This window comes from Dipodomys spectabilis, unplaced genomic scaffold, assembly GCF_019054845.1.
Source record: "Dipodomys spectabilis isolate Male_0828 unplaced genomic scaffold, ASM1905484v1 ptg000301l, whole genome shotgun sequence".
NCBI classification, from domain to species: Eukaryota; Metazoa; Chordata; class Mammalia; order Rodentia; family Heteromyidae; genus Dipodomys; species Dipodomys spectabilis.
The window spans coordinates 4,269,257-4,341,345 of NW_024870978.1; the positions used below are offsets into that span (position 1 = coordinate 4,269,257).

Here is a 72,089-nt window from a genome sequence, read left to right on the forward strand (position 1 = left end):
TATATATATATATATACAATGGAATTCTATGCTTCCATCAGAAAGAATGACACTGGAAAAAAAAGACTTAGAAAAAAAGCATAGTAAGTGAAATTAGCCAGGCCCAAAGAAATATAGAATCCCTTAACATTATTCTCGGTGCTCTTTAGAAAGCAAATATATTTCTGTTCCTGAATAAAACAGAGAATTAAAGATTTAGATAAATTACACTGACTGCTGCCAGTGGTGTCTCCTCCAGTGAATGTAAAAATACATTTAGCATGAAAACTAGGACCAGATGTTACCTTAACAATCATCTTTCAAGTGTATCCAGTGAGCTGCCCTGCTCCCCAATGCTCTTTTGACTTCTCATAATGAAGATGGTTTTCTTATGTCTATGAAAACATAGAAAAGGTGTGACTGGCAGTGGTGATATAAGACATAATCGTGTTATGAACTTCCTTTGTGAAATTGGATAGCAATTCACCAACATACAAAGAAGCTGGAGAATCCTGCAGTAGTAGATTTCTTCTCTTCACCCTGTCGCACAGAGATAGGGGAATTTTCTTGCCATGTATTAGGCAAGAGGAAAACAAGGGACATAAAGAGTGCTTGTGATTCCATTCTACTCCATTTAAAATAAGCAACGAGGCAGAGAAGTCTAGCGGGAACACAAGCTCTGGTGACAGGATTTCATCTATAGTTGAAGTGTTAAGGAACCACTCCACTGGGAAGAGTGTCATTCTACAGGACAGACCTGAGGGTCTAATTGATGACTTCATCCTGTCAAGTCAGCCCAGACAAATGGAATTAAAGTGTTTTCACTGATAGAATCCAAATAGTGCAGGTTCACAAGATAGCACCCTTCCAGGACTCAAGCATCAACCAACACAGATAAAAGAGCTTTGAACCAATCGAATACTACATAGGTGAAGGATTCTGTGTGGACACAATTAATATGGATTTGCTTTCTGAATCAAATTTGCCTCCCTTATATAGTAAACAAAAATATGCTGTCAATTTTAAAATAAGGGGAAAATCTCTTTTAATGAACCACGTTTGCGACATAATCAGGCTAAAATGTGAGTTATAATAGGAGTTTGACTTCAGAAATATCCATGATTTAATGTCTCATCCAAGAATTTAACATAAAATTATGTTGAATTCGATGTGTGCTTCCTTGTTGCTCTTTGAATCTTCTCCACCTTCTCATTTAGAATCTGCTGATATCAACTTCTTCGCAATCTTCCAGATATTTTCTTCAGACTAAAATATGTTTCCTACCCTCTGGTTCAAGTGTCCATTTCTTGTAAGTGGTCACCCTAGATTACTCTAGAAATCTAGAGTTACTTCTCTTCAGGAAACCTTGGATGGGACATCCTTCCAGAACCAAGAATGTCCTGCTGCCTATCACCCACGTCCTTCATGACTAAAACCAATAACAATGGTTTCCTCCCATCACCTCAAAATTAATTGTGTGATGATGAGTGAATGAATGAAGTGCTGATTGAAAATAATTCTTCCAAGTCCTTTCAAAAGTGTTCATTCAGGGCTGGGAAGGGGGCTCAGTGGTAGGTTGCTTGACTTGCATGCCTGAGGCCTTGGGTTCGATTCATCAGCACTACATAAGCAAAAAGAAAAAACCCGGAAGTGGCGCTGTGGCTCAAATGGTAGAGTGATAGCCTTGAGCTGAAGAGCTGAGGGACAGCGCCCAGACCCGGAGTTCAGCCCCCACTACCAGACCGAAAAAAGAAGTGTTCATTCAAAGTAAGAAGGAATGTATACATTTTTCTTTAAAACAAAAATTACAGCCATTGTTTTCTTCAGCACCTCATGAATACAGCACTGAAGGAATCTGCTGAGGTTAAGTCAATAATTTTGGTGTCACACACACCTGGTGTACCAGTGACCAGGCTATGTGTTAAAAAAATATCTACATTGTGTGTCAGCAATTAAAGTTGAAAACCGCAGAAGGGACTGTAATTCAGGGGAAGAATTTAGATTTCCTAAAATAGTGAAATTTCACATGCAGAAAACAAAAACAGATTTTAAAAACTCCCCAAGAGCAGCAAGCATAGGATATGTGATGGGGGAGGAGAGAAGGATTTTACTAAAATTCTATCCAGAAGTGACTACATAATGTCACACAATGAACAAGTCTTCACACATCAATACATTCAGAAGTCTGTACCCCCATCTATGATGTGGCTCAGGACTTACATTGCTTTGCCATTACTATTGCACTGAAAGTGCATTCCTTTTACTGCCTTTTAGGTATGCAGGAGAACAACTTAACTTCCTTATTACTTCCACCCTAGCTGGAGGAGCATTTAGAAGAAACATTGAGAAGCTATTCATTGATCTACTTAGTTTTGAATTTACTGTGTGGTTTTGTTGGCAAAAGTGAACATACTTTTATACAAAAATGTATGAACCCCTAGGAAAATGAAAACCACCTTTTTGCCGCCTATCAGCACTCTGACCACTAGCTGTCATGTCCCCACAGGATGGCTAATGTTATTTAAAAGACTCAAATATTTAGATAATACAATTTTCTCTACTTTAACATTATCCAGTGGCTTTCTGACGAGCATTATGTTCTATTTTTCTTCCTTGTTTACTCTTCTTGTTCCTTTAATGGCAAGCCCTTTTTTGCCACATACCTCCAGAGCAAGGCTTTTGCGAAGACAGAGATTTTTTTTTTTTTTGCCTTTGCTGTTATCCTCAATTTGGATTTTCTCTCCAACATAGGTTGGCTTATCTCCCTTCATTTCCCAACTTAACTAGCACTTCTTCTGGGAGTCCCTTTATTGAACTTTTTTTCTGAATATGGAACCATCCATTTTAGTCTCATTTAGGATTATCCAATTTAATTTCTATCATTAAAAGTTTTTTTCCTCAAATTATTTGCTGAGTTCACTTAAGACTTCCATTCTTAAGTAACTGAAATTCTAAGAATAAAACCACGCACATAATAACTATTTTTAAAAACGAGTTAATAAGCCCCTAAATATACCCTAGAATTTGCAAATATTTTGTTATTTACTTCAGGTAGTTCTGTTCTAGATTTCCCATGGAACAAAAAAATCTACGATCTACCAAGAGCCAAACTGGCATCAACACTCATCTCTCTTCTTTACCACTAATGGTCCAATCACTCAGATATAAGGCAGAAGGATTCAGGCAGCTGTTTTAAGAAGGTGATTAAGGCCACATTAACATCAACAATATGATGGCCTAAGAGGCAACATTTAATATTTGTAGAAACGATTATGTATAATGGTAACACTCTTAGTCAAAAACACCAGAAATTTTGTGAGAAGAATGAGAACACCACAATAAAAATGTAGACTGAAACAGAAAACAGCATGAAAGTTGAACATTCATGTTGCCAGATTTCTCTTTATTGACTCATCTTTGATAAAACTGTAAACAATGCTTTCGTTTGTACCAATTTCTTATAGGTCTCTTAAGTAAATTTCACTCTAGTACCACTAAAACTAACATCTACTTCATGAATACAGAATGTGTTCATTGTGTTCGTACTAAGTAATTATTATGTAATTTAACATTTTCAACAGCTTGTCAAGCTGCAAAGTAGATCCTCATGGAAGATTGTAGCCTCAGAGAATCTGAAATCTCCCAGTTGCTATCTGGTAAAGCCAGTATTTAATCCCTGGTTAATTTGTCGCCTGATCCCATGGTTAACTAATTTAATTGTTTTATTTACTCTCAAGCTGAAAAATAAATTATGATATGTAAATGGAAAATTGGGCTGTTATCATGTAGAATTAAGTGATAATTCCACTTGTCCCTTATATTATTTTCAACCTAAAATACAATAAAAAATTTTCACATTTTGAGCATCTATTAGCCCATAGTACATTATTAATTATATTGTATGTAATCTATTGGCTCATTATGCATGGGCATTCATTTTGACATGTCCATATGTGCATAGAGTGTACCTTGTTTAGCTTTCTCCTTTCCATTTTTTTCCTTCATCCATTCTCCCAGCTTTACAAACAAACCTCAATAAGCTTCATTGTTTCATTTTCATACATGTAGGAAAAGAATATCTACCATATTTATTTAAAATAAATTTCAGACTTACTATGTTGCTGTATTCTTGTCTGATTTCTTGGTTGACTAAAACTTTGTTAGTGCCTAAACCATTTAGCTTGCATTAGTTTTCAATATAGCTTCTACTTTATGGATGTATGAGTGGCAAAGATTTCAGAAAAGCATGTAATTTGCACAAAGTGAGCTATCTAATATTTTTCAAGGTTATAAGAATAATATGTAAATTGGAGAACAAAATTGGTCTTAACATGTACTTGTCTACAGAAAAGCATGAACAGAAAAGCATAGAAGATCAAGTGATTGGAGTCATTCCTTCTAAAGTTATAGATTTAAGTAAGAGACTCAAGAATAATATGTACACAATTTTTAATTACAGGTTAGTGTAGGATGATTTTAATCAAAATGATCTGATAGAAAAATGAAAATATCTCCAATGTTTGTATAAAAACAGTTTTATAAATTTTGGGGGTTAAATTGATCCATATTCTCATCTTGACAAAGATATAATCACCAAGCAGGGCAATGGTGACTCACACCTGCAGCTATTCATGAGGCTGATATCTGAGGATCTCATTTCAAAGACAGTGGGGTAGAAAAGTCTGTGAGACTCTATTCTCCAATAAACCACTCAGTAAAAGCCAGAAATGGAACTGTGCCTCACGTGCTAGCTTTGAGCACAAAGATGCGCTGTGACAGCACCCAGCCCCTGAGTTCAACCCCAGGGTCAGGAAGATAGATAGATAGATAGATCGATAGATGGATACATCACCATTGAGTGACTTATCCTCCTGTTAATATTATTGTGATCTTGCTTCATTCTGACATCACGGTGTACTAAAATACCAGATTTCTTTCTGTATGGATGTGATAAGATTGCTTTGCTTGGGCCTCGGGTACATCTCAATGGTATGGTGCTTGCTTAGCATGTCTGAGGCCCTGGATTTGAGCACTAGCTTTACAAACAAAAACAGAGAAAAAAAGAAACAGCAAGGGTGGTCAGGCAGGGTAGCTCAAGTGATGGAATGCTTGCTTAGCAAGTGGAAGACCCTGAGTTTATAACCCACTTCTGCCAAAGTGAAACAAATCAATGATGACAAAAATCTTCTAAATAATTTTGTGATGAACATATTTGACAATGTGAGCAAATTTCCTAACACTGTTTGCGGCCTATAGTAATACAAAACATTTTTCCTTAAGTCACCTTCATTCTGAATCTAATATATAAGAAGCTAAATTCAATTTTCTCTAAGATGTAAAAGTAAATAATTCTATAATTTTAAGATAACCAATGAGGAAGACAAACTAGCCAAAGGAAATATTATGGAGTTACTCCACTCTAAAAAATGAATATTTTGGGAAGGGAAAAAACAAATCATTTAAATAAGTATACAGGTAGACTCATTGCAACAATGAGATGTACAAGTCGTTATGTTGAAAAATGAATTTACAACTTTGGGGGGGATAGGGTGGGTGGAGGTGGGGGGAGTATGGGAAGGGATAGGAAAGGGAAACGATACTCTCATACACACATGTAATGTATCCCAATTAAGCCCACTCTCTCCATTTCTTTCCCTCACAACCCCTCCAAACAGCCTCTATGCATAACCAAAAGGAAAACTTTAAAAACTGATCTCACTACAGGAATCTGGTTTGCCTATAAAAAAAAGTGAACCCTAATAGGCTTGAAGGAGGAAATTAAATATTCCTGGCAATGAGGGGTTTTTTGCCTTTGTTAAAGTGAGCACAGTGACACACGATTGGATGTGAAGAGTTGCTTTGTAGGTAAGCAAGCTAAATTTAGTATGATTCATTTCTAGTACTGTGTTCGATTTATAATCTTGCAAATATCAATAAGCCAGTTATCTTTTTCATTCCCTCCTGAATATCTGCCTCATGCCATTAATCTGAGTTTAGTGGGCACAGTAGCTTAAATGGATGCTATCTTTAAAGCAATATGATGGCTCTTCCTTACCTAATCTCTTTGCTTGGGAAACATTAGAACTTCTTCTTTCTTGAGACACCATGAAGACATAGGTAATGCCTAGTGTCTTATGGCCCAGATTTTCTCTATGGTCTGCAGAAAGATGTCAGGCCAACTCTGCTTTTGTTCTTCAGAGAAGTAATAACATTTGTGGAAATGCAGAGGGAATATGGAAACTCCTAGCTACTGGTGTTAGAGATGAAGATGAAGCAATTAAGAAATAAGCTGCTTATAAGCCAAGTTTCATTGTGCCATCCACTGTTTATCATAGTGTTTATCATATGTCAGAATCGAAATTAAACATGCATGCACTAACATTTTTACATCTTGCATTTTATTTTAACTCTATATTTAATAACAAAATGTAATTACATTACAAAGACAAATAAGAACAGCATAAGTTATTTGCTTCAGTTGAGAAGGGTTCTCTGGTATAGAGAGTTCCCAACGCATAGGAAGTCTCTTTACTAGCTGATCACAGGTGGCTCATGTCTGTCATCCTAGCTACTCAGAATGCTGAGATCTGAGACTCACAGTTCAAAGCCAGCCCTGGTAGGAAAGTCCGAGAGACCCTGATCTCCACTAAACCACTAGAAAACCAGAAATGGCTCTGTGCCTCAAGCGGTAGAGCACTCACTTTGAGCGGAAGAGCTCAGGGATAGTGCCCAGGCCCAGAATTCAATCTCCACAACCAAGAAAAAAAAGAAAGAAAAAAAAAAAAAGGAAATAAAAGCTCTTTACTTATGATTATGGGTTACCAGGAGAAAAAACAAGGCTTGACAGGATACTGGAAGGAGTTAGTTGGGTATCTCCAGATAAAGGAATTCTTAGTAGCATTCACAAAACTCACACTTCCATTTTCGAGATCAAGAAACACACCAATGTGGCCCACTGGTCTCTCTATAAAGTGAGGAAGCAATGGAGCGGTGGTAAAGATACTATAATGAATGTTCCCCTTGCCAGAGAAAAGAAGAAAAATGTCCTCAGATTCATTCAGAATAAGGTTGCTCCCTATTGCTGAATTTCTGAAGACGCCCACAGCCCAGGTGGAGAAGCCTTGGACACTGAGCTCCCAGTAATGTTTCCCAGAGCTGAACTCTTGGATTCCTGAAAGAGCAACATAGTTGGATTCTTCATGATTCTGAATCAAATGACAATAGGTGATCTCCACTCGATAATGGTTGAGGTTATCCATCAATCTAGGAATGGGAGGAGGGCTGAGCCCTGGCTTCTTCAGCTGGGGCATGAAGAGCAAGGCACTCTCGCATCTTTCCAGGGTGTCTTCTAAATGCCGCAGGAGTTCCAGGTCTGGCTTTTGGTAGGTTTTCATCAGCTCCTGATATATGTTTCTGAGGTTACTGCTTTTCTGAGGCATTTGGGTTTCCATTGTCCTGAGTTGCAGAAAGATGACTCTTCCTTTCTCTTTGAGTATCTCCGAAAGTCTTATTTCCTCCTCCCGGAGACCCAGATGCAGTGCTGAATAAAAATCTTTGGTCATCTCCCTGTGTAGATTCATGTACCAAACCCACTGGTTGATGATGTTCCTCTTCTCGTATATATTGCTCTGGTTTTCTTGTATCTTCTCCCATATAGTGTCCATTTCCTTTAAAATAATCTTCCGTTTTTCTGCAGTAATACAGTCGACAGGTTGGTGTCTGTGAGCCTCATGTTCCGGAGACGGGGAACAGTGAGGACGCAGCAGGCTCTTGTCCACTTCACAAAACATCTGCTTGGTCTCCTTGTGTGTGCAGCATGTATGCTCCTCGGAGCTCAGGAATTGTCCGAGACCGATTTGTCGGCTGATGGACACCAGACTCTGTAAAGCAATGTTGGTTTTGAGCTCTTTTTGCTGAGAGGGTTGCCTGTACCCAGGGCACCTGGCTGGAGTCTCAGCTTCTTCCCAGACGAGGCGCAGACACGGTCAACACAAACTGTGCCCACAGTGGATGGTGACTGGGTCCATAAAGGTTTCCATGCAGATGGGGCATCTCAACTCTTCCTGGAAGGCTTGGGCAATGTCCCACTCCATCTTTCCAAACAATGAGGATGGAGAGAGCTGATTCTCCTGCTCTGGTCCTCACCACTGGCAAGCTCTCTCCAAGTGCTGTCCGTGGCAAGGCGGTGGGATGTGCGGAATAGCTTGATTCCCTAGTTCCATTCTTTTTATACTTGGGGTGGGCGGGCTTAGAGAAGGGTGTGTAGAGAAGGGTGAGCAACTCATTTGCATATCAATTGGAATTGAGATTAAAAACAAGGCCCCACCCTTTTACTGTTGCTTTCAGTGAATTTCTGGTACAAGTTGGGTTTTTCCTTGTTATAACTATGCTCCGAACAACCATTGGAGTATCAAAGTTTATCTGATTTGGAAAAGGGAAGTGGAATCATAGATAAACCAAGGGGGAAGCAATGCAACAGTGATACTCACTAGACACTGTGTTGGAAATGAGCTTTACAACATGGGTGGGGGCAGTCTCGAGAACAGAAAGCAGGAGAAAGGGAGCGGATAACACCTTAGGAAAAGAAATATACTTGGTGCCTTTTGTTTGTTACTATAACCCTTCTGTGCATCATCTCTATAATAAAATAAAATAATGGTAAGAAAAGAAAAAGAAAAAGAAAAGAAGAAAAAGAAAGAAATAAAGGACAGGAGAAAGAAAGAAAAAAGAAAAGGAAAGAAAAGAAAGAAAGAGAATAAAGAATTGTCTCAGCAAGGCAGAAAATATTTCTAGGTGTACCATCAGCCAAAAATCGTCAAGCAAACACATAGAACAGGCAGGCTGCTCCCCTATTTATCCTGACTGCCGCAGGCCCTGCCCCTCTGCTCAGATTGGCCAAGCTCAGGTTCACAATTTGCTCGATATTGGCTAGTTTAAATAGGGTAAAATATATTTACATAAGGTGACTTTGAAATATGGTGAAGGGTACACAAGTAATCTCAAAATATACCCACACCCTCTGCTATTTCCGGAAGAGTCTAGGGTGTGTCTTAATCCCATCATGTAAAGAAACCAATTTAAGACCAAAGCAGTTCCTCTTTTACACAACAGGAGCCAAACCACCAGACCAAAGCAGGAAATTTTTAGCAAGGTTCTCTGACAGTTCTCTTCTCTCTCTCTCTTTTTTTTTTTTTTACTATTTTTTTATTTTAACTATTTTAATACTAGTCTCCATGTGATTTAATTCACAACACCCAATTAAAAACATTTTCCAATCCCAAGAATGAGAGATTTTAGAACTGATATCTGCACTCTTGCATAGCAAGAAAGCCACTTCTGAACTTTTAATTTGTGGTCCTATACAACGTAGTATTTTTCGAGGTGAAATTACAAGCTTTTTAGAACACATGCTCTTCCCCCTTTTTCCTGCTAGAATATATCAGGAGCGGTCCAATTTTCCCATGCCATCTTGCTCAATGAATTCAAATGTCCTTGGCCTTAATGTCACCAGGAACTCCTCCTTGAATCCTGAAGACATCTATGTAAACCTGGAGTTCCAGTTGAAGAGTTCCTACTTTTTGAAATACTAGGGTGAAAGGATTGAAGACGCCTTATTCTCCCAGGTCAAGCAAAACACCAGGTGAGTGCTCTCGTGCTTGACTGTGAGTCATTCCAACCTGGTCTTATCAGAAAAGTTCCCTGCCGCACACAGAGCATTCTATTCTGAGCCTGACCAAGAGCAAACGCCTTTGGCCCCTCTGGGCCCCCAAGAGACCATATTATGCTTCGTATTTTCTGTTTGCTTGTTAAGACCAAGATAAACCTGACCCCTACTCCACCACCTTGCACAATATTCTATCCTGCTGGACGGTTTGCCTGCCCTTCCTATGTTGAAGACCAAGTTGGGCCTGTCCGTATTTCCTTTTTCCTAACACAGGTTCAGCTCCATTTGTTCAGAAAAGCCTGAAGAAAATGTGCCCCACAATACTACCGGATATCAGCTGTAGCAATTCTGAGAGGTGGAACTTTCACATCTCCTCAAATGCCTGGCTTTCACTGTACTCAGATATATTTCCCAGGGACTCGACTTCTCCTACCCTGCCTAGCAAGGCAAGGGGTGAAGTAAACATTATGGGACAGGAACTTAACCAATTGATGTAGCTTTAATTGATCATGGGAGACAACAGTGAAACTGTGCTTCAGGACTTGTTACCCTAAGACATCTTGCCTTGGAAGCAGAGTTTCAGGCACACTGTACTGACTGGATCTGTGGTCCATCATGGAGAGAAGGGGGACAATATGAGTTCTTTCCATACCTGTATTTAAAGGGTAATTAGAATATTTTATGCATTGCAACCAGGCATTTGTTTGACCAGACCCATTTTCAACGGTTATTTTTAGGAAACTGAGTTATGAGGGAGTCAGAATAAAGAAAAAACAGAAAAGAAACTCAACACACTAGATGAACTTTAATGGAAAGTTGAACAGTAATGCTATGGTCACACACACACACACACACACACACACACACGTATAAATATATTAAGAAACTTACAACATCGTGATTTTCTCCTAAGACTATCCTCTTTTAGGCTCCCTATATTTGAGTGTCTAGAATCCTGTATCATTTGTCATATCCCATTCTGCTTTTATTTGTTTTTTGGGGGGGGTACGGTTGTGGGGCCTGAACTCTGGGCCTGGGCACTGTCCCTCAGCTCTTCAGCTCAAGGATAGCACTCTACCATTTGAGCCACAGCTCCAATTCCGGCTTTTTTCTTTTTGCTTATGTCGTGCTGAGGAATCGAACCCAGGGCCCCATACATGCAAAGCAAGCGCTCTACCACTAAGACACCTTCCCAGCCCCCCATTCTGTTTTAAGTCTAACTTTCATATATCACGGAGAATATGTGGCATTTCTCTCTCTGATCTTGGCTTTCTTCACTTAATATGATTTGTTCTAGTTCAACGCCATTCCTGATGAATGAGGCTGTATAAAATTCCATTGCATAGAGCTACCACATTTTTTTTGCATCCATTCATCTATTTTGGGGCATCTGCCTTTTTTCCGTATCCTGGCTTTTTTGAATAGTGTGGCAATGAACATGGATGTACAGGAGTATTTATCATATTGGGGTTCATGATGCTTAGGGTAGATGCCTAGGAATAGTGTGGCTGGGTCATACAGAAGGTCTGTGTTGAGATTTTGGGGAACCTACTGACTGCTTTCCACAGTGGTTGTATTAATTTACATTCCCATCAACAGTGAAGTAGGGTTCCTTCTCTATCTCCCTGCCAGCATTTGTTGTGGTCAGAGTTCAAAGTATTCGCCAGTCTAACTGGGGTAAGATGATATCTCAGGGTTCTTTTGATTTGTATTTCCTTTTTGGCCAGGGATGATGAATATTTCGTCATGTGTTTTTTTTTGTTTGTTTTTTGTTTTTATTTTTTTGGCCACACTCACCCCTTCTGAGACGTCTCTCCTTAACTCCATTGTCCATTTAGTGATTTGTTTATTAGGTTTGGGAGGGGTTATTTCTTGAGCAAAATGTATTTGTTGGGTAGTAGGCCTTTGATATATTGCTGTTATGATGTTTTCCCAATTGGTTGGCTGTCTTTCTAGATTATTAGCTATGTCCTTAGCTGGTCAGAATCATTTTTTCAATGTAGTCCCACTTGTTGAGTCACTCTCCTATCCATTGTGCCCCTGGGACTCTATTCAGGAAGTTCCTGCCTGTCTGTACGTATGAATTTTCATGTCATTTTACAGTACTTTAGAGTTTTGGGTCTGACGTAATCCACTTTGAAATGATGTTAGTGTGTGGTGACAATTAGGGATAAACTTTTAGTTTTCTGCATATGACTGTCAAGTTTTCCCAACACCAATAAGAGGCTATTTTTTAACTGTTTGCCTTTGGCTCCTTTGTTGAATATGACTATAAATATGTGGTTTTATGGCTGCATCTTCTAATCTGTTCCTTTGAGCTATTGAGATGATCATGTGATTCTTGACCATGGCTCTGTTGATGTGATGAATTACATATATTGATTTAGCTATGTTAAATCTGAAAGGAATCCTTCAAATCCATCCCAGGGGAGGATGTGGAGGCTGGAGGCAAGCAGACACAGGAGAAAGATTATTATAAGGTTATTAGAGGGGGCATATTTCCAAGGAGAGGAAGCACAAGGCATCAGTTCCACTCCAGGTAGCTGGAGTGTCTGGGGGCAGGAAGTGAGGTAGGTGCATGCTCAGGTGAATCTGGAAAGAGAGAGGGAGTGGCCAGCTGTTTGGCCAGAACTCCAGGGCAGGGCGGTGCTTAGGTATGGGTGGTGCTGAGGAAAAAATGTGGGGATAATACTAACAAAATCAGCCTTCATCTTTGAGATAAAGGGTACTTGGTCATAATGTAAGATTTTTTTTTAGCAGTTTGTAGATTTTTTTGGCTAATATTTTATTAAGGAGATCTGCATTAGTGCTCATCAGAGAAATTAGTCAATTGTTGTCTCTTTTTTTTTTTTTTTTTTCAGAGCCTTACCTTATTTTGGGATGAGTATGATATTGCCTTCATAGAATTAGTTTGGGATTACTCCCTCTACATCTATTTCCCGGAAAAGCTTGGGGAGTATTGATATTAGTTCACCTTTAAAAGTCTCACAGAATGCAGTGGTTAGTCCATTGGGCCTCGGCTTTTCCTTGTTGGAAGACTTCTGATTACTTCATCAATCTCCTTGTATGCTATTTGTTTGTTTAGTTGTTTAGTTGGTTCAGTTTAGAAAGTTAGTATGTTTCTAGAAATTCTGCTTGGTTTTCCTTCTTTAGTGAGTGTAGATTTTGAGTGTAGTCCTTTATAATTATTTGGATTTCTTGGGTGTTTGTCATAATATTACCTGTGGTGTCTCTGATCTTGTTTATATAAATTTCCTCTCTTCTTTTTATCATTAATCTCACAATTAGTCTGTCAATTTTATTAATTTGTTTTCCAAAATATTCCCAGCTTTTTGTTTCATTGATTTTTTTCTTTTTGGGTCTGGTCATGGGGCCTGAACTCCAGGCCTGGGTGCTGTCCCTCAAATCTTCACCTCAAGGCTAGCACTCTACCACGAGCCACAGTGCCACTTCTGGCTTTTTTTCTGCTTATGTGGTGCTGAGGAATCAAACACAGGGCCTCAAGCATGCAAGGCAAGTGCTCTACCACTGAGCCACCTTCCCAGCCCTTGTTTCATTGATTTTTATGGATAGTTTTTTTTTTAGTTTCTGTTTTGTTGATTTCTGCCCTAATTTTTGCTATGTATCTCCAGTTAGTGACTTTAGATTTGAGTTTTTCTTGTTTTTCTAGCAGTTACAATTGCATCAGGAGGTTATTTACTTTAATGTTTCCATTTTTTTCATATGTACAATTAGTGCTATGACCTTTCTATACAACATTGCCTTTGTTCTATCCCAGAGGTTCCATTGTGATGTGTTTACATTTTCATTGAGTTGTAAGAATATTATAATTTCTTCCTGAATTTTTTCTGTGACCTGGGTGTTAGTCAGTAGTGTGCTGTTCAATCTCCATGTTTTTGAGTAATTTCTAAAGTATGATTTGCTCTTAATAATTTGATTGATTCCACTGTGTTTGGATATAATGGTAGGATTTATGCCAATCTCCTTGTATTTGCTGAGGTTCTTTGCATGTGTGATCTATGTTTGAGAATGTTCCATAGGCTGCTGAGAAGAAGGTGTATTAGGTCGTTGTTGGGTAGAAAACTAGATGTCTGCTAAGTCCATTTTTATTATTGTGTCATTTTGTTCAGAGGCTTCTTTGTTTATATTTGTTTGGTTGATGTATCCTCTGAGGAGAGTAAGGTGTTAAAATCTCCCAATATTATTGCATTTGAGTCTATTTTGTTCGGTAAGGCTGAGAGTATTTGTTTAACCTGTTTAAGCACTCCATTGCTTGGTGCATAGATATTGACCACTCTGATTTCCTCTTCATGCATCAATCACTTTATTGGTATGTAATGTCCTTACTTGTCTCTGAATTTATTTTAGTAAGTCTACTTATCAGATAGTAATATGGCTACTCCTGTTTTCTTGCAGGGTACATTTGAATGGAAGATCTCTTTCCAACGCTTTGCTCACAGTTGGTTTTTATCTTTGGCTGTGAGATTGGTCTCTTAGCAAAATCAAATGAATAGATCTTTTACTTTTGATCCAATCTGCTTTTCGTTTGCTTTCGTTGGGGAATTGAGTCTGTTAATGTTTAGGGTTATTATAGAAATGTGTCCATTTTCTTGCCATTTACTTATTTACCTGTATTTTGTTTCTTTTCTTTTCCCGTGCTTACTAAATTTGTCTTGTGGTGGTTTCTGTCTGATAGGTTTCTTTCATTTTGTTTGTTTGTTTTTCAGATTGTATTCCTCCCTTTAGAATTGTTTGTAATGCCAGTTTGATGTTCATGACTTCCTTTAATTTTTGTTTGTCATGGAAAGTTTTAGTTTCTCTGTCAAATATAAATGATTGCTTCAATGGGTCACAGTTTGGGTTGGCAGTTGTTGATTTTCAGGATTTAGATAATATCATTCCAGGCTCTCCTTGCTTTGAGGGACTGTGTAGAGAAGTTCGCAGTGATTCTCATTTTATTTCCATTGTAATATATGTCCTTCTTTGATTTTAGAGCACTTAAAGCCAATTCCTTGCTATTCAAGTCTAATATTTTTACTATGATGTGTCTAGAAATATTTCTCCTTGTATCCTGTCTGCTAATAGTTCTATATGCTTCTGGTTGTGGGTGAGATTTGCTTTCTTAAGATGGGGAATTACTCTGTTATTATACCAAATAGGTTTTCCATGCCTCTATTAAATTATGCTCCCTCGTTGATTCTAATTATGCATAGATTTAATTTCTTGGCTGCTTTGGCCAAATCTTGGATTTCCCTTTGGAATGTTCTAAGTGTTTTTTTTTTTAATTGTGAAAATACCATACAGAGGGGTTACAATTACATGGGCAAGATAGTGAGTACATTTCTTATCAAGCATTGTTGCCTCCTCCTTTGTTTCCCCTTCTATCCCTATTCCTCTCCATCCCCCCATCCCACACAAAAGTTGTAAAAAGTTCGTTTTTCGACATAACGTCTGCCTTTGACTTTCTGTTCCAGTTCTTCTGATTTATTCTTGACTCCTGGTATGCTATTTTCCATTTCACTTATTCGGTTAACTATGACTTCCACTGGTGTTTGCATTGTGGAAAAGGAGCCCTTTATGCTATTAATATCAGTTCTCCAAGTATTAATTTCATCTGTTAATGAAGGGTTTACTGTGTTTTTTTATTTCCTTTGTGGGTCGTGAGGCTTGAACTCTGGGCCTGAGTGCTTTCTCTCAGCTGTTCAGCTCATGGAGAGTGCTCTACTACTTGAGCTACAGCACCACTTCCGGTTTTCTGGTGGTTTATTGGAGATAAAATTTCAAGGACTTCCTGCCCGGGCTGGCTTTGAACCATGATCCTCAGATCTCAGCCACTTGAGTAGCTAGGATTACAGGCAAGATCTGTTGGTGCCTGGCTTAAGAAATCTTGGAATTCCTTTGCCATGTGTTCTTTCTTTTTCTTTTTCTTTTTTTAAATTTTTTACCAGGGGAGAGCATGAATGTCATTCCCCACTACTGCAAATTATGCAATTGAGTTTCCCACATTTGGGGAAAACACAAGGCTCAGCAGATCTGGAGTGCAATGGATAATCCTCACCCTGGGAAAACCACCTTCGTGATCATGGTATCTCCCCTACCAGGTAAATATTCATGTCTTCTTTCTCCTATTGATACTTTCACATTTCCCCCTTTATTTCTTTGGCCAATTCCATCATCATTTCTTTAATGGTTCTTTTGTCTTCCATCTCTTCTTCACTTTCACTGGGGTCCTTCCCTGGGTTGTTGTTAGATTTGGGATTTGGTTTGTTGTCCTGATAGTCCATGAATCATGTCTTCTTTCATTGTGATTTACACATTTGGGTCCTGGGATTGTGGGGGTCATGACCTGAGCTTGGCCTGCTCACACCAGAATGATGTGACAGCCCTCACTTGCCCCGGGCTAGTTGACACTGGGTAGGCCAGCCCATGCCAACAAGCACATGTGCATGCGCTGTCTCCAGCTGGCTGAGAGGAGCTTGTTCCCGTATGCAGTGGGGGATGGCAAGGTTAGAATCGGGGCTTCAGGAGGGTTGGGCTACCCACATGGGCACAGGATTTGTTTGTGCCTTGGCCCTGGGTTGGGTCTGTCCCCACAAGTGGTCTATGCTTGGCCTCCTATGGATGGTGGGCACATGTGCATGCTTGATGTATCTGAGGATGAGATCTACCAGAAATTGTTCCATTGGAAATGTCTGCTGCACAATTATGGAAACAGTAGATTCAAGACTCTGAGAGACAGGCATGAGGTTTGTGGCGAGGCAGGCACCCTAGAGGGGAACTATTTGCTAGCAGCTACAGCACTATTCCTGGGCTTCTGGTAGGGGCCTGTGCACGCATGAGTTTGAGCTCCTGATGGGGGAGTGCTCTACAAGCGCCAGCAGGTGCTCACGATAGGGGGTTGCTTCTCCTGTAACTGGCACTCATGTTCACTTAACGACTGCAGCCGATGAAATGCTTCTCCTGCAGCTGCCATGCAGAAGCATTTCATGGTTCCTGAAGGGAGAGGCTCTGTGGGTGCGGGGACGTTTGTTTTCAGACCAGCATTGTTATCCCCTGATAGCCAGGACTGTTGAGGACACCGAGTCCTGGCGCCCAGCACGTATGAGTCCCTATGACCTCCTGCTGGAATCCAACATGTGGGATGTGGGCAGTGAGGAAGGGCTCGGACTTCTTTGACATTTTCAAGTGTAATGTTCCTTCATGGGTTGGAGGGAGAGGGGTCCGTGTCACGATCTGTGGGTCACCACCAGCTCTGATCTCCTGTGGGACGGGAGGGCTTCACCCCAGCAGAGAACTGGTTGTGAGGGTGACCAGCAGTGCTGTGGCAGACCTCTGTGTCTTTGCGCGGAACTCTCAGGTTGGCTCCCATATCCTGGACAGACATGGAGCTGCTCCTGCAGCTCTTCTGTGTTAGTTGTGGGCTGAGCCATGGTGACAGGGGAGCTCTCTGGGTATGGGTGTTGTGGGGCCTCATCTCTGGTCTCTTCTGGGTATGGCGTTGTGGGAGTATTCTGTGTTTGGATTCTGCAGTCTGCTGGTAGTTATGGACCCAGGGTAGCCACATGTTGTTTTCCTAAACTTCTGTATTTACCCTTGTTTTATAATGAAATAGGGATATTAGGTCAAAGTAACATTGTTTTGTCCTCACCGTAATCATGGAGTCTGGATGGGTCTTGGAGGCTTTTTACCCAGCTCTGAAAAGCCTAGAGGGAAAACAGGCCATTCTGGGAATATTGGTGTCATGCTGCTGGGTCCCTAGAGAGCTCTGCTACATAGAATACTCGACCTGATTGCTCCCCAAATGGTTTGTTTTTGTTGGGCTTGGGTCTTTACCCAAAACATGTGATTATTTTGTCTTTACAAGCTTTGTGCAAGCTACATTATAGTCTGTAGGTCTTTGAGACATGAGTCCTTCTGCAATCACCTGCTTTCTAATAAAGATTCTCAATTTGAGCTCTCAAAGTCTGGCTTCTCTGTTTCTCATGAATCAATTCCCATATAAAAATTTTAATGTCTATTTCCAGTTGAACATTCCACATCAGTCTTAACCATAGCAGGTCAGATACTCTCTTTCTCGGGCTTTGTCTTGAAGAGAATGCTGTTTTAAATTCCTCTGTCTCTCTGTCATCACAAAGAGCAAGTAGCTTTTTAACCAGGTGTCAAATCCCCATTTCAGGCTTTTAAAAGTAATTTCTTACCTCCAGATCTAGAAGACACAGACTACTGTCTTCCCTTAGGAGCTCTGGTGGCCCAAGTGTAGCAAATCCATCCTTTTCTGTGGTATGAAGTGTCTTATCAGTGAATAGCACTAGATCAGCTGGAATTTCATCTTCTTTTAACTCTTGATCAGGATGCAATCTTTAGGCTTACATTAGTATTTGGAAACTCAAGATGTGGAGTCAGCAGTCCTTGTTGCCTTGAGGGATGAAAAGGCTGAGGAAATACTGAACACATGTTTTTAGAGGAATTGAGAGAGACCAAAAGACCGGTACAGATAAGGAAGACCATCAATTTGAATCCTGGGTTTTCCTTCCCTGAGATGATCCTTTAAGGCCTAAAATCCCTTGGCACACATATGTTCTGATAATATCACACATACCTGTGTCTCCCAATGGCTCTGGCCTATGTTCTGTAGTGGAGCTTCTATCTGAGAGATAAAGGCAAGAGCTAGCCATGTGGCATGCGGTGGAAGCTTCAGGCAAATATTACCCTGTTTCTCTGCACTCAATCTCTTGTGAAAATCTGTTCCACTTACCACAAACCCACTGGAGATTTCTTGCACAATCCAAGGTTGATTTACCAATATTTTAACAGACTCCTTTCATTGATAAGCTGAAACATGAACTATCATAATTTCATCAGGAGAATAAGCACTGTTTAAATTAATCTCTCAGCCCACATTTCCCAAAGATATATATCACATTGAATGCATATTTATAGTCCATATACATTGTTCCCTTTTTTCTTTTAATATCTTTAAAGTCTGGTTCAGGGCAAACAATTCACAAGTCTGTGTAAAGTAATTATTATGCAATCTCTCCAATTTAACCCTTAATTTAACAGAGGGAGGATAGACTAGGAAAGATAAGGTGAGCGGCAGCCAGGGATTTAGAAACAGGGTATTTAGAAAGATAGCACTATCTCCGTTGTTTTAAACCTTGTACTCCTTAATCAGGTGTAGTTTTTACACCAGGGGTAACAAAAGAACAAGAGCTTCTTTCTACATATGACCTTGCCTGCTGTCCCCAATTGGTGTGCTCTAAAAGCTGAGAATGGACATCATAGAAAAAAGACGTATCCTGGAGAAGGAAACACTTGGAAAAATGGCTCCTCCTGGCAAAAAAAAAGAAAAATTGCTTATCATGAAATATGGCTACTGGGCCTAAGTAATGCCATCTTGTCCTCATTACTGTTAGGAAAATGATGGAGAATGAAAAAGGATTAGAGTGGATTCTCAACAGGCTAAAACTGTTTATTGCCAGTAAGAAGCACAGATCTTCCAGTGATTGTGTGGATTTGGGGTTTGGTTATATGGGCCTTAACAAAGAAGCCGAAAACAAAAAAACAAAAAAAAAAGGTTATGGTCTCTTGTGTGTTCAGGGCAGTGTCATTGGCCAGGCCTGGAATAGATACTGCTTGGGTTGGAGACAAGGACAAATTGTAGGCTATGGTCTCTTGGGGGTCAAGACTTGGACAGACTCAGAATGGAATGCTCTGCCTAGGGTAAGTGGGCTTTCAGCTAAGCCAAGGTTGGAGTGGCCTGCTTGCAGATGGGCACATGAGTGCCCACCTGGTGTTTTGCTTGACCTGGGGAAATATGGCAGGAGTCAATCCTTCAGTTGCATCTTGACACCTTAGTAGGTAATAGGGAACTTTCACTTCGAAGAACTATAGATTGGGCATAGGCCATTCTGAAACCTTTAGGTATATCACAGATTGTTAGGCTCTGGGAAGTCTCTACTCCTGTTTATTACCTCTAGATAACTATTATAACCACCTTGAACATGCTCTAACTGCTCCCTTACTCCCTAACTGACCTGTTTTTCTTCTGTAAACACACTTTATTAATCCCCATACCATACAGCATTTGCCCTGATGTGGTTTTTGTCTTTATAAGTTTTATGCTAGCTACAAAACTGCAAGTTTTGGTGGGGGAGGGGATGAGTCTGCTTGCAGTTGCTGGCTTTCTAATAAAGACTCCTGATTTGACCCCTCAAACTGTGGCTTCTCTGTATCTCACCATATAAGACTTAGAAGCCACAGCCAAATCCCAGTGCCAAGGGGCTACTTAGGTTCCTTGAAGCCACTGGTGGACAGGAACTGCACACAGGAGATAACTTTTGAGATATCCCAGGGCCCCATGGACTTTCCACTGCTCAGAGAGCCAGACTCTGGATTCCTCCCACACCACTAAATCTTTTTGGAATCATTCAGCCGATCTCCAGAGATGAGTATGATTCTGCTTCCGATTCTGAAGATCCATCTATCTGGACTAGGTGGAAGTGGATCGCTTGTAGTCACACCCTCCTCCCCCTACCTCCAACAGCCTCTCTAAGGCTGAAATGTCAGAAAAGAGTTTTGGATTTTTCAGGAACTGGTACCAGTCTGCTGTATAAACTCTTATCTTCTGTGACTTTGTTCTTTGTTTTGTGCGTGTTGGTGAATTTTCTTCACTCCTATTTTTCCTTGCCAGACCTTTGGTGAGTTAATTCCTTTCACTTGTCCTTTGGTGAGTTAACTTGTTTGGTTTGCCTGAATTTGGTTTTTGGGGACTATTCTTTGTCAGATGGTCTGGGCCTGACAAGAACATTCATTCGATCTCGCAAGACATGTGAGGTCCTTTTGTCTATCTGTTCCATGCATCCACTGTTCTTGCATCTCAGTCTCTAGAGATATAGTTCGTCCCATAGTAAGACTACTGTCCCCCAATGTCTGCTTAAAGACTTAATAAAAGACAGTTTAAGAAGAAAAAGTTAACCTCTCTGTGTAATATAATGTGGCTTTAATATAAGTTGATATAAAAAGTGCTCTAGTCTAAAAAATGTGGTGAAACACAGACTAAGGCCATTGTTTAAAATACCTGGTTAAAATTGTGGAGACTATAAAAATAGCTCCTAGCAAATTCAGAATCCTTTGTGAGTCAAAATGCCCACTTTGGGTGTAGGATGTGGGTCATTAGACCCATCTTAAGCTTCTATAATATTTATAAAATAATTTGGGAGAAGTGTCTGTCTCTCCCCTGAGGAATCCCAGTAGGGCACTTTCCCTCCCCTAGTAATTTTTGCAGGCCCTCAAGATTAAGGACCTTCTAGGAAGTATTACAAAGTCAGTTCATATGCGAGTGTGTCTCATTACCAAAATTGTTTTAAAAGTTTTCTATTCTTTGTAATCTGTTTAAGACTAGAGATTGTGTTGAATTCTGTTTGTGGTTGGATATTGGAAAAAGTTCATCTTTGTTTTCTAGCTGACCATATGGTTCTATATTGCTAGCAGCATAATGACAGAACTTAGAACACAATCAGCTCAGAAATTTATTGCAATAAAGACTAAAAAATCCTTTGCCACAGAGAGTGGAAATATCAAGAGGCCAACAAGAAACACAAGATCTACTAAGAACAAAATATTAAGAAAGACAACGATAAGAACTCAACTTTACATTAGCATGCTGTATTTAACACTTTTTCCCAAGGGACTAATAGGGAAATGACCAAAGGAGCCTTCTTAACTCTGTCTTTGTTGCCTTGCTCTCTGTTCTATTTCCATTTTTGGCAGGTTTCTAGGCCTAAGATTTCTGGTGCACTCAACCTTCTTTATTGGAGTTTTCTTGAACACCTTCCCTACTCTAGGTTTCTTGAAAAACCTTACACCTAATCTTCCTTATTGGAGGTTTACTATACAACAAAACCTGGAGATTACCTTGCAAACTAGATGCTCAATCTCCCAAAGCTAGACATGCCTCAAAAACTAGATGCCCAATCTCCCAAAGCTGGAGTCATGTTGTAAATTAGATGCTTAATTTCCTAGATCCCCAAGGAATACTGTACCAATCAAGGGTGTTGGTGTTTCTTGCCTTGCTTCATGCACGATTTTGCTTTGTTGCCATGGCACTTGCTAGAGTTCCCTTTTCCTGAGAAATCAGGCCTGGAACTCTTTAATGCTTTGCTTGCTGTTAAACTTAGGTATAAGTTAGACCTATTTATCATAATCCTCAAACTGTGCTGTCCATTCAGTCACACCTTCCACCACTCTCTTCTTTCCCAGGTGATCCCATTTTCACTCTCCAAGTTCTTCCCCTTTAGGGATTATTTGTCCACTTCCCACTGATCAGAAAACTTTCAAAGTGTTTACCTTCAATTCTCAGGAAGGCCAAGTAGTTTTCCTTTCTTGGGTATTCTTCTTAAACTTAGATCAGCGTTTGATGCCAATAAATCTCATTATAAATTGTATTACACTAATTAAAATGATTCCTTTGATTATTATATTTTGGCAAGACTGGGATTAAACCCTGACCTTCATACTTACTAGGCAAGAATTCTATAATTAATCCATGACTACAGCACTTTTGTGCATTGATTATTTTCAGATAGGTCTTAATCTTTGACCAGGTCTCTATAACATCTATAAATCTCCCACTTTATATTTTTTGTCTTAGATGAGACAACTCCCATGCCCAGATTCTTCCATTGAGATACTGTCTCAGAGTCTTTTATGTTTTCTGGTCTGGAATTATGAACTTTCTATCTAAGCCTCCTTCATAGCTGGAATATCAAGTGTGCGCTACCACATCGGGCTGTTGATTGAAAGAAGGACTCATGAAAATTTTGCCTCAGTTGTCCTTAAACCATGATCCTCTCGATCCCACAGTAGCTGGGATTTCAGGTCTAACCCACTCCACTAACATCTCATTCAAAAAAAGTCATTCTGAATGTCCTTACACAAGTGCATTCTTTCCTTTAAGTCCAATTCTGTCTGAATCAGGGTTTTGCCCCAGTATTTGTGTATTTTGAGTAGAAATTCTATTATATCTTCACTTCCTCATTTCTGATAATGAACAAGGTTGGAACAAATGAATATCAATTTAAACTTATCTAATGAATTTTCACAAAATTAAAAATTATATATATTTAAACTTATATTTAGGTGTGTTATAGTGTAAATATATTACTATTAGTATATAATTATATATTGTATACATATTATATACATATTTAATTACACACTGCACAAATTTCTATATATACATTTGCATTAAAATAATGAAATCCATTCTAAGATGTTTTATATTTGGACTATGATTTATAATTCTCTAAAAAATCATTGTCTCAATATTTTAACAACTATTCTTTGGCTATATGAAAACAAATATATGTATATCTTTGTTTTACATTTTTGATGGTAATAGTATTTGAATTTAGGGCCTCATGTTTGCTAAACCAGCATTTTATCCCCTTACCCTCCTTCCCCCTTTTTTTGGTGCCTGTCCTGGGGCTAACCTCAGGACCCAGGCACTGTCCTTGAGCTTTATTCTCAAGTCTAACGTTCTACCACTTCAGCCACTTCAGCTCCACTGCTGGCTTTATGGTGTTTGATTGGAGATAAGAGTCTCACAGGCTTTCTTGCTTAGATTGGCTTTGTACCTCAATCCTCAGCCCTCAGTTTCCTGAATTGCACAGATTAATCATGAGCCACCAGTACCTAGCTTCTCCCAGTTTTTTGAGCCCAGCCTCTAGCTCTTTTTTGCTTTAGGTATTTTGTAGGTAGATTTTGCATTTTTTTCCCAGGACCAACCTCAGATTAGGATTCTCCTACTTTAGGTCTCCCAGGAAGAAATCCATGCTACCCCACTTGGCTTGGTTATTGAAATGGGGGCCACACTACACTCCCTTAGCCCAGCTTCAAAATTCACCTCTTCAATCTCTGTCTCCCTTGTAGCTGAGATTACAGGTATAAACCACTTCTCCATTACTAGAAATAAATCTTTCCTTTTGATTTCATTAGACTAATTCAACTTCTTTTATAAGTTTTGTTCAAATAGTTGACCTTTAGGCCAGCTGTGCAACAATAAGCCTCATAATTCATGTTTTTAAATTTTCATCTTATGTAGTTTATTAGGCTGGCTCTGTATCTAATAGTTTTCTCTGGGGTTTCTGAATTGTTTTACCAAGTATATACCCACAGGAATATTTTCACAAAAGATACATGCAGGGAAAACTTTCTGAATAGAATTCTGACTAGAAATTTTTTCTTTCTCCCACTTGAATTTAATAAAGCACGAAATTCTAGAGAAAATTATCTTCTTTCCTCAGGGAGTTTTAGTATTAAATAAGACTGACAAGCTATGTAGACGAGAATGTCTTTTCCTAAATATTTTAAGGATTCCTTCTCTTAATTTTGGATGGGAAGCAGAATAGAGCATATCTGGCTTTGTATCTTTTCCTCAGTCATCAAGGCTTTTCAATGTGAAGATGTCTTTTTTGTTTCCCCTAGTTGGAAAATATTTTCCAAATTCTGGATAATAATAATTTTCGATATATGTCCTATGTCTTTTCATTTGCTAACATGATTCTGACTGATAGCTGTCATTCTGAGTTCTGAATTGCTCTTCAGTCTCTTTGCTTTCCTACTGTGTCTTTAAATTCTGTTATTTTACCATAGACAATTTCATTTTATAAAGTGTTTTAAGTTGTAATCGTCAATAATAATTCTTCTTAGCATGGTGTCAGTGCCTGATGCCTGTAATCCTAGCTACTCAGGAAGCTGAGATCTGTGGATTGTAGTTTGAAATCAACCCAGACAGAAAAATCTGTGAGAGTCTTATTGCCCATTAACCAGCAAAAACCTAGAAGCTGAATGAATGTTTAAGTGGTAGAGTACAAGCCTTGAGGACAAAAGTTAAGCAATACTTTCAGGTCCTGCCTTCAATTTCCATTATCAACATCACAGAAAATTTAATGCTGCTTCTTTGAACACCAACAACCAATCTGTTCTTATTTTATATATTTCTTTCCAAGAACTAACATTTTTTACAGTCACTTTTTCCTCTTCCAGGATACTTTTTTTCCATGGCTTATTACTTTTGATGAATTTAAGTTATTTCAATTTTGCATTTATAATGAATAATTGGTTTGACTAGCATAGGTAGCTTTCTGATGTTACTTGCCATACATTGCTTTTTTAACTCATGTGAGTCTCTGGGTAGATTATTTTCCACATCTTTTAGTTAAAGTAGACTGGTACTCAGTTCAGTCTTCTCCAGTTGTCCAAGAGTGGAAGGGGTTGTCTGCAATTAAATCTCGATGTCAAGTCTAAGAATTTCCAGGACAATTATTTCAGTATGCTAATGAATATTTTTCTATCTCCACATTTTTATGGGGGCGGGGCTGGTCCTGGGCTTGAACGCAGGGCCTTGGCTCTGTCCCTGAGCTTCTCTGTACTCAAGGCTAGAGCTCTACAATTGAGACACGGTGCATTTCCAGCTTTTTGTGAATAGTTTATTAAAGAGTCTCATAGACTTTCCTTCCTGAGCTGGCTTCAAACTGTGATCCTCAGATCTCAGCCTCTTCAATAGTTAGAATTATAGACGTGAGCCATCGGTACCCATGTAAATAACACTTTTAAGTTCTCTTTGGACTTAGAGACTTTGCATGACTATAGGACTTTCAACTCATCACTAGATGTGGAAAGGCGTCCATGTGTAATGCTTAGGGAAGAACACTTCAAGAAAGAGCAATAGGTAGCACAGAACCCAAATTGGCCAAATCTAGAATCCAAACTAGGAACAAAATTGTCTGAAAAACCATAAAATCTTTGAGCCCCTTTGTACTGAGTAGCTTGTTTAGGAATCCCTTGGTTTTTGGATGTTTTTCTCTTCCTGAAGGTAATAGTCCAGGAAGAAAAGTTTTCATATATTAAAGACAAGTAGTTGTCTAAGGTAACACATACTCTTTCCATGAACACAGTGATCTAGAGAAGAACCAGAGAGATTTAAATCTCCCATTTGAATAGTTTTATTGTCAATACATCTTGGAAAACAGTCTGTGGAATGTTGATTTTTGTTTTGCATTGCAAATGAAAATACTTGCATTATTAGGTGTCTAGTCATGTGAAAACAAAATTAAAAATTCGATATTATATGTAAAGACATTGAAAATATTGTTTAAGGTAGCTTCGGAGAAGTCCTGTGCAGAAATTCACGGAGAATTTAATGAATGGAAAGACCTCCGTCTTCTCTCTGCCATGCTCTGGCCACATGGACTTCAGGGCCTCATTTCTTTCTACTCAATGAGCTTTCGAGTCTGCTTCATAAAATGGGGTTCCTGATGCTCAACTCACAGAATTATTGGGGAAAGAAAGGGAAAAGAGAAATGGAAAATACTCAGTAGGATCATAGTATATTATTAGGGTTTCTTTATTCTGCAGTTTCCACTCTAATTCTTCCTAACATGCAATCTAATTGATAAATCATTTTAAGTTCCTTAAATTATTAATTGCTTCAAATTTGTTAGCAAGTTTTACAATTTTGTGATAATTATTCTATTAACGCAGATGGTCTATGGTGGATCATGCCTATAACCCTAGGTACTCAAGAGACAGAGATCTGAGTATCACAGTTGGAAGCCAACCTGAGCAAAAAAGTCCCACTGATACTCTTATTTCCAATTAACTACTCAAAAACTGGAAGTAGTGCTGTGGTTGAAGTTGTAGGGTACTAGCTTTGAGCACAAAGAGGCTTTGGGACAGCACCAGACCCTGAGTTCAATCCCCACAACTGACAAAAAAGTAATGAAAAACTATTTAAGCATGAACAAATTTCATGGACAAACTGAACCTAAAGATTAGAAAATCTATGATGGAATTGAAATTAGTCACTGTGGGAGAAAGCTGTGTTATTTCAGTCCACAGCTAAAATCAATGGAGAAACAGTGAGTTGAAGCCATCCTGACCTTTGTTCAGCCAAATTTCCGAAATGGACTGTGAGGTTCATTGCTTTACAACTCAACAGAAAAGAGAAAGCCTGGTGTAGGGGATTTGGTGCTTTCTGTGTGGACAGAAATCATGATTGATTTCAGGCCATCAATGTGATGTTACTTGGTCCAAAGAAATCTTGCCATTAGCAGCATGTGGAAAAGCTACGATCCAAGGATAGCCTAGCTCAGTCTTTTGTTAAATGCAAAAACGTGAGCAAGTCCATTGGAAGCCATAAAAGGAGCTGCCTTTTCAACTCACATAAAAACACACTATAGAAGTCATTGTTTGAAGCTAAATATTAAGTTAATCAGTCAAGCAGTTAATGAAACGGACAATAAAAATAAACTGATATGTTGTGGTCTCAATCTTAAGACTAAAAATTATGTTTAGTAAACAAAGAAATACAGTTGGTAATATATGACCTTTTCTCCAAAATAGATGGCAAAAATTTGTGTGTGCATGTGTGCCTCTCTCTGTGTGTGTGTGTGTGTGTGTGTGTGTGTGTGTGTGTGTGTGTGTGTGTGCTGATCCTGGGGCTTGAATTGAGGACCTGGGTACTGTTCTCAAGCTTTTGTATTCAAGGCAAGTGCTCTACCACTTGAGCCATAGCTTCACTTCTAGCTTTTTGGTAGTTAGAGATAAGAGTCTCATAAACTTTTCTTTCCTGTGCTGGCTCCAAAGTGACATCCTCAGATCTCAGCCTCCTCAGTAGCTAAGATTACGGATGTGAGCCACTGGCACTAGGCTCTGATAAAGATATTTCTATGTAGGAGAAATCCATGAGAGTCACAGCTTCTCTGGATTTTGTACTACCATGAAATAATTTTCAAAAAAAATGCATGAGAGATAATTTGCAGATCTCACTTGTTGTCTCACTTGATTTCTAGCACCAATTCTCCAAGTAACACTGATACCTCTTTATGTAAGCAAAATAAATAAGCAAGATAAATAAAAAGCCCATGGATTGGGAGAAGATCTTCACTAGCCATACAACAGACAAGAGTCACATATCTAAAATATACATAGAGTTCAATTAATTATATCTCCTACATAAAACCTTCAAATAAACAACCACCCCATTACTGATTGGGCTAAATAATTAGAAAGAGACTTCTCTGGAGAGAAAATAAGAATAGAAAACATATATATGAAGAAATGTTCAAAATCTCTTGCCATAAAAGAAACCCAAATCAAAACCACCTTGACTTCCACCTCACCCCAGTTAGAATGGCCATTATCAAGAAAACAAATAATAATAGATGCTGGTGAGAATGTGGCCAAAAGGGAATGTTACTATGCTGTTGATGGAATTGTAAAGTGGTTCATCCACTCTGGAAAGCATCATGGAGGTTCCTCAAAAGATTAAACATATAAATCCCCTATGATTCAGCAATCCCACTCCAGGAATTTATCCAAATTATCACAAGCAAGGTCACACTAAAGCTACCATAACATTGCAGTATTATTGACCATAGCTAAGGTATGGAACCAACCCAGATGCCTTTCAATAGATGAATGGATCAAGAAAATGAGGAATATATGCACATTGGAATTTTAGACTTCCATCAGAAAGAATGACTTTGTCCTATTTGTAAAGAAATGGAAAGACTTGGAAAAAATCATTTTAAGTGAAGTGAGCCAGACTCCCAAAACATAGGCTCCATGGTTTCCCTCATTTGTAACAATTAGTTTATGTCTAGGATAATTCCTAGCACAGGAACATACTAGCTCAGTAGCTATGGACATAGAACCTTATAAAATGATGCCTATCAAAATGAACTCCAAGATATAGAAACAAGAGATCTTTTTTTGACTTTGCTGATATCAATGTATTATATCAAGTTTTTCTTCTTCTTTTCTTTTTTTTTTTCTTTTTCCCTTTGGTTTTTTTAAATTTTATTTTATTTTATTTGTGAACATACTGTACAGAGGGGTTACAATTACATGGGCAGGATAACGCATACATTTCTTACCAAGCATTGCAGCCTTTTACTTTGTTTACCCTTCACATCCCTGCCCAACCTCCCCCCTCCCCCACATTAACATCCTTCCCTTTCCCCCCCCCCCCTCCCCACCGACATTGTAAAGCTCGTTTTGGACATGACAACTTGTACTTCTCATTGTTGCAACAGGTCAACCTGAATCCTTAAACGAATTGTTTTTCCCCATCTCCTCCACAAGTTATACTGCCATCAAATATAGTGAAAGCAGGGGTTATACTGTGGGGGAGGGACATACAAAGCAACAAAGAAATAATCTTATAAATGTGTTAGAAACACATGCATGAAAGAAAAAAACATTAAGATACAGATCTAAGGGTTCATTTTCCTAACATCACATTTTCTGACCTTTTCCGCTTGACTCATACATATACTAGATATTGCAAATAAGGAAAACCATGGGACCTATGTTTCTTTGGGACTGGCTTACTTCACTTAATATAATTTTTTCCAAGTTTTTCCATTTCCTAACAAATGTGTCAATGTCATTCTTTCTGATGCAGGTATAGAATTCCATTGTGTATATATACCACATTTTCTTGATCCATTCATCTACTGAGGGGCATCTGGGTTGGTTCCATATCTTAGCTATGCTGCAATAAACATAGTTGTGCTGGTAGCTTTAGTGTGGTCTTGTTTGTAAACATTTGGGTAAATGCTCAAATGTGGAATTGCTGGGTCATAGGGGAGCTCTATGTGAAGTCTTTTCAGGAACCTCCATACTGCTTTCCAAAGTGGTTGAACAAGTTTACATTCCCACCAACAATGCAGGAAGGTTCCCTTCTGTCCACATCCCCTCCAGCATCTGTTGTTAGAGTTCTTGATTGTAGCCATTCTAACTGGAGTGAGGTGGTATCTCAATGATGTTTTGATTTGCATTTCTTTTATGGCTAGGAAGGTTGAACATTTCCTCATGTGTCTATTGGCCATCCTTCTTTCTTCTTCAGAGAAGTTTCTCTTTAAGTCTTTCGCCCACTTATTTATAGGGCAGTTGTTTCTTTGAGGATTTGTTGTTAGGTTATTTAATTTTTTGAGTGCCAAGTACATTTTAGATATGACACCCTTGTCCGTTGTATGGCTAGTGAAGATCTTTTCCCAATCCATGGGCTTTCTATTGATCTTGCTAGCTATGTCCTTTGCCATGCAGAAGCTCTGCAACTTTATGCAATCCCATTTGTCCAACCTTTCTTTGATTTGTTGTGTTTCCGGGTCTCTATTCAGAAAATTTCGGCCTGAGCCAAGGAGACCTAGGGTTTCTCCTATTCCGTCGTGTAATGTTTTGAAAGTGTCTGCTTTGACTTTGAGGTCTTTGATCCATTTGGAGTGGATTCTGGTGCAGGTTGATATATAAGGATCTAGCTTTAGTTTTCTACAAATAGTTAACCAATTTTGCCAGCACCATTTACTGAAGAGGCCATCTTTCTTCCATTCTATTGTTTTAGCTCCCTTATCGAAGATTAGATGGCTATAGGTATGTAGGTTCATTTCTGGGTTTTCAATTCTATTCCATTGGTCCTGAGGTCTGTTCTTATGCCAATACCAAGCTGTTTTGATTACTATGGCTTTATAGTAGAGTTTGAAATTTTGTATTGATATTCCTCCAGCAGTGTTCTTTCCGTTGAGGAGCGTTTTTGCTATTCGGGGTCTTTTATTGTTCCATATGAATTTTTGGATTGCCTCTTTTATTTCCTTGAAGAATGAGGTTGGAATTTTGATAGGTATTGCGTGGAATTTGTAGATAGCCTTTGGAAGTGTTGCCATTTTCACGATGTTAACCTTTCCCATCCAGGAGCATGGGAAGTTTTGCCATTTTTTAAGTTCTGTGTTGATTTCTTTTTTCAAGATTTTAAAGTTTTCATCATAGAGGTCCTTCTCTTCTTTGGTTAAGTTAATTCCTAGGTATTTTATTTTTTGTGGGGCTAGTACAAATGGAGATACTTTCCTAAATTCAGCCACACTTTTCTGTTGGCATACAGAAAAGCAATTGATTTTGTGAGGTTAATTTTATACCCTGATACTTTGCCAAAGTTTTGAATCAGCTTGAGTAATTTGGGAGTGGAGTCTATGGGATTCTTTAAATACAAGATCATGTCGTCTGCAAAGAGGGAGCGTTTTATTTCTTCTTTCCCTATTTGGATCCCCTTTATGTCTGCATCTTGTCTTATTGCTGTAGCTAGGCATTCTAATACTAGATTGAAGAGAAGTGGAGAGAGTGGACATCCTTGTCTTGTTCCTGAGTTAAGAGGAAATGGCTTTAGTTTTTCACCATTAAGTATAATGCTGGCTGTAGGTTTGTCATATACAGCCTTTATTGTATTGAGGAATGTTCCATGGATTCCTAATTTTTCCAAAACCTTCATCATAAAGGGGAGTTGGATCTTGTCGAATGCTTTTTCTGCATCTATTGAGATAACCATGTGTTTCTTATTCTTGCTCCTGTTGATGTGATGCATAATATTAATTGATTTGTGTATATTGAACCAGCTTTGCATCCCTGAAATGAATCCTGTTTGATTGTGGTTTATGATCTTTTGGATGAATTGCTGAAGTCAGTTGACCAAAATTTTATTGTGAAGTTTTGCATCAATGTTCATCAAAGAAATGGGTCTATAGTACTCTTCCTTTGATGAGTCCCTGCGTGGTTTTGTGATGAAGGTTATGATGGCTTCATAGAATGTGTTCGGTAGTGAACTTTCTCTTTCAATTTCATTGAAGAGTTGGAGGAGTATTGGTGTGAGCTCTGCTTTGGAGACCTTGTAGAGTTCCGCTGTAAAACCATCTGGTCCTGGACTTTTCTTAGCTGGAAGGTCTCTTATTGCTGTTTCTATTTCAATGCTTGATACGGGTCTGTTAAGGTGGTTTAACTCATTTTGGTTTAGTTTTGGCATGAAAATATTTGCTAGGAAAAGGTGCATTTCTGTCAAGTTCGCAAATTTATTAGCATAAAGTTTTGAGAAGTATTCCCTTATAATGTTCTGAATCTTGGTTGTTTCCGTGGTGATGTTTCCATTCTCATCTCTGAGTTTATTTATTTGGGTGTGTTCGCTCCTTTTTTTGATAAGATTTGCTAAGGGTCTGTCAATTTTGTTAATTTTTTCGAAGAACCAACTCTTTGTTTTTTTGATTCTTTCTATAGTTTTTTTGGATTCTAATTCATTTAATTCTGCTTTAATTTTGATTATTTCTTTCCGTCTACTGGATTGGGGTTTATCTTGTTGCTCTTTTTCAAGGAGGTGTAGATGTGTAATTAAATTGTTGGTTCAGATTTCTCCAATTTGTTGAGGTAGGAGCTCAGTGCTATAAACTTGCCTCTGAGTACTGCCTTTGCTGTGTCCCAGAGGAGCTTGTAATTTGTGTGTTCATTTTTGTTGAATAGCATGAACATTTGAATTTCCTTTCTAATCCGTTCCATGACCCACTCGTGATTCAGCAGTGTGTTCAGCCTCCATGTGATACTGGACTTTCTTTTGTGGCTTTTGGTGTTGAGTTCTAATTTTATTCCCTTGTGGTCAGAGTGAATGCAAGGTATAACTTCAATGTTTCTGTATTTAGACAAGTTTGCTTTGTGGCTAAAATGTGGTCTATTTTAGAAAATGTTCCATGTGCTGCTGAGAAAATCGTGTATTCTGATGCTGCTGGGTGAAATGTTCGGTAGATATGTGTTAAATCTAGTTGATCTATGCAGCTGATTAAATCTGCAGTTTCTTTGTTGAGTTTTTGCCGAGTTGATCTATCTCGTGGGGAGAGTGGTGTGTTAAAATGCCCAACAATTAATGTCCTTGGATTTATATATGATTTGAGGAAAAGTAATGTTTCTTGGATAAATTTGGGTGCTCCATTGTTTGGCGAGTGGATATTTACAAATGTAATATCCTCCTGAAGGAAAGATCCCTTAATTAGTATGTAGCGACCTTCTTTATCTCTTCTCACGAATCTTAATTTGAAGTCTATTTTATCTGTTATAAGATTGCAACTCCTGCCTGTTTTTGGGGGCCATTTGCATGCTAGATTTTGCTCAAGCCTTTAACATTGAAAATGTGTTTGTTTTTACGGGCAATATGTGACTCCTGAAGGCAGCAGATAGAAGGGTCTTGTTTTTTAATCCAACTAGATAGTCTATGTCGCTTAATTGGAGAGTTCAGTCCGTTAACATTAAGAGTAAGGACTGAGAGGTATTTGGGAGTTCCCGCCATGTTATCCACCTTCTTGGGTGCTGCGAAAACTGGGTTCTTCCTATGGTTCTTGGATTCTCAGTTTGGGTGGATTCTAGGCTCTTCTTGCTTTGATTGTCTCTGCTGAGAAATCTGAGGTGATTCTAATTTGTTTCCCTTTATGGGTGATTATCCTTTTCTCCTTGAGGGCTTTAAGGATGTTTTCCTTGGTCTGAGTTGATCCTGTGTGGATTATAATGTAACGGCGGGATGTCCTATTCTGGTCTGGTATGTTTGGAGTTCTAAAAACTTCTTGTATCTGAATAGGCCTATCTTTTTGCATGTTTGGGAAGTTCTTTGCTAGGATCCTGTTAAACAAATTTCCTAGGGCATTAACTTCTGTTTCAAGGTGTTCCTCTACACTCATTATCCTTAGATTTGGCCTTCTGATGGTGATTTCCAAGTGTTGGATAGATCTATCATATTTCTTAGACTTGTCTTTGATGGTTGTATGTTCTTTCTCTATAATATCTAGGCTGTCTTCAATCCCTGAGATTCGATCTTCTGCATGGTCTAACCTGCTGTCAAGGCTTTCTACTTTGTTTTTTATCTCTTTTCCTTTTAGTTGTTCAGCTTTGATGGCTTCAAATTCTTTGTTGAAGCTTTGTTTTAGATCTTGTATGAACTTCTTTACTTCCTTAATTTGATGTTCAGTGTTTATTCTCAAATCACTTAGTTGATTTTTTATGGTTTCCTTGGACTCCCATTCCTTCTGTTGGGTTCCATTCAGCATTCCCTTTGTGGTCTCCCTGACTTCCTTCAGCTCTTTGTTAATGGATTCCATGAATGCCTTTAGTGATCTTTTTTTATTCTCTTTCTGCTCTCTCAATTCCTGTATTACTCTTTGGTTAACGTCTTCCTGTTCATGGGAGTCCTGTAGTTCTCTTTGAGTGTTCTCAGCCTGCTCACGCCATTCCTGCCTTTCTCTGTGAGTATTCTCAAGCTGCTCATGGATATCCTGTATCAGTTTTTGAGTAGCTTCCTCACGCTTATGATATTCCTGTATAAACTTTTGGATTGCCTCCTCTCTCTCCCTATCACGCTCATACAGAGTCCTTTGTATGCTTTCAATCTTTTCATTTATCATGTTTGCCAGCAGTGTTTGTAGAGCTATTTGGGAATTCTCCTCTGGATTATTCATTATCTGTTCTGTCCCCTGATTATCAAGATTGGGAATTGAAATACCCGGATTTGCCATTTTTTCTTGTGTTTTTCCGGCTTACTCTGCCCATTTGAGATGAAAATAGCACCAGTTTTGTGGTAGAACACTATCTTAAGGCAATCATCGACCCAAGTCTGAATTTGCACAGTCAATAGTCTACAGTCTACAGATACAATCTAGTTCAACAGATACATCTATTCAACATCAAACAACTATACATTAATGGGCTATGAACCGCAAAGAAGAATTTGGAAGACCAGGAATTATTAGGGTTAGGGAGGGATGTGGGTAAAAAATAGGAATAGATTGATGTGGGGAGGCTCAGGGAGAGTTAACTATGTCCTTATCTCAAAGCAGGAAATTGGTTGGGTAGGATGAAAGTAGAGAGAGAGAAAAAAAGAAGAAAGGGAATGGGAAAAGAAAAGAGACCAGAAAAATAGAAAGGTAAAAATTAATAAAATTATGTAGAATCGATAACAATATATTTAGATAAAAACATGAATTTATTGAGAGAAGGGGAGGGGTATAAAGGAGATGTGAAAAACATAAAAATAAAAATGCTTAAAATATTATATAGGTATGAAGAGGTAGTACTGTTATTAAGGAATTTAAGTCTTAGAGGTTTTGACTTGAGTAATAAATTTTTGAATTAATTGTGTACACACTGGTGATAGGGTCTAATATTCAACTACGGGTTTATCTGAGGATGTGCAGGACAAGAATTAAGTCACATAAAGAAGAACGAAAGAGAAGAGAAGGTGAAAAGGATAAGAAAGGAATAAGAAAAAGATGAGACGTTCAGTAGAGCTAAACAAAAAACAAAAAGATAATTAAAAAAGAAAAAAAAAACAAAAAAGAAAGAGAAACGCACACTCCCGTATCCCCAAAACAAAAATTATAAGAGGAAAAAAATTTTCTGGAAAACAATTTTCTTTTTCAAAAAAGGCAAAAATTAAAGATTAAAAAAAGTTTTAGAAAAGAAAAAAAAAATTTATATGAGGTACCAAAAATAAAAAAAAGCAGAAGAAGAAGAAGAAGAAGAAAAAAGTTCTTTGATTTTTTTGGGAGGAGTGGGAAAAATCCTGTATCTCCCTTGTGTCCATAACCAGCCTCTTGTTGGAGTCTCTGGTCTGCTTGTGGTCCTGTGGCTTGGTTGGTTTCTTAAGTCAGTTTGTTCGAACAGGCAGAAAAATGCTCTGCTTTACCCAGGATTGGGCGATCCTCCTCCCAGGCTAGTTCATTGGGAGGTAGATCTGATTAGAGTATCACAAAAGAGGGGGATGCAGTGATGAGGCTAGGTTCTCGGTAGAGTTGAGGCCTTTCAACAGACAGTAGCTTTTCCGGGGCTAGTTTGTGAAAACCTTACAGAACCCAGCCTGGAGCCATTCTCAGGGTTTCTGTTTAGTGATTTTCAATTGATTTTCCAGGCTGCTAGTGGGAGGGGCAGCCTCTGGCTCTGATTACCCACTGGAGAAAGCCACTCCTAGGGCTGGCGCCCGAGCTGGGTGACTTTTCCCTGGGTGGAGCTGAGTCTGGCAGGTCACGTGGCCGTTAAGTTCTTTTGACCTGCTAAATGACTCGTTTTATTCCAAGGCCTGAGTTGGAGCTAGCAGCTCCTCCAACCTTTGTAGATATCCAAGATGGAGATCTCCAGTGCTGGGGGTGGGGAGGGGTGGCCTTCCCTCTTCGGCTCCCTGAGAAGGAGTGAGGACGTCAGGCTTCTACTCACGCCGAGTCTTGGTTCCTGGGTTGTCTCTGGTCTGCGAACAGCAGTATGAAGATGTCTGCTCCTTGTCGGTTCTTGCTGTTGTTGAGTAGAATCCGCTCGTCCGCTGTGTCTGGCTCCTTCGTCCCAGACTCTCTGTGGCTCAGGTATGGCTTGCCTGCTGCTGCCACAGCTGCCGCCACCGCGGCGGCTGCTGGCAAGAGCTCAGAAGTGTCTCCTTGCCTGGGTTTCCCCTCTCTGGCCTAACTCTCTGTCCTGTGATGGCACATTTGGTGTGATTCTCTGGCTTAGGACTGTTCACTGGAACTCTAAAACTGCTTTCTATGCGAGAGCTTACTTACACTCCAGCTTCTCCTCCGCCAACTTCCCGGAACCCCCTTCCCTTTGGTTTATCCCTGGTAGCCACTGTTTTTTATTCTGGTACACGTGCATCTGGTATATACATTTATCTGATTTGGGGAAGGGAAGGGAAATAACAAAATGGTGAACCAAGGACAAAGGGTGAACCAATGCAACAATGATACTCACAAGACACTATGTTGGAAATGAACTTTGCAACTTCAAGGGGTAGGGGATGGGAGGGAAAGTAGGAGAAAAATGAGGGAGGGGGGTAACAATGTTTGACAAGAAATGTATTTATTACCTTACTTATGTAACTGTAACCCCTCTCTGCAACACCTTTGCAACAAAATTAAATTAAATTTTAATAAATGGGCTCATAATGTTTGTGTAATTTTCCTAATTGGGAATTAAGAGAGAAGACAGTAGATTAGTTTTATTCTGAAGGTCCAAAACATACTCTTCCATTCTACCTTACTGTCTACTAATTGATGTATTTTAAAAATATAAAAATGTGTTTTAAACAAGAACTATCCTTTCACTAAGCCCCTATGAATGCTTCCTCTACTATCCTTAGGTATCCTTCTGGTTCATCCTTTGAGATAAGTCCCTAGGAGCTACTGCTAACCCGCTTTTTATTATGATTTTATTTGTTATTAATGAGGAATTGTATATTGAAGAGTTCACGATTGGTGAGAACCTGTGGGAGTTTAGCATGCAGTTAAAACTATCAGCCTCACATTTTGGAAAGCTCTGCATATTGATAATAACTGCCACAGGCATTTTATAGCAGTAAAGTACAGCACTTAGCTTATAATGATAGCTAATAGAAATATTCCCCAATAAATAAGATGGAGAACAGCGATTTTTCTCTCCTGGAGCTTGTGGGCAATCAAGGAAAGCGTTTGGATAGACTTAACGCCTATAGCATTATGGATTTCTTTTCCTAATGAGGATGAAGAGCTTTTAAAGACTATGTTCAGAATGCATCTATTACTAGGGCAAACTTAAGTTAATAAATACTCATGGCTTTTGCAGCAAGTAAAAGTCAGTTGACTAAACAGAGGTGCTAGAGTTGTGGCGGAGGGACTGCTGGCTAAGAATGTAGTAGAATACAGCACCATGAGGAATGGGATTAATTCATCTCTAGTAACTATTAAAGCAGATGATCTTTATTTCAATGGGATCATGTGGAGATTGTATGCCCATCTTTGTGAAAATGATGCTGAAGTAGGTTTTCAATCACTGGAGTTTTATTCCTTGCACGCAAAACTTGGCATTCTAACTACACATGGGTCTGAGAACTGAGGATTGCAGTTTGAAGCCATCCAGGGACAGGAAAGACTGTGAGACTCTTCAACAAACTACCTAAAAAAGCTGTTGCTCATGGGGTAAAACACTAACCTTGAGCAGAAAAGCTCAGAGACAGAGCCTAGAAACTGAATTCAAACCCCAGGGCCTACATACACACACACACACACACACACACACACATACACACACACACACACACACACACACACACACACACACGCACGCAAAAGTAACTCAGCCAACATCATTGGGAATGAAGGGAACAGTGTCAAAGATTTTGAAGTATTGAATAATTCTTTCCTGAGAGAATTTATATAGAATTTTTACCCAGGGCTGGTTTAGACCATGGGAATGTATAGAGATTGGCAAAGAAAAAGGGAATACACAATACAACAAACAAACAACAACAACAAAAAGCACCATACCTTTTATACAGCTACAGTGCTGCAGATTTGACCTTTAGTTGTCAATCCGAAGCCATAAGAAATGTTATGTTGCGTCCACAAGGTGGTGCTCCTGTTACCACCGTAGGATGTAGAAATGTCTTTGGAAAGGTCACAATAAAAACATGTAATAAAGATGTATGCCAAGAATGACAGAAATGATATAGAACTAAAATGTCCAAATTTTCATGCCAGAATTAATATTTTCCTTCCATGATATTTTCTGTTAGGTTTCAGCAGTAAAAGAATAATTCCTTTCACAAATATATACATATGAACATAAAATCATGTGTAAACTAAAAATTAACCTTGAAAATATCCTGTCACTTGAGCTTTACCTTAATTATTTTCAAATAAAGTCTCACATTTTTTCCCAGCCCACAATTTGCAATTATGTTGATGGCCTCCTGCATGGCTAGGATTAAATATGGATTGAGATGTAATCTGGGTCCTTTCTTATAGCAAGTCTTAAACAATGATAATACTGACCTCTGCCTCCTGAAAAATTAGGATAGCAAGCATATGCTACCAAAGTTGGACTGATTAACTTTTCCACAAAAACATGTTCTACATAGATAAAATATTTCTGAAACCAGACATTAGGTAAATGAAACCTGATATCCTATTAATGATATCATTAGTGTAGTCTAACTTGGTTGGTGAATAGATCCCAATATTTATAAAGAATGAAGTACACTTGATGTGTAATGTTTTTGACCCTGTATTTGCACAGACCAGGTTAAATACTTTGTGGTTCAATAAGTTAGGATTCAGACTCTGGGGTCTCTACCAATTTCAAATATGGCTTCTCTGGACTCTTCCATTTAATTAAGGGAAATAAAGATCGTTCTAGAAATCATCTTTATTGTAGCTCCTAAGTAAAAGGAAGTGAGAAAAATTTCTCAGATGAGAGTTTTACAGGCCATATGTTCAAAGAGTATTGACCCAGGGGTGTTGAATCAAGTATATTGAAAACACAAGGAAATAGTGTCATTTTCAACAAATATCTCAAAAAACAGACTTGGAAATTAAAATCAGGCAGTGTACTGAAGAAGTAGACAAGCTTTCCCTCATTTAATGTTAAATTACAAGATTAGGAAATCATCTGTCCTCTTTCAAAACATAGGGGCTATCTAAAATACGTCTTTTCTAAAAAGGTAAAAAATCTTGTGGGGTGCCAATGGCTCATGCCTGTAATCCCAGCTACTCAGGATGCTGAGATCTGAGGACAAAACTTAAGCCAGCCTGGGTAGAAAAATACATGAGAATTTTATCTCAACACCACCACCAAGAACAACAACAAAAATAGTCATGACTTTTAAGAAACTAAATTTCTATTTCCCTACAAAGCAAAGATTTAGGTTTACTAATCTAGTATTACTAGTAAGTTTAGAGAACATAATTGGCATGAAAAACAGCTAACTGTACATCTTGTTTCTTGAATGAATGATGTTTTAAACATTGTCTTTTATTCAAATGAATACTTAGGTTTACTTTTCAAAATAAATGCAATTGTATCTCCTTTCAGAACAAGTACTTTCCCTGCAATTAAATGTATTAGTATATTCAGGTATTTAAAAGCTAAATGTTTGTTATGTAGCTCTACATATTCAGAATGACATGTTTTTTCTATTTGTAAATGTGTAAACTCTGGGATTTTTGCTTCATTAATATAAATTATTTCATAAAGTTGTTGTGAAGTTTCAAGTAAAAGGTATTGGCAAAAATATTTCCTGAATTCTAAATTTTAAATCTAATAATTTTAGCCTTTGATTATATCATTCAATGTCTCTTTAGAGCAAATAAACTAAAATAAATACTACTTTTTAAACATTTCACTCACATTGTAAATAATATTAACATAGCTGACATAGAGATTAATTATTTCAAATTCACCATATTTGATGAATTTAGTGTGAAGAATGTAGAGAGTAAAAGCTCATAATACTAAATAATATTTTTGGTTAAATTAAATCAAATCATACATCTGGAGTTCTAATTTGGAGGTTAATCACTTGGAAACAGGAAAATAATTTAATAAAAGATTATTTTGCAAACATTTTCTTAAAATTATGCAGCAAAAATATCTCTAAGAAATATATTTTTAATAAAATATTTGAACCCTTAGGTAAAATGCATTATACTTTAACATAAAGTTTATCTCAAAATAGAAATTCTGCAAATAATCTAATGTATGTTTTCAGGAACAAAATGCTGTGACTTCTAATCTTGTTATGTGATTTTAATTATATTTTTAGTTGTAACATGAGTCCTATATACACTTAATACTAACTTCTGTAATCAGACAAATCCTGCCTGTACACACTAACTTACATAAGATAATATTCAAACAAAATTATCTGTTTTCCTGTTTCCCACAGTGAAGAGTGAGATGCTGGAGTATATTAAATGAAAGCACTCTAAAAGAGAGTCTTTATGAAATGAAAATTTGTAACGTGAGGATGGGATTATGAGCACTTTCTACTTGGATGAACAGGAATTCTCGTTTCTACAATACTTTCTAACCTTTAATCACTCAGGGAAATCCACAAAATTTGAAGTTCATATGAAGTAATTACATTCCTAAAAGATGTGGTAACCCTGCTCAAAAGTTCTGTCTCATCCCTATTTCTTTGTGCTTGCTGGCTGATCTATTTCTCTATTGTATGTTTCATATTATTAAGCATATTAGTAATTCAGCTGTGAGTAAATAGCAGGAGACTCCTGAAATCACAGCTATTGCTGGGTAATATTCAGCAGAGAGGAAAAAGGTTATATTAATCCCCAATTCCTCTCTTTGGCCTTCAATATACCAATTAATTGTCAAAACAATCATGAACTATGTTAGTTTATCTTTCTCTTTTTAACTAGGATTAAGCAAGTGTTTTTCGCAGTAAAAAGTGATGACAGTAGTATCAGAGCTCTGATATGAGCACCTTATCCCTAACAAGTAATGCTCTATGGGCTGTAAATATGGAAGCCACACTAAAATTCTCTCTTTCTCTCTACACACACACACAGACACATACATACACACACACACACACACACACACACACACACACACACACACACACACACAAACACAGCTGCGACCCAGACACATCAGAGATCAGTTCAATTCCTTTGTAATGATAGTTGATTGATGTTTGCTCCATTGGTCTTTCTTTTCTTGAGGATCTTGCCTGGACCTGCATCTTTCTCCCTTGCTCTTAGTGTAATGTGTGTCTATGGATTCATAGTATGTTTGTAGCTGCTTCAGGCCAATTAACAGTACCGTTAATACGGTATACTCACACTTGTCATTCAAGTCAAACTTCATGAATTCATACTACTATTCCAAAGTTCTAAAGTTTATTCAATCTAGAACCAAAAATATACCCACCTCGTTACTTTAGTAGCAATTGACAACATGAAAGTAGAAGAATATTGATCAGGAACTAAGGTAAGAGGAGAGGAGTATGTGGGAAAATGTAGAATACTGGATGAGTGTTAGAGATATAAAATCATCTTCTATAGGCTAATTTATTGTAAACTTGTCATCGTATATTGAAATCTCAATTTACATATACTGTTTTCCAGTTTCTTTGCTTACCTATCACTTCTTTTTTTTTTTTTTTGGATCCGGTCGTGGGGCCTGGACTCTGGGCCTGGGCGCTGTCCCTCAGCTCTTCAGCTCAAGGCTAGCGCTCTACCACTTGAGCTACCTCGCCACTTCCTTACCTATCACTTCTGATCACACATCCTCTTAATAGATTTTTATAGTATCTTTGAATAAATCACATGATTTGCAAGGACTGTCATCTTAAGTAAAGACAGTCTGCTTCTACATCTTTCGTTCTATGTGACAAACCCTTATTTTGTGTTTCTCTGTTTGCTGAATAAATCTATTCCTGGAAACACGATACTGACAGCAAATCTGGGTGTAATTTTCATTTTTAAAATTTGAAATATGATATAAACTTTGTTGAGACTAATCATTTTATAAAAATGAGTGATATCCATGAACACTAATATTTTGGTGGCTTTAATTAAATTGAGACTATATGTGATACAGTAGTTCTTGGGTCTAATTGATTAACTATTAGATTATTCATGTATAAACATGTGCATTGCACATTTATATTTTTATATATAAAATAGTCCCCAAGGATATACTTAAAGTGATAAAGGGGGGGTTGTCTTCATATTCCATACTTTGCATTTATTTCAATAAAAATACTAGAAGTACATAATGTTTACTGGAGCAATATAAAAGATGAGGACATATTTCTAAAGAGCATGGATTTATTGACTAAAACAGAAAAGAGTAAAATAGGTTTTTTGCTTGAGACTGCATAAATTTTATATGAATGTAGCTCAAGATGAGACTCAAATATAGTCATATCAATATTACTGAGATTTTCATCACAATATAAGCAATATAGGTATTTTAAGGAATTGGTACAAATTCATAGCAATACCTATTAATATTCCAACCTCATTCTTCAAGGAAATAGAAGAGGCAATCCAAAACTTCATATGGAACAATAAATGACCCCAAATAGCAAAAATGATCCTCAACAGAAGGAACAGTACTGGAGGAATATCAATATCAAATTTAAAACTCTACTACAAAGCCATGGAAATCAAACCAGGTTGGTACTGGCACAAGAACAGACCTCAGGGCCAATGGAATAGAATTGAAAACCCAGAAATGAACTGACAGACCTATAGCCATTTAAGCTTCGATAAGGGAGCTAAAAAAAATAGAATGGAAGAAAGCCTCTTCAGTAAATGGTGCTGGCAAAATTGGTTAACTACTTGCAGAAAAGTAAACCTAGTCCTTATACATCACCCTGCACCAGAATCAACTCCAAATGAATCAAAGACCTCGGAGTCAAAGCAGACACTAAATATATTACAGCATGGAGTAGGAACAACCCTAGGACTCCTTGACACAGGCTAAAATTTTCTTAATAGAGACCCATAAACACAACAAATCAAAGAAAGGTTGGACAAATAGGATTGCATTAAATTGCAGAGCTTCTGCTTGGCAAAGTACATAGCTAGCAAGATCAATAGAAAGACATGGACTGGGAGAAATCTCCATTAGTCATACAACGGAAGAGGGTCTCATATCAAAAATATACCTGGAACTCAAAAACTTAAATCCCCCAACAACAAATCTTCAAAGAAACAACTGCCCAATAAATAAGAGGGCTAAAGACTCAAAAAGAATCTTCTCTGAAGAAGAAAGAAAGAGGGCCAATAGACACATGAAGAAATGCTCAACCTCTCTAGCCATAAAAGAAATGCAAATCAAAACAATATTGAGAGACCACCTCACTCCAGATAGAATGGCTATAATCAATAACTCTAATAACAACAGATGCTGGAGGGAATGTGGACAGAAGGAAACCTTACTGCATTGTAGGTGGGAGTGAAAATTTGTACAACCACTTTGGAAAACAGTATGGAGTTTCCTCCAAAGACTCCACATAGAGCTCCCCTATGACCCAGCAATCCCACATTTGGGCATTTACCCAAATGTTCACAAACAAAACCACACTAAAGCTACCAGCATGACTATGTTTATTGCAGCATTATTTACCATAGCTAAGATATTTAACCAACCCAGATGCCCCTCAGTAGCTGAATGGATCAAGAAAATGTCGTATATATACAGAATGGAATTCTATATTTCCATCAGAAAGAATGACATTGCCCCATTTGTTAGGAAGTGGAAAGACTTGGAAAAATTATCTTAAGTGAAGTAAGACAGGCCCAAAGTTACATAGGTCCCATGGTTTTCCTTATTTGCAATAACTAGTATAAGTCTGAGTCAAGCAGAAAAGGATAGATAAGTTGATGTTAGGGAAATGAACCCTATGATACATAGTCAAATGTTTTTTTTTTCTTTCATGTGATTGTTTCTAACACATTTATAGTATTATTTCTCTGTTGGTTTGTATGTCCCTCCCCTATGGTATAACCCCTTCTTTCACTGTATTTGATGGCGGTATAATTTGTAGAGCGTAAGGGACAAAACAAATAGTTTAAATAGAGATACAGGTAGACCCATTGCAACAATGAGATGTACAAGTAGTTATGTCGAAAACAACCTTTACAACTTTGGTGGGGGGAGCAGGGAAGGAGGATTGGGTGGGGGAAGAGAAAAAGATGAGGGGCAGAGGGAGAGTTGGAAGGAATGGGAAGAGGATAAAAAGGAAGAGGCTACAATGCTTGATAAGAAATGTACTCATTATCTTGCCCATGTAATTGTAACCCCTCTGTACAGTATTTTCAGAAAATAAAAAAGGAAACAACAGAGGAAAACAATTCAACATGCAGGTATTATGATTTTATAATACTAATATGAAAGAAATGGAGCTTTTGCCTTTCTGAAGGAGAAAGTTCAGCTAGTAATTTCAATGAAAGCATCAGTTGTAATGAGACTAATGTCTTTTAATCCAAGATATCCAAGAGTACTATACTCATCCTCTGACGAGTAAATAAGTAATTACTTTAATTAGCTTTGATTAATATTAATTTACTTGTAGCAAATAGGTTAAAATGTCTGCTATATTTTTTTCAATGTAATAACATACATTTCATATTATTACTGTCACTTCATACAAGTCTGAAATCACTATTTCAAAGTAACACAAACAAAAAACAAAAATAACCTGATACAACCATCATGAATCCTAAATTATGTGAAAAAAAATCAACATTATATAAAATAAATCTGAGGAAAAAGAAAAACAATGGCAGAATAACAACAGAAAATTACCCTAGCTCTATCTAATGAAACAGAGATTTAGAGTCCTAGCAGGTACTCCACTTCTAGAGGGTCACACTGAGCCATCTACAATTATATATAGATATACAATTCAAAAAAAGATTTTATAGTCTTCACAAGAAAACTGAAGTCTATAAAATGGTGCCCAGCCAGGCAGGTGACTGTTGTGACTGTGTTGACCAACATATTCAAAAACAGAGCTGCAGTTTGGAAATAAAAGGTCCACATGGGAAAAAGGCAGGAAGAGAAGTGTACAATGCAGACAGCCACATCCATACTCAGACAATTCAATATACCACTGGACAGATCGATTGTTATTGGAATCACCCATATTAACATCACATCATCTCAGCACAATTGATTTTTACTCTTACACTTAATAGTCTAGCCAAAAACCTAATTCCAGAAAAACAAATCACAACAGCAGATCAAACCAACACCTGGCAAATCAACCAAGAACATATCACCTATTAAGATCATAGATCCCCCCCAAAAAAATCCCCCAAGTGGTCAGAACAAATCAGAAAAATACACGAAAAGTGATGTCAAGGTAGTATAATTCACACAGTAAATAACCAGGCATAAGAACAGACAATGAAGGACCTAGAACATAGTTTTAACAATACATTACTAATAATGCTGAAAAATATGATTAATGAAAATATACCAAACCTCTACAAGGAAATTTCTGAACAAGATGAGACAAACCAAGTATTAGCAAAATAAATCATGGAGACTACAAACAGAAAAATAAATTCTGAAAAGGCAAAGGAGTCCAAGGAAAAAATGAATGTCTAGTTAAAAGATATGAGAGAGAAAAAGTAGCTCAGGAAGATGGCGATGGGGCAGTAGGGAAACGCCACAGCTCTCCCCAACCAAAATGAGAGTTCGAGTTCCAATGCTTAATCTCCCCGAGACCGACAACAACAAAAAGACAAACACTCAGAGAAAAACAGGAGGTGGAAAATAAAAAAAAAGAAAGAGAGGAAAAGAAGAATTTCAGAACAAAGAAGAGCGAAGACCCTTCCCCCAACCTTTACTGGATGCACAGCAGCACACCAAGCCATAGCCAGCCGGCCGAATGGGAGCTACCGGAGTCCCAGAGACACAGGGGGCTGCCTGCAGATCACCTGCACAGAAGCCGCATGAGGTACCGGTTTGCAGACCCGCTGATCGCCACAGAGAAACCTACCAGCCAGGAGTCTCCACAAAGAACCTACCCCACCCCTCACTCTCCATCCCAGCAGAGAGGCTCCATCCCGCCAAAGTCGCCCAGTACCAGCAGCATCAAGCCAGTGCCAGCGGGCCCTGTGGGGGCTGCCAGAGTCCCAGAGACACAGTGAGCTGTCTGCAGATAACTCTCGCAGAAGTCACCTGAGGTACCAGTGTCAGACCTGCCGATTGTGATAAACGGAGAAACCCCAGAAACTGAAACTCAGCGCCATGACAGGAGCCCCAGAGCTACATGGGACGCCCACAGAACACCAAAGCAAAAGACCTGCAAGGAACTGGTACTGATCCAGAGAGTGCAAACCACAGTGCTCAGATCCTGTACGGAGGCCCAGCCCCCACCCCTCGCCCGTACCGTGGACACTGTGGACCCAACAGCTTCTACAGAGGCAGAGACAGAAGAGCATCACACAGAGCCATCACCGCCCAGCCCAACCCACAACCACCCCAACTGAACTCAGATTGCAACAGCAATTGACAACCTATACCATACAGAAACATCTAGCTCCAAGGTGAGTACCCCACAGGGGACAGTGTATCACCCAAGGGAGACCAGAGCTGGAGGGAATCCCCAGACCCTGACCCAGACTCCCTACTCCAACACCCGGACCACAGGACCCACTAAAACTGGGAACTGTTTGAGAGCTCCACCAGCCCGTGGAGCACACTCTGCTGGCCAGGCTCGAGCAAGAGCGCCCCTGGAAGGGAGCTTAAATGCCCAAGCCAGGAACAGCGCCCCTGGGTCAAGACAACCAACAGTAGAAGAAATTTGAATTGTGTACCCCAGGCTGAATAAGCTAGGTGGTATACACAGCAGCACAGGCTCAATTGGCGTGCCCCAGGTGGGGGGGTGGCACCAGCCCTGGGGATACGGTGCCTGAACAGCACAACCAACTCCTCCCAACTGAAGTCAAAAGCTGAGAATATGCTTCAGCAGAGGGGAGAAAAACATAAAACTGCACCCCCTGGGAAGCAGGCCTATGAGAGCAAAAGACCTGGAGGCTCAGGACAAGAGAAGCCCAAACACCACCAAAACCCTACTCATATACTCTAGGCTGGGAATTGGGCAACACAGGCTGCCAGCACCTGATAGTAGGCAGGAGCTCAGGCTCATAAGGTGGCTCAACAGTAGAGTGACAGTCTTGAGTGCATGAGGCCCTGGATATGATTCCTCAGCATCACATAAGCACAGAGGGTCAGAAGTGGTGCTGTGGCTCAAACAGTAGGGTGCCCATCTTAAGCTGAAGAGCTGAGGGACAGCATCCAAACCTAGAGTTCAAGCCCACAAGCCGGCCAAAAAAAAAAAAAAATACATCAGGGGCCCATAGCAGACTCCAGCATCTGGGAGATTGCATCCAGAGCATCCGGTCTTGCCAAGAGCACCCGTAGGAGCAAACACCAGCAGTCTAGGCTGTTCAACCCTTCCAAAGGCAGGAATGGCCAGTGATCTACAGCAGAGAGCCAAGAATCCTATGTAGGTCAGACCAGCAGCTGGAGGTAGGTCCCCAACAGAACCCAGATCAGTCACAGACTCTCTCTACCAATATAGAATCAGCAACCAAGCAAACACAGACACACAAAAACAAAATTGGAGATTAATCTCCAATAATCCCCGAACCCCCATGAGAAAATCACATGGAAAAATTACAAGGTTTATCACCACCCAGGATAGCAAGCTATCCTCAGTAGTCAGCAGGCATGCCGGGGAGAGCACCAGTGCGAGCAAAGCAGGAATGGAAGACAAAAGCTATATCCAAGGAATGCTGGAGGCAATGACTAAAGAAATATAGTGAGAAATAGACCAGAAATTGAAAGAGCACAAGGATGAACTATCAAAGGAGATACAAGATATCATACAGGAGATGCATGCAAAACTAGAGGCAGCACAAACCTCAGTAAGAAGTGAGATGAATGCTAAATTAGAGGCAGTACATATCTCATTAAGAAGTGAGATCAGTACTTTGAGAACCAACATCGAATCCATAAAGGAGTCCATTTCCTCCATGCAAACCACAATAGAGTGGTCAAAAGAGTGAACAAAATGGAATATAGAGTGTCAGAGTGTCAGATACAGAAGACAGAATACACCAACTGGACCAAAAAGTGACAGATATGGAAAAATCACTCAAATTAAGGCAAAGGGAAATTCAAGAGCAAGCAGATAATGCCAAGAAATTTAACCTTCATATAATTGGAAGTGGACCAAGGTGAGGAATTTCAGAGCAAGAAAATGCAACATCTATTCAACAAGATAATTGGTGAAAATTTTCCCCACCTCAAAAAAGAATATCTTACCTACATAACAGAAGCATATAGAACACCCAACAAGCAAGATCCCAAGAGAAACACTTCTTGACACATTATAGTAAAACTGATAGTTTTGAATAATAAGGAAACAATCTTGCATGCAGCAAAAATGAAGAAGGAGCTATACTATAATGGGAAAAATTTAGAATCATTGCAGATCTCTCCACACAAACACTGAATGCAATAAAGGCCTGGGAAAGTACTATACGAGCCCTGAGAGGCAATAACTGCCAACCCAGACTGATATACCCAGCAAAGCTAGCATTCACATTCGATGGAGAACTGAAAATTTTTAATAGCAAAGAAAAACTAAATGAATACATAAACATTAAGCTAGCATTACAAAGAGTATTAAGAGTGGTGGACACAACCAGAAGAAAGCAACCAGGAACTGGGACCTGCACCCAGACAGGCATTAATCAAAGTCTAACTGAGCAAGCCCAGGAGGAAAGGAAAGAAGAAAAACTTAGGGAAACAGGGAATAACAGGGACAACAATGCATCTCTCTATACTTTCTCTTAATATTAATGGGATTAATTTGCCAATCAAAAGAAAAAGAACTGCAGGCTGGATCAGAAAACATGACCCATCCATCTGTTGCCTTCAGGAGACCCACCTCTCAACCAAACATACAAACAAATTTAGAGTCAAGGGTTGGAAAAGGATCTACCAATCATATGCCCCCAGTAAGAAAGCAGGTGTAGCTATCCTGATATCTGACTAAATAATCTTTTCATTAAAATCAGTACAGAAAGACAAGGATGGACACTATATATTAATACAAGGAACAATCCAAGAGGAGGATATTACCATCGTCAACTTATGTTCCCCAAATATTGGTGCACTCAGATATGTTAAACAAATATTCTGAAACTTACAGAATAAAATAGATATTAATACAATATGCTAGGAGACTTTAACACACCACTCTCACCAAAGGACAGGTCTACCAACCAGAGGATTGGCAAAGAATCTACCGAATTAAGTGAGGCCATACTTCAAGCGGAATTAACTGACATCTACCGAGTATTTCACCCTAAAACAACAAAGTACACATTCTTCTCAGCAGCTCATGGAACTTTCTCCAAAATAGACCATATCATAGTTCATGAAAGGAACTTAAGCAAATAGAAAGTGAACAATTTAATCCACTGTGTCCTATCTGACCACAGTGGAATCAAGCTAGTTCTCAATAACAAAGCATACCGCAGAAATTCCTCTAATACATGGAGATTGAACAGCACACTTCTTAGCAATGCCTGGGTAATGGAAGAGATCAAAGAAGAAATAAAACATTTCCTACAACACAATGAAAATGAAAACACCTCGCAAAGAAACTTGTGGGACACAGCAAAAGCAGTCTTGAGTGGCAAATTTATTGCTCTCAGTGCCCCCATCAAGAAAATGGAAACAGACCAAGTAAATAATCTCATGTTGCAATTAAAACAGCTAGAAAAACAAGAAACAATGTAGCAAAGTTACCAGACAGAGCCAGATAACCAAATTAAGCCAGAGATTAACCAATTAGAAAACTATAGCCAAAATTAATCAAACAAAAAGCTGGTTCTTTAGAAAAATAAATAAAATTGATGGTCTTTTCACAAGATTAAGTAAAAAAAGAAGAGAGGAAACCCATATTAACAGGATTAAGGATGCCACGGGAAAAATCTCAACAAGTACCCAAGATATCCAAACAATCCTAACGGACTACTTTCAAAAGTTATACTCTCTAAAGGAAGAAAATCTGGCAGAAATGGATGTATTTTTAGAGAAATACAAGTTGCCCAAACTGAGCAAAGAAGAAGTAAACCAATTAAATAAGTCAATATCCTACAACCAGATACAGGAAGCTGTCAAAATCTTCTGACAAAAAAAAGCCCAGGACCAGATGAATTCACAGCAGAATTCTATAAGACATTTAAAGAAGAACTAATACCCATACTCCTCAAGCTCTTCAGAGAAACAGAGAAGAATGGAGCCATCCCAAACTCATTCTACGAAGCTAATATCACACTCATCCCCAATACAGGCAAAGACCCAACCAAAAAACAGAATTGCAGGCCAATTGCCTTGATGAACACAGATGCAAAGATCCTTAAGAAGATTCTAGCTAACAGAATCCAGAAACAAAAAAAAAAAAATCTTACACTATGACCAGGTAGGCTTCATCCCAGAGATGCAGGGATTGTTTAACATACATAAGTCAATAAAAGTAATCCAACATATCAACAGAGCCAAGGTCAAGAATCACATTATTATCACCACAGATGCAGAATAGGCCTTTGACAAAATTCAACATTCATTCATACTAAAAGCTCTGGAGAAAATATGAATAGAAGGAACATTTCTTAAAACAATAAAAGCCATTTATGACAGACCAATAGCCAATATTATACTTAATTGGGAAAAGCTACAACAAATTCTCCTAAAATCAGGAACAAGGCAAGGATGCCCACTGTCTCCACTCCTCTTCAATATAGTCCTGGAACCCTTAGCCAGTGCAGTAAGTCAAGAAAAAGATACTAAAGGTGTCCGCATAGGGAAAGAAGAAGTTAAACTATCCCTTTTTGCAGATGACATGATACTATGCCTTCATGATCCCAAAAACTCCATCCCCAAACTCTAAGAAATCATAAATCACTTCGGCAAAGTAGCAGGACATAAAATAAATCCACAAAAATCAGTGGCCTTCCTGTACACTGATAATGTACAAGAAGAGAGGGAAATAAAGGGAGCAACCCTAATCACAATAGCCTCCCCAAAAATAAAATATTTAGGAACTAACCTAACCAAAGATGTAAAAGAACTATTTAATGAAAACTATGAAAAGTTAAAGAAAGAAATTGCAGAAGACGCTAGGAAATGGAAAGACCTCCCATGTTCTTGGATAGGCCGACTTAATATAGTAAAGATGGCAATACTGCCAAAATTAATATAAAAATTCAATGCAATTCCTATTAAAATCCCAATGACGTATATCACTGAAATACAGAAAACAGTCCAAAAATACATGTGGAGCAACAAAAAACCTAGAATAGCCAAAACAATTCTAGGGAATAAAGACAACATGGGAGAGGTATCCACCGCGTACTTCAAACTCTACTATAGAGCTATAATAACAAAGACAGCATGGTACTGGCATGAAAACAGATCCGAAAACCAATGGAACAGAATAGAAGAAACAGAAATAAATCCACAGCCTAGAGCCAGCTGATATTCAACAAAGGAGCCAAACACATACAATGGAAGAAACAAGGCCTCTTCAACCACTCGTGCTGGGAAAACTGGGCAGCCAAATGCAGAAAACTAAAATTGGACCCCAACCTATCACCATGCACCAACATCAATTCAAAATGGATTAAAGACCTTAAGATTAAACCTGTATCTCTGAAACTACTGTAGGACAGAGTAGGAGAGACACTAGAATAATGTAAAACCATCTGGTCCTGGACTTTTCTTAGCTGGGAGGTCTCTTATTGCTGTTTCTATTTCAATGCTTGATATGGTCCTGTTAAGCTGGTTTAACTCATCTTGGTTTAGTTTTGGCATGAAAATATTTGCTATGAAAAGGTCCATTTCTGTCGAGTTCTCTAACTTATTAGCATAAAGTTTTGAGAAGTATTCCCTTATAATGTTCTGAATCTTGGTTGTTTCTGTGGTGATGTTTCCATTCTCATCTCTGAGTTTATTTATTTGGGTGTGTTCTCTTCTTTTTCTGATAAGATTTGCTAAAGGTCTGTCAATTTTGTTAATTTTTTCGAAGAACCAACTCTTTGTTTTGTTGATTCTTTCTATAATTTTTTTGGATTCTAATTCATTTAATTCTGATTTAATTTTAGTTATTTCTTTCTGTCTATTGGATTGGGGTTTATCTTGCTGCTCTTTTTCAAGGAGGTTCAGATGTCTCATTAAATTGTTGGTTTCAGATCTCTCCAATTTGTTGATGTAGGAGCTCAGAGTTATAAACTTGCCTCTGAGTACGGCCTTTGCTGTGTCTCAGAAGAGCTGGTAATTTGTGTGCTCATTTTTGTTGAATAGCATGAACATTTGAATTTCCTTTCTAATCTGTTCCATGACCCACTCGTGATTCAGCAGTGTGTTGTTCAGCCTCCATATGTTTCTGGACTTTCTTTGGTGGCTTTTGGTGTTGAGTTCTAATTTTATTCCCTTGTGGTCTGAGACAATGAAAGGTATAACTTCAATGTTTCTGAATTTGTTCAAGTTTTCTTTGTGGCCTAAAATGTGAACTATTTTAGAAAATGTTCCATGTGCTGCTGAGAAAAACGTGTATTCTGATGCTGCTGGGTGAAACATTCGGTAGATATCTCTTAAATCTAGTTGATCTATGCAGCTGTTTAGATCTGAGGTTTCTCTGTTGAGTTTTTGCCGAGTTGATGTATCTAGTGGGGAGGGTGGTGTGTTAAAATCCCCAACAATTAATGTCTTTGGATCTATCTGGGATTTGAGGGAAAGTAGTGTTTTTTGGATAAATTTGGGTGCTGCATTGTTTGGCGAATAGATATTTAGAATGGTAATATTCTCCTGAAGGAGAGATCCCTTAATTAGTATGTAGCAACCTTCTTTATCTCTTCTCACGAATTTTAATTTGAAGTCTATTTTATCTGATATTAGGATTACAACTCCCGCCTGTTTATGGGGGCCGTTTGCTTGGTAGATTTTGCTCAAGCCTTTAACATTGAAAATGTGTTTGTTTTTATGGGCAAGATGTGACTTCTGAAGGCAACAGATAGACGGATCTAGTTTTTTAATCTTACTAGACAGTCTATGTAGCTTAATTGGAGAGTTAAGTCCGTTTATGTTAAGAGATAGGACTGAGAGTTATTTGGGAGTTCCCGCCATGTTATCCACCTTCTTGGGGGCTGCAAAAACTGGGTTCTTCCTATGGTTCTTGGATTCTCAGTATGGGTGCAGTTTCTTGGCCTTTATTGTGGTCTTGTTGGTGTTCTAAGTGTAGGACATCTTTAATAATCTTTAGTAGGGCTGGTTTTGTGGAGATGTATTGTTTCAGTTTTTCTATGGTATGGAAGGTTTTTTATTGGGCCTTCAGTTATGAAGGAGAGTTTAGCTGGGTACAGTATTCTTGGTTGATAGTTGATTTATCTTTTCTCCTTCACAGCTTTAAGATCTTTTCCTTGGTCTGAGTTGATCCTGTGTGGATTATAATGTGATGGTGGGATGTCCTATTCTGATCTGGTCTATTTGGAGTTCTAAACGCTTCTTGTATCTGAATAGGCCTATCTTTTTGCATGTTTGGGAAGTTCTCTGCTAGGATCCTGTTAAACAAATTTCCTACACCATTAACTTCTGTTTCTAGGTGCTCCTCTACACCCATCATCCTTAGATTAGGCCTTCTGATGGTGTCTTCCAAGTGTTGGATAGATCTCTTAAATTTCTTGGATTTGTCTTGGATAGTTGTATGTTCTGTCTCTATAATATCTAGGCTATCTTCAATCCCCGACATTCGATCTTCTGCATGGACTAACCTGATGTCGAGACTTTATACTTTGTTTTTTATTTCTTTTCCTTCTAATTGGTCAGTTTTGATGGCTTCAAATTCTTTGTTGAATCTTTGTTTTAGATCTTGTATGGACTTCTTTACTTCCTTAATTTGTTGTTCTGTGTTTATTCTCAAATCACTTAGTTGATTTGTTATGGTTTCCTTGGACTCCCATTCCTTCTGTTGGGTTCCATTCAGGATTCCCTTTGTGCTTTCCCTGACTTCCTTCAGCTCTTTGTTAATGGATCCCATGAATGCCTTTAGTGATCTTTGTGTATTCTCATCCTGCTCTCTCAATTCCTGTATTACTCTTTGATTAGGTTCCTCCCATTCATGCCATTCTTGTAGTTCTCTTTGAGTGTTCTCAGCCTGTTCATGCCATTCCTGCCTTTCTCTTTGAGTATTCTCAATCGGCTCATGCAAATCCTGTATCTGTTTTTGAGTAGTTTCCTCACGCTCATGATATTCCTGTATAAAACTTTGGATTGCCTCCTCTCTCTCCCTATCACGCTTATACAGAGTTCTTTGTATGTTTTCAATCTTTTCATTTATCATTTTTGCCAGCAGTGTTTGTAGAGCTATTTGGGAACTCTCCTCTGGATTATTTATTATCTGTTCTGTCCCCTGAAAATCATGAGTGGGAGTGTAGTTACCCTAACTTGCCATTTTTCTTGTGGTTTTCTGACTTACTCTGCTCATTTGGGATGAAAGTAACGCCAGTTTTGTGCTAGAACACTAACTTAAGGCAAGCATCAACTAAAGTCTGAATTTGCACAGTCAATAGTCTGCAGATACAATCTAGTTCAACAGATTCCTCTATTCAACATCAAACAAGTATATATTAATGGGCTACGAACCACAAAGAAGAATTTGGTAAACCAGAAATTATTAGGGTTAGTGAGAGATGTGGGTAAAAAATAGGAATAGAGTTATGTGGGAAGGTACAGGGAGAGTTAACAAAGTCCTAGTCTCAAAGCAGGAAATAGATTAGATAGGATGAAGGTATAGATAGAGAAAACAAGCAGAAAGAGAAAGGCAAAAAAAGACACCAGAAGAAACAGAAAAATAAAAATTAATAATATGCAAATTCAAGAACAATCTATTCAAAGAACGTGAATATAATGAGAGAAGGGGAGGGATATAAAGGAGACGTGTAAAACTTAAAAATAAAAATACTTAAAATACTCTAGAGGCATAAAGAGGTAGTACTGCTATTAAGGAATTTAAGTCTCAGAAGTTTTGAATTGAGTAATAAATTTGTGGATTAAGTGTGTACACAATGGGGGATAGGGTCTAATGGGGGATAGGGTCTAACTACAGGTTTATCTGAGGATGTGCAGAACAACAATTAAGTCCCATAAAGAAGAACAAAAGAGAGGAAAAGGTGAGAAGGATAAGGAAGAAAGAAAAAAAAGATCCAAAGTTCAGTCGAGCTAAGCAAAAAACAAAAAGAATATATTTTTAAAAGAAGAAACAAACAAAGAAAAATGCACACACGCATGTATCCCTAAAATAAAGGCTATAAGGGGGGGAAAAGTTACTAGAAAACAATTTTTTTCAAAAAAGGTAAAAATTAAAAATTAAAAAAAGTTTTAGAAAAGAGAAAAATATTTTGTAGAAGGTATAAAAAAAAAGAGAAGAAGAGGGAAAAAAAAGTTCTTTGGTTTTTTTTGGGAGGGTTGGGAAAAATCCTATATATCCCTTGTGTCTATAATCAGCCTCTGGTTGGAATCGCTGGTCTGCTTGTGGTCCTGTGGCTTGGTTGGTTTCTTAAGTCACTTTGTTTGGACAGGCAGAAAAATGCTCTGCTTTACCCAGGATTTTTCGATCCTCCTCCCAAGTAAGTTCAATGGGAGGGGGTGTGCTTTGAGTATCACAAAAGAGGGCTTTTTCCTCAAGTTTGGAGATGCTGTGATGAGGCTAGGTTCTGGGTAGAGTTGAGGCCTTTCAGCAAACAGTAGCTTTTCCCAGGGGGCTAGTTTGTGAGAAACTCACCAAGCCCAGGCTTGTGCCACTCTCAAAGTTTCTGTTTACTGAATTTCAGTTGATATTCGAGGCTGCTAAATGGAGGGGCAGCCTCTGGCTCTGATTACTCGATGAAGAAAGTCACTCCTAGGGCTGGCGCCCGAACTGGATGACTTTTCCCTGGGTGGAGCTGAGTCTGGCAGATCATGCCGTTAAGTTCTTGTGACCTGCTAAATGACCCAAGTTTTATTCCAAGGCCTGAGTTGGAGCTATCCGCTCAGCCGAGCTTTGTGGGTGTCCAAGATGGAGATCTCCTGTACTGGGGGGGGGAGGGGTGGCCTTCCCTCCTCTGATCCCTGAGAAGGAGTGAGGATGTCAGGCTTCTACTCATGCCGAGTCTTGGTTCGTGGGTTGTCTCTGGTCTGCGAACTGCAGGATGAAGATGTCTGCTCCTTGTCAGTTCTTGCTGGTATGGAGTAGAATCCACTCGCCTGCCTCGTCTGGCTCTTTTGTCACAGACTCTCTGTTTCAGGTATGGCAGTACGGCCGTTGCTGCCGCAGAGGCAGCTGCAGGCAAGATCTCAGATCTGTCTCCTTGCCTGAATTTTTCCTCTCTGTCCTAACTCTCTGTCCTGTGATGGCACACTTGGTGTGGTTCTCTGGCTTAGGACTGTTCACTGGAACTCTAAAACTGCTTTCTATGCAAGAGCTTGTTTTGCCTCCAGCTTCTCCTCCGCCATCTTCCCGGAACTCCCTATGATTACACTTCTTATCAAGCATTGTTGACTCCTCCTTTATTTCCCCTTCCCATTCCTTCCCATCTCCCCCTCCCCACTTCTCGTCTCCCCCTCCCCCAAAGTTGTAAAGTTCGGTTTTCAACATATCGTCTTGTGTATCTTACTGTGGCAATGGGTCAACCTGTATCCCTAATTAAAATTTTTTTTTCCCTTCCCCTCCACAAATTATACCAGCATCAAATACAGTGAAAACAGGGATTATACCGTGCAGGAAGGACATACAAAGCAACAAAGAAATCGTTTTATAAATGTGTTGTAAACAATAGCAAGAAAGAAAAAAAAACATTTGAATTCTTATCTTGGGGTTCATTTCACCTAACATCAACTTATCTGACCATTTCTGCTTGTCTCAGACATATACTAGAAATTGCAAATAAGGGAACCCTTCGGACGTATATTTCTTTTGGCCTGGATTACTTCATTTAATGTAATTTTTTCCAAGTCTTTTCATTTCCTAAAAAATGGGGCAATGTCATTCTTTCTGGTGTTCTTTAACAGAGCCATGATATGACTTGTGAAGAAAGTACTGGTGTTAGATAAACTTTGTTCATGCATAACTCATATTGTTATTGGTGAATTAGTTAACTTAATCAAAAATATATCAAATATGATTCAATGATAAAAATATAAAACAGTTACTCAGTAATTGTTTGAGAAAAAAGTTACAGTTATGATTTTTAGGAAAATAAATTTATATTTCTCTACAAAGCAATGATTTAGGTTTATTAATCTAGTGTTTGTCTAGAGAACATAATTGGCATGAAAAAGAACAAACTGTATATCTTGATTCTTGAATGAGAGATATTTTAAACATTGTCTTTTATTCAAATGAATACTTAGGTTTACTTTTCAAATTCTACTTTCAGAACAAGTATTTACCCTGCAATTAAATGTATAACAATAGTCAGATATTTAAAAGCTAAATTTTCTATGTTGTTATGTAGCTCTACATATTCACAATGACATGATTTTTTCTATTCGTAAGTGTCTAACCTCTGGGATATTTGCTTCATCAATACAAATTTTCTCATGAGGTTGTTGTGAAGGCTCCAGTAACCAGTGTGGTTAAAAACATTTCCTGAATTCTAAATTATAAATCTAATCATTTTAGCCTTTGATTATATCATTTATTGTCTCTTCAGAGCAATTATACAAAAATACATACTACTTTCTAAACATTTCACTCACATTGTAAGTAATATAAACATAGTTCACACAGAGACTAATTATTTCAGACTCACCATATTTGATGACCTTAGTGTGAAGAAAGTACAGAGTATAAGGTCTTTATACTTAATAATATTTTTGTTAAAATTAAATTAAATCATATACCTGGATTTCTAATTTGAAAGTTAATCACATGGAAACTGTAAAATAATAAGAAAAATGATTACTTTGGGACTATTTTCTTCTTAAAATTATGCAGCAAAAACTATCTCTAAGAAATATATTTTCAATAAAATGTTTCATCTTTAAGCAAAGTGCATTATATTTTAATATAAAGTTAATCTCAAAATAAAAATTCTGGAACCAATCTAATGTATGTTTTCATGCACAAAATGCTTTGACTTCTAGTCTTGTTATCTGAATTTAATTATATTTTTAGTTGTGACATGATCTCTACTTACATTTATTACTAACTTCTGTAATTATACAAATCATGCCTATGCACACTAATATATGTAAGATTATATTCAAACAAAATTATCTTTTTTCCTTTCTCCCACAGGGAAGGATGAGGTGCTGAAGTGTATTAAATGAAAGCACTCTAAAAGAGAATCGTTATGAAGTGGAAATTTGCAACATGAAGATGGGATCATGAGCACTTTCTACTTGGCTGAACAGGAATTCTTGTTTCTATAGTATTTTGTTACCTTTTAATGACAGAGGGAAAACCACAAAATTTGAAGTTCATATGAAGGTATTACATTCTTAAAAGATGTGGCAACCTGCTTAAAAGTTCGATCTTATCACTAGTTCTTTGTGCTTGCTGGTTGATCTATTTCTCTATCATATGTTTCATATTATTAAGCATGTTAGTAATTCAGCTGTGAGTACAATGCAGGAGACTCCTGAAATCACAGCTATTGCTGTCTAATACTCAGAAGAGACAAAAAAAATCATATTAATCTCCAGTTTCTCCTTTTGGCCTTCAATATACCAATTAATTCTGAGAACAATCTGTAAAATGTTTTTTTACTTTTCCCTTTTTAATTAGAGTTTAGTCAAGTGTTTTTCACAATAAAAAGTGATGACAGTGGTGTCAGAGCTCTAATATGAGCTATGAGCACCTTCTCCCTAACAAATAATGCTCTATGGAATGTAAATATGGAAGCCAGTCTAAAATTCTCTCTCTCTCTCTCTCTCTCTCTCTCTCACACACACACACACACACACACACACACACACACACAGAGCTACCACCCAGACGCATCAGAGATCAGTTTCATTCCTTTGTAATGATAGTTGTTTGATGTTTGCTCCTATGGTTTTTTTTTGCTTTAGGATCTTGCCTAGTCCTGTATCTTTCCCTGAGATCAAGTCCCTTGTTCTTAGTATATTGTGTGTCTGTGTATTCAAAATATGATCCCTGGTTGCTTCCGGCCAATTAACATTACCCTGTGTACAGTATCCCCAAACTTGTCATTCAAGTCAAATTCTATGAATTTATACTAGTATTCCAAAATACTAAAATTTATTGGATCTAGAAACATAAAAAAGCACCCACCTTGTTATTTTAGTAGCAATTGACATCATGAAAGTAGAATTATATTGATCTGAAACTGTGGTTAGAGAACGGGAGTATGTGGGGAAATTTAGAATACTGGATGTGAGTTAGAGATACTAAATCATCTTCTATATGCTAATTTATTGAAAAATTGTCATCCTATATTGAAAGCCCAATTCACATATATAATTTTCCAGTTACTTTGCTTATCTAGTACTTCTGATCACAAATCTTCTTGTGAATTTTTATAGTATCTTTGAATAAATCACACTATTTGCATGTACTTAACATCTTAAGGAAAGACAGTGTGCTTCTATATCTTTCATTCTATGTGACATTTTTTGTTTCTCTGTTTGCTGAATAAATGTATTCCTGGAATCAGGATATAGACAGAAAATCTGGATCTCTTTTTCATTTTTTAAACTTCAAATATTATATAAACTTTGTTTTGACTAGTCATTTTCTAAAGCTGTATGGAGGTTCCTCAAAAATTCTACATAGAGCTCCCTTATGATCCAGCAATCCCACTTTTGGGCATTTACCCAAATGTTTACAAACAAGACCACACTAAAGCTACCAGCACGACTATGTTTATTTCAGCATTATTTACTATAGCTAAGATATGGAACCAACCCAGATGCCCCTCAGTAGATGAATGCATCAAGAAAATGTGGTCTATATACACAATGAAATTCTATGTCTCCATCAGAAAGAATGGCATTGTCCCATTTGTTAGGAAAGGGAAAGGTTTTGAAAAAATTATCTTATGTGAAGTAAGCCAGGCCCAAAGAAACATAGGTCCCATGTTTCCCTTATTTGCAATATCTAGTATATGTCTGAGTCAAGCAGAAAAGGTTAGATTAGGTGATGTTAGGGAAATGAACCCTAAGATATGTATTCAAATGTTTTTGTTCTTTCATGAGATTGTTTCTAACATATTTATAAGATTATTTCTTTGTTGCCGTGTATGTCCCTCCCCACAGTATAACCCCTGCTTTCACTGTATTTGATGTCGGTATAATTTGTGGAGGGGAAGAGGAAAACCTAATTATTTAAATAGGGATACAGGTGGACCCATTGCAACAATGAGATGTACAAGTCGTTATGTCGAAAATGAACTTTACAATTTGGTGTGGGGGGGCGAGGAGGATTGGGTGGGTGGGCGGGGAGAGAATGGGAAGGGGAAACAAAGGAGGAGGCTACAATGCTTGATAAGAAATGTATGTACTCATTATCTTACCCATGTAATGGTAACCCCTCTGTACAGTGTTTTCACAATAAAAATAATTAAATAAAATGAGTGATATTCATGAACACAAATATTTTGGTGCCATTAAGTAAATTGAAATTTGATGTGGTAGTTCTTGTGTCTAATTGACTTAACCATAATACTATTCGTGTATAAACATGTTCATTGCACGTTTTTATTTTTATATATAAAAATTAGTCCCCAAGGATTTACTTTAAAGTGATAATCGTGGGAGGGGGTTGTCTTCATGTTCCAAACTCTATATTTATTTCCCAAAAAGTATTAGAAATGCTTGATATTTACTGGAACAATATAAAAGATTACAACACATTTCTAAAAAGAATAGATATATTGATTAAAACAGAAAAAAGAGTAAAATACTCAAGTTTCTTGCTTGAGACTGCATAAATTTCATATGAATGTAGCTCAAATGAGACTCAAATATAAATCCATATTAATATTAATGAGATTTACATCAAAATATAAGCAATATAGGAATTTAAATAATTGGTCATTCAAAGCTCTAGATTCTTGATGGACGAAGAATAGATTTGAAAATAGCAGAGGAAAACAATTTAACATGCAGCTATTTATGATTTTATCATACTAATATGAAAGAAATGTGCTTTTGACTTTCTGAAGAAGAAAGTTTAGCCAGCAGTTTCAGTGTAAGGCATCAGTTGTAATGAGTCTAAAGTCTTTTCCTCCAAGATATCCAAGAGAACTATACTTACCCTCTGAAGAGTTCATACATAATTACTTCATTTAGCTCTGCTTAATATTAATTTATTTGTAGCAAGTAGGTTAAAATGTCTTCTCGCTTTCTTTTAATGTAGTTTAACATCTATTTCATATTGCAAGAGCAATAGACAAAAGAAAGACAAAAAGGGAACTCACATGGGGAAGAAGTAAATCTATCCCTTTTTACAGATGAAATGATCCTGTATTCAAAGAGACATATATGTTCCTCCCTCAAACTAGTAAAGGTTATGCTAACCTTCAGCAATGTAGCAGGGTATAAAATCCACAAGAATCATTATTTTTTCTGTTACCAACAATGGGAAGGTCCAGGCTGAAATCCAAAGAGCAAACACATATGTATTATCCTCACAATCAAATCAAATCTAAACAAAACAACAACACAACTATGAATTAATTAATTTAACTAAAAATCTGAAGGACCTCTACAGTGAAAACGTTAAAATCTAAAAAGGGAAATTGAAGGAGATTCAACGAAATTGAAAGTTTTTCAATGCTCCTGTTTGGAAGAATTAGCGTCGTTAAAACTGAAATACTGCCCCCAAACAATTAACAATGCAATACCCATCAAAATCCCAATAATATTGTTCAATGCAGTCGAGAAAGCAATCCAAATTCAATATGAATTTACAAAATTACACATGAAACAGAAGGCTTAGAAATGAACTCATGGGCCTATACGCATCTTGAACACACACACACACACACACACACACACACACACACACACACACACACACACACACATACACACACACACAATGGAATTCTATTCACTCATCAAAAAGGATAACTTTTCACCAGTCTTAAGGAAAATGAAAGTCTTGGAAAATTATACTAAGAGAAAGGAATGCAGACTCAGAGAAATATAGGTTTCATGTATTCATTCACTTGTGGTAGCAAGACAGTGCCTACAAATATACAAGTGAACAAGATAAATTCTACCTCGTCCAATTTATGATGGCCATTATCAAGAAAACTAACAATAGCAAATGCTGTCATGGATGTAGTCAATTAGGAAGTCTATTGCACTGTTGGTGGGAAATTAAATTTGTTCAACCTCTCTGGCATGCAGTACAGAGATTCCTCAAAGACTAAACCTAGATCTCCCTTATGACCCAGTAATTCTCCTCATGAACAGTAATCCAATAAATAACAAACAAGCTCATATTAAATCTGCTAGTATAATCATCTTCAGAGCCCAGGCCCAGAGTTCAAGGACTGGAAAGAGTGTTACCACTGCTAGCATTTGTTTCCCTAAATATGAATCTCTTGATATAATATAACAAATAACTCTATTTGCAGTAGCTAGGATAGGACTTAAATATGCTGGGTGATAAAATGCCTTCTTTGTTGAATATTAGGAAAAAATGTAGGCAGTCCAAGAAAAGGAGATTGTTGTTGTTGTTGTTGGTTGAGGGGCTTGAAGTGTGGACTTGGGCACTGTCTTTGAGCTCTTCAACTCAAGGTAAGTGCTCTACATCTTGAGCCACAGTGCCACTTTTGGTTTTCTGTTGGTTAAATAGAGATGAGAATCTCAGGGACTTTCCTGACCATGCTGGCTTTGTACAGAAGTCCTCAGATCCCAGCTTCTTGCATAGCTACGATTACAGCTGTGAGCCACTGGCACTAGGCTAAAAATAGTTTTGGTTATTTTTTATTTTTGTTTTTTTATAAAAGAAAAAAATCCATCTCTTATCCTGGGTCTACAACTCAGATATCACTGTTAGAACACTTCTCCCTCAACTCATTTTATCAGACATTTGTAAATTTTCATAAGAAATGAAACCCTCATTTGGAATAATGTTTTTCTCTTTTTATTACAAATCGGTGCTTGATTACTTTCTAATGTGATATTGGACTTCCTATCAGAGTGATGATATTTTCTTTCTCTTCAAAAATTGGCCTTCTCCCAGATGTGGTAAATTTTTGAGAATTCAAAGATTTCCTTGGATAATTTATTAAGCTGACCTCTAAGAAATTGTGCGTTTCTGGAATTTGGTCTGCTGTCTTGTACTTACATGCACAAGCTTTCTATGATTTATTTGTTCTACAAGGAATTCTATTTTCCATTCTTCGTGTGACCAATTTTAGTCTCTCTGATCAGTCTTTCTGACCCTCTCTCTGGAGTGTCATTTCATTCTCCCTCATAAAAAGATATTAGTTATCAGCTAACTGATTCTCAGCTTCTTTTTTTTTTTTTTTTTTTTTTTGGTTTTTTGTTGTTTTGCCTGACTTCATGTAGATTGTGATAGCAGCCCTGACTGGCTGTGCTTACTGGAGGTTTTTACTGTTTGTTTGTTTGTTTGTTTTTAGATGTCTAGGATTACTATTGAAGGTAGTAGCTTCTCTGGGCCCCAGTGACTCCCCTGGCCTAGAGTCAATGGGCTTTTCTCCTAAAGATACAAAGAACAGCTGACTAAATTCCTATTTTAATTGTCTCAAAATGAGTCAATTTGGCATCCTTGCGAAGCGATGAATAATCCTTGTAACCACTTACAGAAATGGTCTATCAAGATTGCTTTTCAAGGTTGACTGTGAAAAATGTTCATTTCCAAGTCACCACCATAAAACAGATCACACCCCTGGGAGCAGACTTTGGAAGGAAGGTTCCCCTTCTTTCCTTCTCTTATGACAGATCAAACCAAAATATTCTGCAGTTGTGGTAAGCCTGGAGCACATTCTCCCAAAAATATTCTGTAATGTAAAAGAGGACCAACTATCAAAATGAAGGAGAAAATACTTGTCTAGTATGACTGATTAATCTTGCTTATGACTGTTCTTATTTTCATTACTTCAAACACATGGATAATTTATATTGGGATTAGAAAAGTGGCAAAGGATTAATGGAATGAACATTCAGTTTACTTTCATATATCCAATGTAATAGACTTAACCTCTTATGGAAAATTAAATCCAACTGTAGAAACAATGTCAGAAATATAAAATAAGCCTCAATAGGTGTAATCTAGCACACATACACCATCATCTACTCAGAAGTTCAGTATCCCTATATTTATTTAGTACAAAAAAATAAAAATTTAATTAATGAATATGACTTTTAAGTATCATCTGAAAAACTCCCCATGTATATAATTGCATACAATTGTATAGATTTTACCTAGTCAGGAATTTAACATGCATGTAGAAATCAAATTTCCAAAATTTAAACTAGAGAGGAGTCATACGCTCATGTACTGTATTGTGTGAATTTTACCACGGGCTGAACCCTTCCACCTAATACCAAGAGTCATGTGCAATAATTTATTATTTGTCATTAAGATGAGTGCTATGTAGAATATACTTTGAATTATTAAATTAATTCACAGAAATGAAACAATAATGATATGTTATTTGTTTAAATTCTAATACTTCTCAATTTTACAATTCGTGAAATATATTATTAAGCTTAGTTCCACTTTCTTCTTTTCTATAGTTACTAAAATTAAAATTATATATTAAACATTAAATATTAAGAAATCAATAATAAGTAACATATTATTAAAATGATATGCTATTAATCTGTGATTTGAATTATAGTTCAAATTGTGATGTAAAAAGAGTTGAAAGAATTATGGTTAATTTTTTTTTAAAATTACCAGCTTGTTATTTGTTTCCTAATTGTGTCATTTGTTATTCTTGGTCCAAGTCATCTCTTCCTCTTAAATGTATAGTTTTCTATTTTATTTCTATTGGTTTACTGATTGTGTCTTTTTCCACCTTTTAAGTGACTGACATGAGGCTGAAAAACTGTATGCTAGTTTATTACTTCCTATGTTAAAGTAAAATTACTGCTCTCCACAGATGTTTTACTCTTCTTTATATAGTACAGTATTTCCCCCAGTCCCATTTCTTGTGTTACTGCTCTCATGTATTTTATTTTATTTTTTATTTAAATTGTATTGTCAAGTTAATGTACAGAGGGGTTATAGTTACATAAATAAGGTAATGAATTCCTTTCTTTTCTAACTTGTTACCCTTTCCCCTGTTTTTCTCCGGCTTCCCTCCCAACGTCCCACCCCAGGATTAGTTCCAACTACTGTCTTCAGAGTATCACTTTTGCATAGATTCTCCCTTTGTCCGTTGTCTCACCATTTTGTTTTTCCCTTTACCTTCCCTAGTTCAGATCAACATATTTACAATACTCAGGGTATCAAAATCAAATACAGTGACTACAGGGGATAACCATAGTTGGAGAAAAGAAAATGATAAAAAGAAATCACATAGTACATTAGGATCAGCAACAATAAAGAACATGCCTTGGAGTACATTTCTCTTGGAATTACCTCATATGCTCTTATGTACATAGCTATTGAGTTATTCTGCTCATCTACTAAAATTATCTTCACTGTAGACAATAATGGTCCCCTATTATCCAGATATCCCACTTCTGATCATTTACCCAAATGATCACAAACATGGCCACACTAAAGCTACCGGCACAATGATGTTTATCACAGTAATATTTACCATAGCTAAGATAAGGAATCAACCCAGATGCCCCTCAGTAGATGAATGGATCGCGAAAATGTGACACAGACACACACACACACACACACACACACACACACACACACACACACACACACATGGAATACAATGCTCCCATCAGAAATAATGATATCACCTTATTTGTAAGGAAATGGAAGATTTTGGAAAAAATCATATTAAGTGAAGTTTGCCAGACTTAAACATAGATCCTATAGTTTCCCTTATTTGTAATAACTAGTTTATTTCAAGGATAATCTCATGTATTTTAATTTGACATTTCGTTCTATGTTGAGCATACAACATTATTGCTATATTGTTTCTTATTATTTCTGCAAACAGGCAGGTTTTTAAAAGAATTACTTTCATCTCATCCATTACTGAAATAAGAACAACTAAAAGAGCAACCCCTACTAAGAAGAACTCGTACTTACTTCACTTCATTCCTATGTAAGGCCAGTGTTCTTCCCTGTATACTTAAGTTGTACATTACTACTCCATACTTGGTCATCCTGTATATCTACAACCTTCTACATTGTGACCTGAATGTCCCAGCAATTCCACTTTGCTTTAATTTTTTAATAAATTTCTCTCTTAATGTTTGAGGTTGGTGTGTGTGTGAGAGAGTTTGTGTTTGTGTGGTTTTACAAAGATCAGAAAATAACATTTTTCGTCATTTAGAATACATCTTTCAGGTCATTGTAAGTTGTGGTTAATGAGAGAAATCTCTTACTATTTTAAGGATGAAACTGAAAACTATATATGTGCATGCACCACAGTTGCATTATTAGTCTGTAGTTGAACACTTAATTTCTATTTTTATCTTGGCTGTTGTTGTGAACAATATGAATAAGAATGTACTACAGATTTATTTACGTGTTACCCAGAGAGAAATAATCATATGATTGGTGGGTCAGATGAGATTACAACTTTGCATTTCTTTACAAAACTGCATACTACTTTCTAAAGCGAGAATACTAACCTGTATTTTGACGAAGAGTGTAGAAAATTTCCTTTTCTCCATACTCTAACCAAAGTTATAGCCTTTTAAGTTTTTTTTTAATGGCAGGTTTTTACTATGTGCAGTACCCCAGACTGGCCTTAGACGCAAATGCACTTACTCCAACCTCCTAAGTGTTTGGAGTTAAAAGCCTTTACCACCACAAGTGTTTCCTTTGATTTTTTTGATAAGAGTTATAATAGTTATGAAGTAGTATCATAGTAATTTTGATTGCATTTCTCTAATGACTTCTGTTCACAAAGAATTAAGCCAGCATAGAAGTGGTACAACAAAACTTAGTAATCCCACTGGCGATTTTCAGCGCTTTTTGGAAAATATGTCTATTCAGAAAATTTGTCCATTTTTAATCATTTCTTGTTAATCTCACCTTTAATCATTCTATACAAAATCAATACTTAATTCAATGTAATAGAAAGGAAAAAATAAAGCAACTCCTAACATTTTTCAATTGTCAATAACATGATATTGCTTAAATCATTTTCTGTTTATGCGTGAGATTCTATAACTCAATTTAGTTAGACCTTTTACAAAGCTATATGTATTTTATGTAGTTTATGTTGATTGCTCTTTCCAAAGCCTGTGAGTCTAATTTCCTTTGGTTTCTTTCAGTCTCATGTAGTTCACATTTCAAACTGAAGAATAAATGGAAGGAAGCAAACAAAAAAATAAAGTTCCTCTCATCTGATGATGCTTCTACAAGAATGAGGAAAGAGTTCGTCCTTCTAAGAACCTATGATAAGATTTCAAAAAGAGAATTTATTCCTCTAGGTTTTCCCTATCTTTTCAATGTAACTTAAATGATATAAAACACAATATGCTGCTCATTTACTTTTACATTTGATCAGTTTTGCACATTTTCATATGGATTCACCTTAGTCTACAACATTCCTTCATTATAATTTCCCTGATATTTTTGCACTATCAAGACATAAGATAACCATTTTGACTTACAGCATGAGATGTTATCCACTTAGCTTCCTTGGAAACAGAGCATAGCCAATAGATAAGATTATTTCTGGTTTCTCACTACATGTAATTGTTTCTGTAATACATATCACATTCTGTTTAGTATTTAAAAAACTGCTGGCTAAACTCAAAGCTAATTCATAGAAGTTTATGTTAAGTATTTCACAAGTGTTATGTCTCTTAACTCTTAAGAAAACATTAGCTCTAATGCTAATGTTATTACCATTTTAGTGTTGGGAAAAATTGTAATTAAAGGCACTAAGGTCCTGGCTCAATGACCAACAGTGAGGTGGGAAATGAATCAGTTTCCAAAGTCTTTTAGCAATACAAAAAAGTAGGTAAAAATCTCTCCATTCTCTTACACTTTCAATTCAATATTCATATTGTCCAAGACACAATAGCATAGCAACTATTGCCCATGTAATTGTTTTCTGTCACATTTTGTCTTCAACACAAACTGTGTTGGTGACATTGGGTTATCATGCACAGAGCTGAGCTTATAAATTGAGATCCATAGAGAGCCAAATTTCTTCTGTCCCACAGTTCCAGTGTCCTTTGTAAAAAGTAGTAAAGCTATTTGAGCGCTGGTGGCTCATGCCTGTAATGCTAGCTAATCAAGAGGCTGAGATGTGAGGACAGTGGCTTAAAGCCAGCCCAGGAAGGAAAGTCCGTGAGACTCTTATTTCCAATAAACCACTAGAAAACCAGAAGTGGCGCTGTGGCTCAAGGGGTAGAGTGTTTGCCTTGAGCTGAAAAGCGCAGCAACAGAGCCCAATCCCAGAGTTCAAGTCCCACGACTGACCCCAAAACAAAAAAGTACTAGAAACTTTTTAATACCATCACTTACTGTCTTTTAAGAAGCCAAAAAAGAATAAACTCACATATAATCATTCCAAAATGTTTTAAAATTAGGAGATGTAAAAACAGGTCCCCGTGAAGTAAACTTTCTCCTACTTTTAAGATTATTCTGAAAGCCTTGTGGTGGTTGATCACACCTGTAATCCTCTATACTCAAGATATCTACACAGGAGGCTGAGATATGGGGATAACAGTTGAAAGCCAATCAGGGCAAAAAAAAATTCATGAGATTATTTTTCAAAAATTATAATGAATTAGCAAAGAGTTAGGAATGGAGATGTAGCTTATATAATAACTCACCAATATAAAGAAGAATGGCCTAGGAAGACATTGAAGACCTGAGTTCAAATTCTGACCATGTCAACAAGGAGAAACACACACAAACACACACACACACACAAACACACACACACACACTCTTATTCATTATATCTTCATGTCACTGTTCTGCATTAATTTCTTTGTTAACAATATTATCTTGTAACATTTTTACATGTTTTTTATTGTAAAAATATTGTACAGAGGGGTTACAGTTACATGAGTGAGATAATGAGTGCATTTCCTATCAAGCATTGTTTTCTCCTTTGTTTTTCCCCCACCGTTCCTTCACTCACACCTCCACAAGTACACATCCCAACTCCTAACCCCTCACTCCTCTCTCCCCTGCTAAATTGTGAAGTTCATACATCTCATTGTTACAATGGGTCAACCTACATCTCTATTTAAGCATTTTGTTTTTCCCTTTCCCTCCCCAAATTAGCGAAGTTTATATACAAGATGCAGGAGCACCAACATCGAATACAGTAAAAACAAGGGTTATACTATGAGGGAGGATCATATAAAAAAGAAAAAATCACATTGTACATTATAAATACATTAGAAACAACAGCAAGAAAGAAAAAACCACTTATGTCCCTATCTTGGGGTTCATTTACCTTAACATAATTTTATCTAGTCATATGCACATAGCTTTTGATCTTTTCTGCTTATCCCAGACATATATTAGTTATTGCAAATAAGGGATACCATGGGAACTATGTTTCTTTGGGCTTGGCTTACTTCATTTAGTATAATTTTAATACGTTTTTTATTGTAAAAATACTGTATAGAGGGGTTATAGTTACATGAATAAGGTAATAAGTACATTTCTTATCAAGCATTGCTACCACCTCCTTTGTTTTTCCCTAAGATCCCTTCCTTCCCACCTCCACAAATACACTCCATAATCCCACCCCCCACCCCTGCCTAAATTGCAAAGTTCGTTTTTTACAATACTGTCTGTACATCTCATTGTTACAATGGGTCAACCTGAATTCATATTTAAGTATTTTGTTTTGTCCCTTTTCCTCCCTAAATTAGATAAATGTATATACAAGATGCAGAGCATCGACATCAAATACAGTGAAAACCGGAGTTATTCCTTGGGGAAGGAACATACAAAGTAACAAAAAAAATCGCATGGTACATTATAAGTACATTAGAAAAAATAGCAAGAAAATAAAAAAAACCCTTGTGTCCCTATCTTGGGGCTCATTTCACTTAACATCATCTTATTTGGTCATTGTACATAGCTTTTGACCTTTTCTGCTTGTCCCTGACATCTACTAGTTACTTTTATCAAGTAGAGTCTAAATCAGGAGTGTTGATAAATGTCCACACCTAAAATCTTAGCCCTAGGCTGAACCCGCAGTATTACATAGTTGAGGCCACAAAAGTGAGAGATTGGGTTTTGTTTTCTTTTTTGTTTTTGTTTTTGTAGGTTGTGGGGCTTGAACTCTGGATCTTGGGTCTGTACCTCAGCTCTTCAGCTCAAGGTTAGTGCTACCACTTGAGGCACAGAACCATTTATATCTTTTTCTGCTTATGTGGTGCTGAGGAATCAAACCCAGGACCTCATGCATGCAAGGCAAGCACTATCCCACTACGCCACCTTCCCAGCACCTGAGAGACTGTGTTTTAAAAAGCATCTAAACAACATTTGCTTTCTACTTTGGGTTATATAATGAAATATATGAATATCTTTTTATATTTTTGTGAATTGTCATATTTCTAAATTTTTAATAACTGAAGCTACTTTATCCTTTTCAAAGTCATGAAATATCTCTGAGATTTTCCTTCTGTGAAGATTGTTTTAGCATTTATAACTTCTTCTGAGTCTTTATTTTTTATCAAAATTACTTTATATTTTATGTTGATGGGTTATCATACATCAAATACATTCAAACGTACATGTAGAATCTAAAGACGGCAGTATGAATATTATCATATAGCTCTTGTTTCTCTGTTATGCACTTTCAGTATTATGATATTTCTCTCTCTTTCACTCTCTTTCATTTCCTCTTTTCCTCTTTCATGTTCCATGTCTACTACTTAGAATTTCTGCTAGTTTACTATTATCCTTCAGGTAGCACTGATTTTATGGGAACATTATAACGACCGTCAGTTACCCTTGCATTCTTTAAGAGTTATAACAGTGACGTGATATTATTCTCTGTCATTCTAAATGGCAAAACAGATCTAGGATTCCTTTTCACTTTTACTACTATTATAAATTTTATCTCATAGGAATCATTGGGATGAATATAATACTTTTAAGCTGTGACCTAAAAGTTCTTTTTCTTTTACAACCTTTTTATTTTATTATCAGTAAGTAACTACATGTAATGAAAACAAAGCTATCATATGGAAAATAGACTGAAGTTGTTCACAGGGAGGAGATACAAGGTAATGGGGGAAGTGAGTACAAAGTGATACACATCATATACCACAGATACTCAGAGCAGTTTATCATGTACACTTTGTGAGAAAGACAATGTGCTGGGAACTATAGGTTAAATCACAGAATACCTGATATGCATAAATATACATATACATATCTATATATATGTGTGTGCACATATATTTATAAATGTATATTTATTTATATATGCCTATACGTGTAAATGCCCTTATATATGTACACATATATGTTACTATACACACTAATGCACACATACTTATACCCATGTATACATGCGAACATGGAGGAAGTTACAGCCAACAGAAGTTTTACTAGCTGTTGAATATGCTTTAGATGGAGTGCTTGGAACCAAATATTTTGAAGATGGATTGGTATCTAAGAGAACTTTTACCTCTCCTCTTTTTTTTTTTTTTTTTTAATTTCATTTTATTTTATTTGAGAACATACTGTACCGAGGGGTTACAATTACATGGGCAGGAAAATGCATACTTTTCTTACCAAGCATTGCAGCCTCCTCCTTTGTTTACCCTTCAGCTCCCTTCCCAGCCACCCCCCTCCCCCCCACCCAGTCATACCCCCCCTCCCCCCCAACACCGACATTGTAAAGCTGGTTTTGACATGACATTTTGTACTTCTCATTGTTGCAACAGGTCCACCTGAATCCTTAAATGACTTGTTTGTCCCCGTCTCCTCCACATGTTATACTGACATCAAATATGTGAAAGCGGGGGTTACACTGTGGGGGAGGGACATACAAAGCAACAAAGAAATAATATTATAAATGCGTTAGAAACACATGCATGAAAGAAACAAAAACATTAAAATACATATTTGAGGGTTCGTTTTCCTAACATCACATTCTCTGACTTTTTC

The 72,089-nt window shown here is 37.6% G+C and overlaps 1 protein-coding gene and 1 non-coding gene across 2 annotated transcripts; both read right to left on the minus strand.

Moving 5' to 3' along the window:
• Nucleotides 1–6,797: 6,797 nt before the first annotated feature.
• On the minus strand, nt 6,798–16,631 carry LOC122127437 (tripartite motif-containing protein 43-like). The gene is made up of 2 exons (XM_042702045.1): nt 16,533–16,631; nt 6,798–7,859 (listed from the first exon to the last, which is right to left on the minus strand). Exons 1-2 carry the CDS (start codon nt 16,629–16,631, stop codon nt 6,798–6,800), a joined length of 1,161 nt encoding a protein of 386 aa, XP_042557979.1.
• On the minus strand, nt 15,590–15,752 carry LOC122127519. Its single transcript, XR_006151190.1, has one exon. It is a non-coding gene; the product is annotated as a U1 spliceosomal RNA (small nuclear RNA).
• Nucleotides 16,632–72,089: the final 55,458 nt, after the last annotated feature.

Coding starts and splice junctions, on each gene's coding strand:
- LOC122127437 (XM_042702045.1), bottom strand. CDS start 16,631: ATGAAATGCTTCTGCATGGCAGCTGCAGGAGAAGCATTTCATCGGCTG. Junction 7,860..16,532: donor AGGAGAAGCAACCCCCTATC/GTGAGCACCTGC, acceptor ATTGCTTTACAG/AGTCTGGTGTCCATCAGCCG.